We start from the raw sequence: 61,296 nt of genomic DNA on the forward strand, positions 1-61,296 counted from the left end.
TACTGGCCATTTGGGTCACTGCAACAATGCAAAAAATGAGTGTATAAATGGTTTATAAGAGGTAGCATTTTATATAAGGGTGAGTAAAATGGTGACAAAAATGTACCTTATTTCAACAAAATTTGAAGTCTACTTAATATGCTTCCATATGTCATTTCGTGTTTCTTGAAAGCGACAACAAACTGCAAACTGTGACGTCCACTTTGCAACAAAAATAATCATAATAGTATGAATTCCAATTAGAATATACGTTCCCAGTCCAGTCGCAACTTTGCTATCTTTTGTTGGGACAACTTACCTAACATTTCTATCGGTAAACATTTCTTTTTGACACTGCCTTGAATTTATTCTTGAGTATGGTGTTCAAATCGTACTCAGGCATTTAATTGTTCAGCGATATTAATGATTGCCTCATTGAGCTTTGAGTAATGTTTTGTTTATGATTGATATTGAAGACACTGAATGTTGGTACTGTACATGGTATGTTGGCTCTTCAGAACAACCATCAAGCGATGTTATTCAATTAAACAGTCATTTGGCTCATAATTTTGCCATTTTATGAGTTCTTAAATTCAATTTTATCTTCAATTTACCCATTATTGGGCTGTGTGGCAACAAGTTAATTTTGGACCCAGTATTCAAAACTGTACTAAACCTAATGTACATCAGTGTTATTTAAAATATTTAAATTATTAGGTTTCTTACAAGGCCAAGCACCAGTTTGGTCTAACCCTACATTTAAAGATATGAGCCACTTTTGTTTTTCAGTTACATGCCTTGGTAATGCTGCCTACAGCAATCTCAGCCTCATGCAAAATACTATAGTAACAACATCACATTGCATTCCACATAAAGAGCACCCTATGTGAGGGAAGGTGGGGTGGACCAGGAGAAAATGGCTTTCCTCTGAAACAGTACTACAGTACTTTGAGGTATTGAGAAGTCCTTTACCCATCCCCAAGAGGCAACTAACTCACCTGTTTCCTCTTAGTTCAGCCAACCACGCTGGCCAAATGTCGAGCCAGGGCCGAGTGGCAGGAAGCAGAGGCTGAATGAATGGAGAATGGTGTCTGAAGTCCTGTTAGAGTTCTTAAGAGCGCGAGCACAAACGTGGCTTTGCCATGCGTTCCTTTCCCGAGTGAGCTACATGGTCTCTCAGCATCATGTCAACAGAGTTCAGCTAATGTGTTTGTGATAATTCCATCAAAGATTTCTACTCTCAGTTTATCCACTGAATCTATGGTTTTCAGTGTCGTCGTTTATACGGATCTCGCCAGCTCAAACGAGACACTACTATTTTTGTCCTCATGTGAAATACTTGCAGTTTGTTGAGTCAATGAAACAGTCAGCTGTGCACTTGAGATGTCCATAAGATCTGTGGACAGAAAGACAGGCACGTCATTTTTAAAAATTTTAATTAATCAATTCAAATATTTCCAAATATTTTTTTGATATAACATTGTGCTAGAGTATTATAGTCAGTTAAAAATGTATAATTTTCAAACTCTTTGGGATGAGAATTTTGGGAGGCTTATTTTCCTTGATGGGGATTTTAGCTTTGCCCTATCCATTTTAAATAGACTTGAACAGTCATACCCAGGCAAAAAGGACCTGCATGTGTGAAAGCCAAAATCCTTTCCATCACACTCCTCTGCCTCTTCATAGCGATATCCATCCCCACAATATGCAAGTTTGCACTCTGCAACAGAGAGAAAGATGTAAAGCAAAAGATTGATACAAATACTGACTGGACTCAAATTAAAAATACATTTCATGAACTAAAATCATGTTAACGTGCCAAATTATTCAAATCAGTTTTGAGATGTCACAAATGCAAAACACCAACATGGCATGACACTAAACTAATGCAATAATCATTAATAATTACACAACTTAAAATACAATAGAACACCCTAACGTACATAAGTGAAAATAAATGAAAAACAAAATTAAGAACAATAACCTGGTGTTACTACCTTGGTTCACTGAGATGAGGAAATGAGTGTTACATTGCTACATATATCTGGAAACTCTGGTTTACTCTGAATACCAAAGCCTGATTTGTTTACCTTTGTGTAGCTGCATGAAAAAATGACTCTTCAACCCGCTAAAGAAGTGGTGCCGACTACTATATAAATCGTCTCTTAGTGTCACTTCATCAGAATCTTTCAACTGATAGCGACAGTCATCAACTCATGTGTTGCCTTACAGCACAGCAGGTTACACAACACTCATTCCCTTTATCTCAGGGAACTGAGGTTACATTAGTAACCAGAGGATTCCCTACCGAACCGGCACTCATGTGGCATTGCTACTCAATTGGGGAAAGCATCCGATGGCACACTACTATAAGCAAGTACAGAACAAATCTGTTCTGTGAGCCCTGCCCCAGAGCACCCTAATGATGGCCCCTAAGAAGCATGAGCCAATTATGAGACATAAATCATCAGCCTGGGGTTAATGTTACAAGACCTTGTCCACCCACAGAGGGGATTAGGTAAACCAAGCAGACAAAATCCATGCCTGAAGTCCAGGGACCTCCAAGACGTAATATCTGGTGAAGGTAAACGGTGAAGCCCAGGAAGAGGACATTCCTCTGGTAGAATGGGCCCTCACTCCAATAGGACACTGCAAATCCACTAAGGTGTAAGCCAGGGCTATAGCTTCAAATATCCAGCAGGACAATCTGTGCTTCATGACTGCTAGCCCTTTAGAGTTGCCTCTGAAGCAAACAAAGAGTTGCTCTGAATGCCAGAAGTGGCTATAGCACTCTATTTAAGAGCCAGAGTATAGAACACCATAATCTCCTGGGGTCGACAAATGCGGATACAGCTTTTGGGGCATCCTCTCCTGATAATGCAGAAAATATTTTTTTATTTGTATACATTCATAAAATCAACAAATCGACACCATCATGTGAAGCACTGAGCCGACCTGAGACTTCAGTGTTTTAGAAGTAAAACAACCTACAGAAGGCCAAATCATTATCATTCTGGAGGTGTTTGAGCTCCTTTTCATTATTCATCACAAAGATGACATCCTTGCAGGTACCACTCATCTATGCGGTTAAGCGTGGGCTCTTCAGGAACCAACCAATCCAAGTTCCTTCACAGCCTTTGAGAGAATGCAGATCTGCTCACTGTCCATGCTGGACATGTTGTTTGCTTCGAAAGGAGGGTGCTGGGGTCCTCACCAGAACACACACAATCTTCTGCATGTGAAGCTGTCAGCAACTTAAGAGTCATCATTGACAACTTGTTCATGCAGCTGCATGACTGTGAACAAATCAGGCTTCAGTATTCAGAGTAAATATAGGCCTCTCTTTTTTCTAGTTTCTCACAGTATAGAAAAAAAAAAACGAACTTTTTTTGTATGTTAATGTACAGTCTAGCAAAATAAACTAGGAAAATACATAAAAAAATTCTTTACATAAAATATTGATTTGAGTGGTAAATCATTAAATGAGAAGAAAGAGCATGGTATGCGACACAAGGCCTAAAACCAGCACAACTATGTTAAATAAAGAAAGCCTGGGACAAGAGCCAGGTCTACAGTTTAGCAGCCATTGTGCAAAAATATCTGGCCGCAGAATGTAGTGATTGACCAATCAGAATGGAGTATTCCAGAATGCTGTGTAATGAATTACGAGCACATATGTTTGGGTGACTTCTGAATGAAGGTGTTATTCTCGGCTTCATGCGCTATACAGGACTAAATTATTCCCATTTTAGAATACACTCTCATGTTAAAATACATTACAGCATGTTGTTGGGAATAAGCAGTCAGCTGGGGCGCCTCCGTTTCAACCCGATACTTACTGACACAGCCATCTGTGACCACCTTATTTCCGTCATCACACTCCTCTCCGTTCTCAACTTGCACGATGCTGTCTCCGCAGAAACCTTCCTGGTCGGGATCACGCTCCATCGACTGGAACGGTGTTAACTGCAATCAAAGTGTCTTTTACAGACCCTGGGCACTAAAATCACTGTGTCAAACTATTAAGATATAAGATGCATTTCAAAAACGGTTAGACTGACATGAATTCTTTTGGGAAGTCGATATATTATCATGCACTGAAATGATATGTTTAAATAGGTAAACGAAGCTAAAACAATCTAAAATATAAACTAATAGCAAACCTTTTACACAACCTAAAATATACTTTTCCAAGCACATTCATATCATTTTAACACTAAAAAGTTCAAACTTCAGGACAAGTAATATGCCATTTGTCCATTTAGAAACTGGATTTTGCTTAGATCACATTATTAATGGGCACCTGAATTGGCATCCAGCCATCAATGTCTTTGAAGTAAAGAGACCTCTGATCTTTACGGAAGGCCAATGCATTATCGGTCTGGAGACGGTTCAGTTCCTGTTCGTTATTCACCACAAAGATCTGCAGCACAGACATTAAATATTACCAACTGCTTTATTGGCAAAATGAATTGAATAGTTTTAAAATTGAATATCATCCAAAAATAACGATCAATCCAGTGCAGGGCACAGATATCTGGAAATATTCAGGCTTAGTTGGTAAAGCACGCTAGCATTGCTGGCTTACTGCAGGCACTCTGGGATAGCTGCCCCAGTGGTCAAAGGAGGGGGCATTACAGCCGCAGCGTCCCGGGCTGCCAGGTTGTCCCTTCTCTCCTTTCTGTCCTACCATGTACAGTCCTGGAGGAGAGGTAAACAACATTAAGCCCAAGGCATAAATGTTCCTCCATGTGATGCAAAGTAATGGAGTGATTTTAAGAGCCACTAAACCTGGCCCTCATCTATCACGAAGAGAAAGCAATTGAGTTAATATGCACAGAAACCAAAACAAGACAGCAGCTGTCCTGTGAATAAAGTGATGACATAATGTTTGTAATTCTGCGAGAAGCTTGGCCGCTCCGGCCGTCAGTTAAGGACATGATGTCATAGCTTCAGTCTCCTTTGGGGTTTCTGTTTCAGTCATGGATCAGGTTGCTTCTGAAGCTAAATAGACCAGTGCTGGGATTTCCTGTGGTGATTTAAGATCCATGTGCTTCACCCTTTGTACATGGCGAATGCAGCAATATCATCATGTGATCTTAACCACTATAGAGGGGGACAAGAGGCCCCCACTTCTAAAATTTAGATATGGCCAATATCTAAAATATCCTCCCCAATTTTCTTTAGTTTAATATATGTATGCATGTATGTATGTATATATACAAAAATGTAATATTAACATTTATTTAAAAAAAATGTATTTAAATGTACTTGATTAATTTTGTATTCTACATTTTCAATTTTCCCAAAGAACCAGTATTTTTTTTAGAGACCACAAGAGATTTGAAAGCTATTAGCGCTTGCATGTAAATTTAATACCTGATGCGGGCAGACCAGGAGGTCCAGGGTGACCGGGGGCCCCCTGAGGGCCTGCAGGACCCATGGGTCCAGTTGTACCAATGTCACCTTTTGCACCCTGCATCAGAAATCAATAATATGGGTCATTTATTTTCAATGCTTCTGCACTGCTATCATGTTGTTATTATGTGTTTGTTGATGGATCACCTGCTTTCCTCTTTTTCCTGGCCGGCCAGTGGGTCCCCTGTTCCCTGAGCTTCCAGGTTCACCTTTTGGGCCCATTTCACCCTGAGAAATTATTTTAAAATCACATCTGAGATTCTCTTTATATCATTATAATAGTTAAATTCTTAATATATATACTGCAATAATAAATATTTTCAAAACCTTCTGGCCAAGCATTCCAGGAAGGCCCATTGTTCCCTGAACAGTACAAAAATGTAAAAACATTAAAAATAAATAATGGATGAGACCAGTTAAAATTTGAAGTATAAAACTAAATGTGAAATTAAATGAGAACTTACCTTGTCACCTTTTAAGCCAATTTCACCTCTGAAACCTTGCGAGCCCTAACAGGACAAAATCAAAACAGTAAAAGAGTAACTTAATGAACAACTGGGGTAAAAAATTTAATTAACTGAATAAAAGTGAGTTCAGAGAGATAACTAACTTTTTCTCCCTTATGACCAGGTAAGCCCTGTAATAAATAAACAATATTCAGAGTATAGTATTTGTCCATTTGACAAGGCAGTATGACTGTAAGAGTCCTTATTCAGTAAAAAGGCTGTCCAGACCTTAGGCCCAATTAGTCCTCTTGCCCCTGGCATGCCCATCAGCCCAGGATCGCCTTTCTCCCCCTGTTAAAAACACAGGGTTCACAGGAATAATATTGTCATGGTTTCCAGAAAAATATTATGCAGCTCAACTGTTTTCAATGCTATTAATAATCACACGTTTCTGTAGCACCAATTTAGCATATTAAAATGACTTCTGATTCTGAAGAATCATGTGAAATGGATGACTGGAGTAATAGCTGCTGAAAACGCTAAAAGAATAATAAATTACATGTGAGAATATTTAAATATAGAACACTATTTAATAATATTTTATAGCATGAATGTTTTCACTTTATTTTTTATTTTAAAAATGCAGCCTTGGTGACATTTTTAATGTGAGGATGGAATTAATTACTCACCTTAGGTCCACTTGGTCCTTGCCATCCACTTGGTCCTTGTCGTCCTGGGAGACCAGGAGGGCCAGTGCGTCCCTGTAATGCATACAGCAATATTTTACTCACAAAAAAAACATACATGTAATAGCGTCGAAAAATAAAAACAATATTCCTGCATATTGGCAGATTTTAATTATTGACTTGTTCTTGGCTTAATAAAAGAACAATCTTCTATGACCTAAAAGATGTCCCAGCTTTTTGCATGCTCAGTTTTCTGACATTATTTTGGCTGATATATCTTTAAGGTAAGCATTCTAAGAGCGGATGAACAGTGTGTTTAAAATAAGATTTGGGTGTTGTCAGCACATAGATAAAAAGACATGCCATATTTATCAAAAACAGAAACCGCAACAGTGAAAACAACACAGGTCCAAGAACTGATCCCTGTGGAACACCGCAACAGAAAAATGAAAGTTTGAAGAGGAGTTATTCCTCAGTCTAAAGAAATTCAGGCCAAAGCTCCTTTCACACAAAGATTCCAGAAGATACTTGGGTAGCGTGTTCCGGCAATTGTTACCGGATCATTAGATTTGCTTCATTCTCAATGCAAGTGATTTTCCCAAATCTGTGCGTGCATTCACACATAACCAATAAAGGTCCCATTCAGCTGGCGAACTATCGGATTTACTGAGGAGCTCCGTGGTTTCTGCACACATTTTTGTTCATTTTAGTTTTTTTAAGGCAAACAATGCTCTCCGAGTTTAAAACACAGACTAGTCCCTCTAGCACTGCAGGGTTGTATATTGCTAAAAGAGTTGCACAATATCTACGTCATCACATCTGTTATGGCATTGGCTCCGACTTTAGTTCACACAGAGCACGTTCCGGCAATGTTACCAGGTCCCAAATCCGGGATCAATCCTGGAATCCATCCCAGGATGTGTTTGCGTTCACACAGAAGGCACTGTGCCAATTAACCGGCAATTTTCCGGGACCAACGTGCAGTGTGAAAGGGGTTCAAGAAAGTTCAGGCATGTAGCCAAATGGTCTACAGAAATCAAATATGTACAATTTCACTGAGTATAAGCTAGGTTTTATGGCCACTGTCTCCTTTTTCAATGCATCTAATGTGTGTATCACCTAAAGATGATTGGCTGCTCAATTGCAGAGCGGTAAGGACAAGGTGAGGACAACGTGTCTTCTGAGTGCTCTGAGGGACAAAACAGCCATCAGAAGAAATGGAGAGAGAGAACAAACTAAACCAAGCCCCATCAGTCTCCTGGCTTTAATTAAATTACGTGCTAAGGGCAGGAGCCGGGCATTGTGGGAGAGCGAATGATTTATTGGGCTGCCCTAGCACTAAGCTAAATTACTATGCAATGCTGCAAAGCTTCCTACACCACCAGCCTTCATTCTCAGTGCCTGTTTGGAGTAAAACAATGCACTAGCACACCCAAAATCCTGTGCAGCAGTTTAGTGGCTTCTCAGTTTACCCGCAGCCCCTCTGTAGGTATTACTGACTCTGGTCCCACATGCCTTCCAGGAAACCACACAATGTGATTGTAGGACATAAGCCACAGGGATATTGCATTGTGGATTGAACCTAATGACGGTGACCACAAGCGTCCCCTGATGTTTAGCTCTATGCTGTTTATACAGAAGATCAAGTGGAATCATGTGACCTGCGTATCTCTGTCAAGGTTGCACTTGCTTTGAATTTCCTTCAGCTCATATTATGCTGCAGCTATAAAAGTGTGTGCATCTCTCATTCCTCCTTCTTCCTTTTTTTTCAAAGTAAATCCACTTATTGGAAAACAGAGGCCAGTGAGTCTCACCTTTTGTCCGGGTCTTCCAATTTCACCCTAGCAACACAAACGAGGAAAGCAGATCATCAGTGTGTTTCAGTATACACAGTCTTGAGTGTTTTTAACTGTTGAAACTTCCTTTAAATATCTTCCTTTGTGTTGTCTGATTCTGGTTCAATGTCAGTACCTATTTATTACACAGTTATTAAAATTACTATAATATGTACATAATATGCACATGCTGATTAGGACTGTAAAATCAAGGGTAACCATAACAAGAATCTTATTTGATCCCTTGACTCGCTGGACCACTTAGCTTTCAGTCTTAATGTCTTTTCATGCTATTGTGTATTTGCATATATTTACATAATAAGTATGTGCCGTACCTTATCTCCCTTTGGTCCCTTTGGTCCCGGCAGTCCAGCAGGACCCTGATCATAAAACAAACATAACTGTTTAGCGCTTATTCAAAACTTTTTGCTAAAAGACAAATAGCATTTTGATTGTGATTAGACCAAGAGTATTGACTACAATGTATAATTGTTGTAATTCATTTCAGTGCCAAAGTGATGACTGTTTTCAAACAGGTTTCCCCTAACACTCCTGTTTTCTACTGGTTGACATAAAAGTGACAGGCCCACCCCAGGCTCGAACAAAACAATGGTCAAAGCGTCACATTGTATTTTATTGGTACTTCTTGTGGAAATCATCCTATAATGGCTTCCTTATACAGTAGTTGAAAAATGTGCTAGAGGAATAGTTCACCCAAAAATGAAAATTAGCCCATAATTTACTCACCTCAAAGCCATCCTAGGTATAAGCTCACCAGAGAATACACGAATGAAGATGGAGCAATACTAAACCCTGGTTATAAGTTAAAAGTCCACCCCAAAATGAACATTTTGCCATTAATCACTTATCCCAGTGCCATTCCAAACCTATAAAAACTTATTTCACAATTTAGTATATTTTGCATGAAAACAGGGAGGTCAACAAAAATAAAGATTTTGTTCAAAGGTTCAGCACTGTAATGTCACCATTACGCCATTTTGGACAGCATCTGTTGGACGCACATTATGTACGCAGTTCAGTGTTAAACACAATGGAAAGATATGTCTTGTACGTGTATTTACGCTTTGATTCGTACAAACAGCGTATATTTCCATACAGTGGCGAATTTTTTAATAAAGTTGTTATTTTTGTTTTCTTTCCTTACAGAAAGTATTCTCATGGCTTCATGATATTACAGTTGAACCACTGAAGAACTTTTCTGTATCTTGACAGTGCAAATTGTTTGGCAGTCAGTTTTCATTTTTGGGTGAACTATTCCTTTAAGAAAAAGTAAATGCACTTTGCCTTTAAAATGATCATTGCTGTTACAAAACAATGCTTTTACAATGTTTTTGGCTGACAATCTCAATAATATTTTCTACATAATTGGCATCCTATGAAAGAGATCAAACTGTTGAGATAGGGCTGAACTTGAAGTGCAGGGGTGAACTGTCTCTTGGGGTTTTGAGAGTCTGTGGGTCTCTCTCTTGGGGTTGTTTCTAAGAATGGTACGATGGAGCAGGGGCTGGCAATGGAAAAAGGTCTATTTCCATCCGCTCTAAATGTGGCGTGTTAATGGCCTGCTGTGTCGTGGGGGGCCAAACTAGTCACATCCGTGTCACTACAGAAAGACGTCTGAGGAACTCACACGGGTCTCACATGCTGAGAGGGTTATGAAGGCTAATTACAGAGCTGGAACTGACCATTGTGACAACCGATACTCTCCTTCCTTGAAGCACAAACTATGCATGTGGCTTGATTTTACTTATAAAAGTGGGTTTGTTTAACATTAGGGTTGGTCAGGGTCTGTGTGTGTAAATACAGCTAATGGGCCAGTAATATGACACTTTTTTGTCTGGGTCAATTCATACGGGCATCATTTGTCGTGTGGTGCATAAATTACGAATGAATAATTCTCATTAACAGTACATACATTTTAATACATAATTCGTGATTCTTGTTTAAAAAACTTTTTGTAAAATAATAACCGTGATGTAAAATAATAATCATATACACCCACAAGTATTAAAGGTATATTATTAAAGATTAATTTACTTGATAGTTACACCACATGACACGCTTCCGGTATAAAAATAGCATAAAAGTTTTCTTTTAGTCTAGCTTGTCAAATGTTCTTGTACACAGACTTTGCTATTGAACAGTATACAAAATGAAACTGAATAACTATAAATCATTGCGGCATGATATTTCACTCAGTGTAAAAAAAAAGTCTTCATTGCAAAATCTTTGGGACAAAAATGTATGTAAATGTGCCTTAAAGCCACCCGTTTTATCCTCAACATGAAAACTGAAAGCACATACCTGAGGGCCGGGAGGTCCTTCTGGTCCCTGAGGCCCTGGGGAGCATGTGTGAGGTGCCGGATTGTATGGGACACTGGGTGGAACAACCGTCTCAGTCTATAAAAGAAGTCATAGAAAAATATCCCATAAAGTGTCACCATCTTCAGTTTCAGTGGCTTCTTTATCACCATATTGTGGTCATGTAGACAGATATAATGTACTTATGAAACGACACATGAAATCCAGGTGCTGGATGAGGGGTCATGCATCAGGACTCACCAGAGGGTCCTGCCGCCACAGTGAAGGGGGAGGAGGGAAGAGAGGGGGCGGAGGTGGACTCAGTAAACAGCAGGGGTTGAATTTCTTCCTGGTTTCCAGCAACTGGAGATCTAGATGAGGGGAAATAAGGTTCATGAAGAACATGTCAGCAGACACATGGTGCAGCGGTACAGTGTTTCTCTCCACTGTTTTGGAAAAGAGGTACTGAAACACACGACTCTGTGTTTGATACTATGATACTTATCAGTAAAATCAAAAGTGTGATCAAAGGTCGTCCATTACTACAGCTAAAGATTGATCTGCAAATATGTAATGCTGCAGCTTTTCTTAGAAGTAGGCTAACTTCACTTTTTTGAGGCATTTAAAATGAGTCAGTCAATTTCAGTTCTTTTTCTGATCCGCTAACAATCACTGTCAAATCAAACATCAGTATTAATTGTTGTTTCTTTTTTAAATATTTATTTTGTGCATTTGTTTTTCACTTTTTACAGACACCCTATTAAAATACCCTATAAATAAACCATTATTGTTGTGCAGAAGCAATAGTGACAATATATACATAAATATAGTGCACATAGTCCAAATAGTGACTATTTAAAAAAAATACATATATGCATACATATACACATACATTAATAGTTTAACATACCAGAAAGATGCTAACTTTGCAAAAACAAGCACTTGCCTAATTAAACTTTTTACTGCAGTGCTGGCTGACAAAACTGAAACACAGCCATTTTGCCATTAGAGATAATAACCTGAAATTATTCACTGATGATCTTTGGGAAATTTATTGCAAAATTATGACAAACTATCTACTTTGTTCTCACTACAGGCCTTTAGATTCCAAATAGTTGAGTATAGCACTGAAAAACAAATTCTACTAGAAATTTAGCCCACGACATCAAACCCAGTCTATACTGGAAAACAATATACTGTATATCACCAAAATACTTTTTAAGAGCAGTGCAACTTAAATCGCGTTATCAACATTCTGCAACTGCATTTATTCAATTTGCACGAAATTACGCTTAGTCGAATACGTTTCTGCTATTGGTGCAATTCATTTGATTTGCATGTCATGTGCAAACATACCCTTAAAATCAGCATGCCATGCATGCGCAAAAAAGACTGATGTCTTACCTGTTGGACGAGGGAATATATTATCCACGTAAGAGAATGACGCCACATAGCAGAGGAGTTGAAAATATAGTCCAAGTGTGAACAGAATCATGCTGCCGGCTACGGTCTACCTCCAATAGCACAGAGAAGTGATCTGAGACGGTCCCGCACTACTGCTCTCTCTCCCCGCCTCTCTCTATCTCTCACACACACACACACACACATACACACACACACACGCCTTTAGGAGAAGGGAATGCCAGCCAATGTCTGTTACACCTCTCCCATGTATTGGCCCTGAGCTAAATATACATGAGGCAGCCAGTCAGCTGCCCTCTGTAGCCAATATTAGCCTGTTACTACTGCCAGCGCCGCCTTTGTTTCCCCCGGCCTCAAATGGACAGAGAAAACAAAACAGTATGGATAGAAATGACATTGAAATGACAGGGTGTCGTGCCAGAGGCAATGTTGAACTACTCCCATTTATTTATTGATAACACCAAGGAGGAAACCCAATACTTCTGTTTCTTAACCATTCTGGTGTGATGATACCAGAGTGGCAAAGTTCAAAATATGCGATTTGCTTTTCTCGCAAAATAAGATTCAAGTTCCATAGCATTTTTTTTTTGCTTTTGACAACCACGAGCAAGTCTCTTATTATGCTTTAATACTCATATATAAATGATTTTGAAGATACAGACTGTATGACTGATCCAAAGTTATACCATTATATTTTGAGTTGTTATATTTTTGCGTTAATGTATTAGTTGCGTACTTTAGTTGTTTTTGTCTATTATAAATTAACATGAGAAATGCTGCTATGGCAAATAGCTCAAATTAAATATTTTGCATATTTTAAGCAACCGTTATGGTTTTATTTTAGATAACTACAATAACGCTGGACGGCTGTAAAAAGCATTTCACTGCATGTCGTACCACGTATGTATGCGTATGTGACAAATAAAATTTGAATTAAAATTTAATTTGAATTTAAATTTAATAACCCTGTTACCAACATCGACACACCAATATAAAATTACATAAAATGACACATTTCTAAACCTATTTATTTACAGTATTTCAACATTTTTCCAGTCAGACTGTAATCAGGGTTATAACACTGAACTAAACTAAAACAAAAATAAAAATTCATAAATAAAGGTTCCAAAAATTACACGAAAACTATAATAGTATCTACATGTCACGTCTTTTCGTCAATAAAATGCTTTGAAGCCTATGTATATTTTGAAAACCCGTAATTCTTATTTGGTAAAGAAACCGCAGATGGGTTCATTAATCAGAATCGGTATGATAACTTGGTGTGACCATCTACAATGTTGGAACTGGAGGACTTGAATCTGAGACGGGCTGCCACTGGCATGTGATGTACACACATGCATAAAATGACAGAATTAGCCTGCATGCTCTGTAGTGGAATATCACAGATGTTTTCCAGCCCCCCTCGTCTATCTCACCCTCCCTCTCCCTGTCCTTTTTTTTTTTTTTTTTTTTTTTTTTTCAGGACTTATCGACCACCGCTACTCACAATTTATTGGCGCCTTTACTTTCCCTCAGAATTAATGACAGAGCAATTATGAAGAGGGCCGTTTAAAAGCCTGATGGGAGATGCAGTCTGTGAACGCCTGCAATCAGACAGAGTGCAGAACAAAGAAGACAGACAGAGCGAGACGGGAGAGAAAAACAGGCTCTTATGAAGCGCATTTTAATTGTCCATCACTTCCCCTTGAAACATAATCTTTCAAAGGACATCAAATTACATTAATTGTGAAGTTATTAGAAAAATATTTGTTAAAGCGCTATTAAAAATTACAATTCTTTATACAATAACACACAGCAAGTAAGGCCATTTTTGTTTGTGTACAATGATTAAAAAAACTTTAATTACAAAACAAACTTAAACAACTTTTGGCTGCTTTTTGCTTTTGGCCATAAAAAAAAAAAAGAGGCTCTTTTAATAAGTCTTTTGAAAGATGTAAAGTTGTTGGGAACATTTCCACACCTGGAAATGTAAAGACGCTGTGATCTGTCAAAGCCAAGGAAAAGACGCTCTCTTGCTCTGTGCTAAAGCAGCACAGTAATGATAAATTGTTTATATTATATATATATATATATATATATATATATATATATATATGAATAATTACGTTCTATGATTTGTGCCCCATATTCTGCTAACAGTTACTAAAGTAATTTTCATGGTGCTTCTTTAATACTTTTTTGCGGAGTTTGAGAGACATGGCCACATGCGTTCCCACAGTGAAAAATACATTTATCTGAAATATTTATTTCATGCTAAGTATACTACAAATTTGTACTTTTAGGCCTGGCTTCACAAACAAGCTTAGACTAAGCCAGGTGTGCATTTTGAGAAATGCACTGATATATTTTTATATCAGTCAAAGAGAGTTTCTTTGAGTTGAAACAGCTCAAGCTTATAATTTAGTCTGGCATTAGGCTTTAAGCCCTGTCTGTGAAAAAAAGGTGTTAATATACTAAACTGGTATAATTAAAGTCTGCTGAACTGGAACAACTAATTTTGTGCTTAATGCACTTTAATTGTGCAGATGTAGTGCTAAGGTCCAGGTAAAGATATACTAAAGTATTTTACTATTCTAAAGTGAAACTAGCAAGTATACTTTATCTTGGATTTAAAGACCGATATTAATCAAAGATCATACAATCCTCATCATTAGTGACATTAAAACACATTTAAACTTATTATAAAAAAAGGGCATTGTATACAAGTTGAAGTATGCCTATGCGTATGAAATAAATGTATTTAAATATACCAAGTATTCCTGAGGCATCCTATGAACTGTTGTTAAAATGCACATGAAAATCTACTTCAAAAGGTTTGAAACAAAGAAATATTGATTCCAGACATATTATTTTTAAGGGATGTTTCCTTTTAGGTACTTATAGATTCCAGTTCTTTCTATAGAAATTAACTTCAGTCAGTAGAGATTTAAGATCTAAGTGTACAATGGCACAGCCTTTCTTTTTATAGGAAATGGTGCCACCTACAGTAAGCTAACCAAGTGTATTGAAAGAAACAAGAGTTGGTCATCATGACATGATCCGATCTCATCTGATATCTCTCTCGGCTCTACAGATTTGAACGTGTCAGCCAGGGAAACTCCTAGGAGATAAACACAAAGTCTCGTATTATGATAGGAGCATTAAAGACGAAAAAGTCGCGCTTACGCATGAATAAACTCCCCTGAAGTCGATCCTGTTTATCTCAAAACGCTTTTGTAACACTAGAAAGTTTCCATTCATCGTTGGGGAAGCCCTTTGAGTGTCAGTGTGACATGCTCAGAGAGTCTCAGTCTTCCAGGCCGCTGTGACACTCAATCCTTCAATATGCCTGCATGCGGTTGCCAGGATACATCCGGCACAACAAAGAGGGTCACAACTTTCAATAACGGGGGTCTCATAACTTTCAAGAATAGAAAGGTCAGTTATGTTTAATCTGTGAGCATGCAGAGGGGGAAGGGGGTAAGAATATAAAAATAAATACATAAATTCTCCACATATTCTCCTATATACATAATACTTTAATACTTATAGGGAATGGGGAACACTTATTTACCATTAACTACAATTCTTCCCTTAATTTGCTGCTTATTAATAGTTAAGTATAGGTACAGGGTAGGATTAGGGATGTAGAATATAATTATGCAGAATAAGACATTAATATGTTCTTAATTACTACAAATAAATGACTCATTTTCTAGTAATATGCATGCTAATAAGACCAGAAAAGGAAGTGTTTACCAGTATAATCTATATAACACCTGCTTTGTCGAATTTGTCAAAGCAAAGTTTTAGATTTGGTCTAAAGGTTTAATAAACAAATATTAGATTCAGTATTATTGTGTATGACAGGCTTTACAGGGTTCATTAAGCAACTATACAGGAATACGGGAATTTTATTCAGCGGCCCAAATGGAACAAAAATACATTTTTAATGTATTAAATTCTAAAAGCTTGTAAATCACTGATATCAGTATAACAGTATAGCAGACTGCTTTATTTCCATTAATACTTTAACTAATGTTAATAAATGACACCTTATTGTAATGTATTAACAAACACGAACAAACAATAAACAAAGCATTTGTTACACTATTACTATTCGCGAATGTTGCTTAATAAAAATATAGTTATTCATTGTTTATTCGCCTTAGTTCATGGTGCATTAACTCATGTTAACAAACAGCAAAGTTTTGATCATGCTGACAATTTCGAGGCCTCGTTTGCTTATTAAATATGATTCAGTAGCTTTTATACGATTAAAATGAGAATATACAAATTAAGTAGTTTTCTCAATTGTTAATGATATTCCAGCTGATTGATCTATAAGGTAAGGCTGTGTGTGTGAGAAGTACCTGTTGTTTGCGGTCTGAAGCCGGGTCTATGAGTACATTGAGGAGGCTGGGAATCTGCGTGTTGTTCAGACTTTCCTGTAGTGCACTGCGGAGTTCCTCCACCGTTCGGACCAGATACCCACGACCCCCAAACGCACTCATCACCTGCTCGTACCGTGCCTCTGGCAGCAGCGTCACCGGAGGAGCACTAAAACACACACAGATAAGATTTATGTACAAGAATTTATAGCTGCTGGGTTTCATAGATATTAACCTTATTGAGAGCGATTTTGTCTCACTGCGTTTGCAGTTAAACCCAATGTTTCAACATGGAGCAGTTTGTTGTATTAGCATCACACACATATTACTAGGCTACTTGCATCGCTTAAAATAAAATCTGTAACAAGAAATATGTCATGAAAATCTGTATAGATAATCTTGTATCATGTCGAACTGACAAACATTCCATTTAAAATGATAAAAAAATATTAATCCAAGTGTTAAACTGTGGATGATGCATTTGTATGTTTAAATATGCTGCCAGGAAAGCTAATATTACCATCTACTGTCAAAAAGGAGAAGTACATCCTGTCTGACCAGAAGCATAGAAAAAAAAAAAATAGCACCTAGAAGAGGGATTAAAAGTAGAAGATAGACAGGTAATACTTTTATTAGTTAATATTACTGAACAACATTATTTAATGTGATTTAAGAATGAACAATACTTCTACAGCATTTATTAATCTTAGTTAAGGCTAATTTTAAGAATTTACTAATGCATTATTAAAATCGTAAGTTGTGTTTGTTAACATTAGTTAATACACTGTGAGCTATGATGAACTAATAATGAAGGATTGTATTTTTATTACCCAATGTTAACAAAGATGAAGAAATACTGTAATAAATGCATTGTTTATTGCTTGTCCATGTTAGTTAATACATTAACTAATATGTTAACAAAAGGCACCTTATTGTAAAATATTAACAAAAATATAGAGTAAAAATGCATAACGATGAGATATTTGATATAGTTCTGTTACTTATGTACATACTATATACTTGCAATAACAATGAGTGATTGCTTACCCCACCCTATGTAGTTACCTGACATTACCAGAAGTACACTGTAAATACACATAAGTTCACAAACTGTAAAATAAAACATTCAAAATTTCTGCATTAGTTTGAACTAGGGATGCACAATATATTATAACCGTATTAGTTATTTATCGGTTTATAGTTTTTCTATATTTTCATATTTGCACTTTTAAACCTTTTAAAACCGGGATGTCCCAACCAGAGACTGTGGGACAGAGTTGAGCCCTGACGACCTTTGTTTTGGCCTGCCTTGACACATCACATGAGGGGGGGAAAATAGACCCTCGTTTAAGTATTTTTGGCCTTGGCACTCAGAATAAACCCAGACTTTCCTTTAACGCTCTAGACTCACATGGTGGTCATGTCTCCCATCTTTTCCATCTCTTTCCATGTCTTTGGATCCACTCCACTGTAAATGCCATTGTTGTTGATTACTATGATGATGACTGGCAGTTTATACCTATTGATGATAATAATAAAAAAGTTCAGTGTTTATAGCGACAGCAAACATTTTATTATGCCGCACAATGCACAAATGCCCTACAGTTGGAGCTGTAGGTGGACGTTTCATTCACCTGCACATGGTCTCCACCTCCATGCCAGAGAAACCGAAGGCGCTGTCTCCTTCGATACACACCACTCTCTGAGCACTCTTCTGTGTCTGCTCCAACAACGCTGCTGCGATGGCAAATCCCGGACCCACTCCCATAGTGCCAAAAGTACCAGCATCTAACCTGTAAAGAACATTCAGGTTAGTCCTCTGAACAACATCACACAGCTTTGGTATCTAAACTATGGTACTTTACATTCTTCGAAATTCATTTCCAGGAAAAGTCCAAAGAATCTTACAAAAAAACAGTATGTTGTGTGGCTAAAATGAAAAGCGAGTTCCTATTCCTGTCATCCAAACATAAACGATTGCTAGTTATCTTAATAAATGGGTTTTTTCTCACTATCTAAACAGAAATTGTCTTTTACAAGCTAAACATAAAAGTTATATTTTAAAAAAAAATCTGATCTCCAAATTTTCTTGAGTTCTAAACCCAAATTTTTTCGGTCATGGTCTAAACATAACAAAAGTGGCTTTCTTGTGATCTAAACATAACAAAAGTGTTTTTTGTGTGATCTAAACATAAAATTTGTTTTCTAAACATAAGTTGTCTTTTACAAACATTTTTTTTGGTTTGTGCTCACCACAATTTTTTTTTTTAATCATGGCCTAAACATAACATAAGCCGTTTTTTCCATGATCTAAACATAAAAGTGGTTTTCTTGTGATCTAAACATAACAAAAGAGCTTTTTTAGTGGCGTACATACAACCAAGCCGTTTTCTCTGAATATAAACATAATATTGTAACCACAGCATATAGTTTTTGAGTAACCTCGCAATAACAGTTTTCGATTTCAATCATCAGCCACAAACCGTTTCCGCATTTAAAATGTCCCATAAGAGCGGCCTAAAATTTTGCCATTGTCGTGACAATCAGTACACGTCGTTTTCTGTTGTATGTTCGTTTGTGTTAAGAAATAACATAAAAACTATTTAATTCAAGACATTTTCCATTTGGGTTCCATTTAGAACCAATTCAAGGTCTGGATATGGACCGCTAATTGGTGTTCTTTGATAACAGGGATAAAAACTGCAGTTATTATTAAATTATCGTCTCTTGTTCAGCTGTGAAATGAGGGGGAGGACAATGTCTCACCTGTGTCGTGGGAGATGATTGAGCAGCATGGTGCGGCCTATGTCCATAGTATTCGCTCCCTCACTAACTATGATGCAGTCTTTGGGCAGCAGCTCAGAAATGTGGTGGAACGCTGTGTAGTAGTTCATGGGAAGAGTGGACTGGAGAGCAAGAGCCTGCGGGAAACGATAATAATGGTTGACTTTATACCAATAAATGTTAAACACACAGTTCACATGTTGACATTAAAGCAACCAATGCTATTTGATTACATCGAGCAGTTCATGCTAACGTCACACAAGCTCACCTTTGATATCTGAGCATTGGCAGTCATTTTCTCCTTCAGTGTCGACCACCATTGTGAATCTGAAGGAAATCTCCAAGATCTGACGCTTTCCAACAGCTTCATACAGTGCAGAAAGAGAAATATAAGGGATCATTTCATGCAAAACATGACTTTCAATACCTTTTATGCTATTTATCGATATTAAACTGTAAAAATGAGCACATGAAAGGGATAGTTCACCCAATAATTAAAATTGTATCAATCTAACTTTGTTTCAAAACTTTATCAAACTCTTTTAGATGCACAAATGAAGAAATTTTGAAGAAGGCTGGTAACCAACCAGTTGATGGTAGCCATTGAAATAGAAAGAGCACAGGCAAATCCTTAGTTTGCTTATATGAAGAGATTTGTTTAAATATTTGTGTTATGTATTTATTTATCTGATTTGGTGTTTGCTCTAAAATGTCTATTTAGTTTTGTTTTTTGACATTTTCATTTCTGAAAGAAATTGGCATCATTTGGACCTAGCAATAATAGGAGGACACCATTTCATGTATAATGTCTTAAATATCATTTTGTTAAAAAACAAATAATGCATTGTACTGAAAACTCTTGTGAAATCAGTATTGTGCATCGTATCGCATCGTGAGTTGAATGAATCTTTACATCCCTAAAATACTATGAAGGTCAAATGCTGCCATCAAAAAAAAAAATCTTCATTTGATTTCAGAAGAAGAAAGTAATTCATACATCAGCCCTTTAACATACGAAAGTACAGTTTTATCTAATAACATTGAGATTCAGTATTATATATTATAGATTAAGTCAAAGATTAAGAGGTCACTAACATAGAAAAAAATGTATATTTAAAATAAGAGTAAATTATACATTTTGACATAATAATCATGGCAACTAAAAGGGAATAAATGCTTCAAAACATAGTGGATTTAAATAGGACATTACGAGTCACTCACAGACCCCATAGATCATATAGAACGTCATGTTACAGATGCAGAAAAAGCGTTAAGTGTAGTAAAATGAGTTTATACTGTAGTTTACCTGCCTGACCACGGCTCCTATGTCTCCAAGTAGAGCAGATGCAGCTCTCACATTATTACTCAACTCTTCAGCACACAGATCCACCTAAATTTGCACAAGTGTCCACACTGAAGCTGAACCGAAGACCATTTACGTCAAGTCTTTATTGCAAAAACACACTGCCCGGGGCGTAACTAACCTGAATGATCTTCACATGGGGACTGAATCTGGGTGGAAAACCAAAATGCAGGATCCAGTTGAGTCTGGCACCCAGCAACACTATAACATCAGCCTGCAATAAAGCTCTAGAAAAGAAAGAGGAGCATCACAGCGGTCCATCAAAAGGAGGTTTTTAAAAGATCGTTTCGAGACACATCCACACCTGGACCTGGCCGCAGCGACGCAGTTAGGGTGGTCATCCGGCAGTACTCCCTTCCCCATAGGCGTGGGAAGGAAAGGGATCCCAGTGGCCTCCACCAGCTCCCTGACCTCCTTCTCTGCCCTGGAATAAGCCGCGCCTGCAGCACATCAAAGTTCAACATCGCTTTGATCAGTTCCAGCTGTGACCAGTTCCAGATGCCACGACTCTTGGTCACTCAGTTCTATTCGGTTCACCTTTGCCGATGATGATCAGAGGCCTCTGAGCCGTTTTGAGCAGACTGACGGCCCGTGTGATCTCTCTGCTGTCAGCCTGACTCACGGGAGGAGCAGGGCAGCAGGAAACAAACCTAGAGGAAAATGAAGACACATTTTATTGTGCAACAGAAAACAAAGATAGAAAGCTATCCATTGCTAGGATTAGTGTTTAACTGTACTTTAAGCTCACCTGACATTGGCCCGGTCTATTTTGTCGTTCACCATGTCTCCGGCTATGTCTATGTAGGACGCTCCTGGACGGCCATAAATGCTGCTCCTTACAGCCTAAAAAAAGTGCTTAAATATAAGGATGAAAAAATAAAAATGAAATCTAATTCAAAAACGAAAACCATAATAGTATCTTAATGATACTTAAATCATATTGCACAGTACATAGTATATTTTGCCAACATTTAAAAAACATAATTTCTTACATTTCATTTTAAACTATTTTTTCTCGTAATAGTGACACGTCATAATAACAAAGAAACTATTTTTACTTTTTCGACTACGGCTGGTATCATCTGAAGGCTGCTTGGTCGAGCAGAAAACTTGCTATACAGACGACAAGCTTCAACCTGGTGAGAAACAAGATTTTGACATCTGTTGCTTATATGCTCACCCCAAAAATGTGCGTTCTGTCATTAATCGCTTACCCCCTTCTCGCTCCAAACCAGTAAAAGCTTTGTTTGTCTTCAAAACACAATTCAAGATATTTTAGTTAAATACCGAGAGGCTTGTGACCCATTGACTGCCAAGTAAAACACACTGACAAGGTCCAGAAAAGTACTAAAGGCATCATCAAAATACCGCCATCAGTGGTTCAATCATGACGTAATGAACCTACGAGAATACTTTTTGTAATAATGACTTTTATTCAACAGTTTGTCCCTCCGCATCGCCGTAGCACCACTTTGGAGACTATATGCTGGACACAAATAGCGTACACTGATAAATTCAGATTAAAGCACTGAGGGCAGCCTTCTTTTATACTCCTCTGTGCCTTGATGGTGTTGCTTACTTGGCGGTCACAAGCCTCTCAGTTTTCATCCAAAATATCTTAAATTGTGTTCTGAAGATGAACTAAGCTTTTTTTCAGGGGGTGGAACGACATGAGGGTAAGCGATTAATGACAAAATGTGCATTTTAGGCTGAAGTATCTCTTTAAGGAATCAATTTCGCATCAGTGCCACAATAACAGTTTTTATAATCAAAGGCAAACATTACCTGAGGGAACTCCTGAAACGCTCCTGTAGTTTCTTGGTTCCTATCAGACGAGCCGCCAACGACAATGACAGGCCTTTAAATTCAAGCAAGAGAAGAAAAGCATCAAAACTGCCCATTACCTCTCGTTAATCTCAGGTCAGTTCAGCAGTGCAGAGCTACCAGCAGTTCACGTTAGCGTTGGCCATTCCTCCGAGCGCATGGATCAGCCCAGGTCCAGACACAACCAGACACACGGCTGGCCTGGAAAAAGAAACGCAACTTCATAGAAAAAAAGGAGCAGAAAAAAGTAACACCGAGAAACACTGACGTATTCGTACCGTCCTGTCAAATACCCAATAGCAGATGCAGCATAGCAGGCCTGTTAGGAGAAAGACCATGCATTGAAAACACACACATACAGACAGTCTTCAGCGTAATGAAACAGGAATATATAGTTAAAAAAAAACCTTACTGCTTGTTCATTGCGCATGCCAACATACTTGATGCCTGCTGCTTGGGCGGCCATGGCCACCTCGATGATAGGCACACCAACAATGCCAAACATGTACTCCACATTCTGCACATGGAGTTAAAGAGAGTTAAAGACACAGCTAATAGACACACGAACATGTTGAATAATCATTTGTTAAAAGTCGTTTCTGGTAATCTAAGGCACTATAAAAGAAGCTGAGGTTTTCAAATGGGGGTTGGAAACCACCCAGAAAAAAAAGAAGACTGCTAGAGGGTCCATGTGAATTTTTAGAGTAAAGAGTGGAAAAAATATATATATTATCCAAATAAAAATGGTGAAAATAAAAAAAGGTTGATTAAAATACATCAAAACTGATTTTGAAGATATCAAACATATTTTATGATATAGGTTGTGAGAACAAATGAATAAATAATGCATTAAAATAATATATAAAATCAATGCTATGATTAGAACTTATAAAAAAATCTAATTTAAGCTAAAAAAAGACAAAAATAAATAAATACAATTTTATTTAAATGAATAAACAACACATTAAACAGTCTGATACTATAGTCAATATAAAGCGTAACGTAACATAAGAAACTAAATATTTTGAAAATAGTAATTTACACATATTTATGTAATATTCAAAGCATTAATGTTAATCGCATGTAGATGATCACATTAACCCCTGGTGAAGTCTAAATTCAGCGCTAGCGCGCATGCGCAGCACCTTTGCCACACTGTCCAAGTTCAAGAGTACAGCAGGCGGTGTTGCATAGAAAGTAATACTACGACTCTATATACACATTAAGTGAATAATTGCTAGAGGACAGGTGTTTTTTTTTAACTGCTTTTGCAAGACTATTTGAAAATATGCAGGAGAAAGATAGAGAAGCCAGAAAAGAAGCACACGACGGTTCAACACAGACCTGAGATCTGAGCGCCTCAGCGATCAGCTGAGCTCCAGTCACTTCATCCATAATCACCTTCACAACACATTCACTTCACACACACACAACTGATCGTCTGGTGCTCTTCTGTCCTCCTGCCGCTCTTCTTCTGGGGTTTGTGTGTTAATATAAAAAGAAAACTCATGTCTCCACCTACTGGATAACTTGATGTGTTGTAGAGAGTCACTCTTCATTTCATTTCGTCTCACTTCCATAATGAAGGTCCACTGTCTCTCATTCATTCATTCATTCAGCAGCTAGAAACGTATATATTTACATATATGATATATGTATAAGAAATAATTTGGATATAGATCCGTTTCTAGAGATTATACATCAGCATTATATATATATATATATATATATATATATATATATATATATATATATATATATATATATATATATATATATATATATATATAATATTTTTTCAATAGTTTATTTTAATAAAAAGGGGGCCTTTCAAGCTTTCTAGATAATGTCTGCTTCTTTGATGTTTTTTTTTTTTTTGTTATCAAAAATGAAGGATGTAATGCAAATAAAAAAAGAGCACTTTAAATATTCGACCAGACATAATTCACAAAGAACAACTGTTCGTTTCATTTTCATTCCACTGTTTCCATACTTATTTATTTAGTAAACAAATAAACAATTTCAACTATAGAGGAATTCTACTTTTGAAATAAGCAATACACAATTTTATTACTTGCGTGTAAACACAAAATGACACGTTTAGCTTTCATCGACTAGTTGTTTTTTGTACTTTTGTAAAACATTTATAACAGAAAACATATTAGAAGAGAAATATATTTAGAAAAATTGGTCAGTTGTTACAAGCATGAACATTTCTCAAGCTATTAGATCTAATACCCATTTAACATGTTAGACACGGTCAAACTAAAAGTGAACTCTTCAACTAAACATCATAAATGTCATTGTGAAGAAAGAGATCGTACTTGTCATAACCAATATTTTCCACATTGCTGTTTTTGTTCTCCTTCACACTCGTTTTCCTGTTCATGGCTTGAGCTTCACTCTCTCTGCCTTCAAGATAGGACTGTAGGATCCGGAAAAACTGTCAAAATATTGGTCAGAGAAATGGCGACATTAATTACAATTCAGCGTGTTACTTTAATATTTGCATTAGAAGAACAAAATAATACCTAAAGCTTACAATACACATTGTCTGACATGTGTGTCCATAAATATGAATTTTAGATTCTGCCTCTGAATCCTGATTATAAAAAATCTCATCCTTTTGTGTGAAATTGGGACTTTTGTATAAAGCATTTATAAAGCATTTTTATTTATATAAAGTTTTTATAAAGTGTTTATAAGCTAAATGTTGTTATAAGGGGTTTAAGATTATTTTGCATATCTCTTTTTATCACTCCATAAATAAGGGAAAATAAATAAATAAATAAATAAATAAATGTCTCTCTCTCTCTCTCTCTCTCTATATATATATATGCATATTTTTAAGAATAAACTCAAATGAACGAACCCTCTATAAAAACCATTTTACTACAATTATTATATTACACAAATAATATTAACAAATAATAAATATTATAAATATAGATAGGAATAAAACATTTTTTTTTTTATGTAAGCACTACTGAAGTGGATATGACTCAGTGTTTAACAGTCTTTAACAATACACACTTTACTTTAAATCTGAAGACGCAAAGAGATAAAGAGCAATAAAATACACACCTTAATAAACTGTATTTTTTTATAGTATTTTTTACTATAAACTTTATTTTTAAAATAAAACATAGCCCACAATGTCAAAAACAGTGAAGGGGAAAAAATCCAGTAATCCTGTGCATTCTGAATGCATTCTGAATGTAAATGAAATATAATACACCCACTTGCCTACTTAATAAATAAATAAATAAATGGCAGCCGACTCACCAGGGTCCTGCTCTGTGGGTTGCTCAGAGACTTCCACTCTTCATTTGAGAGGTCCGACTCAACCGAGACCATCAGCAGCGTCATCAGAGCCAATACCGTCAACCTGGACGTGAAACACAAACACAGAGACGTTACAGAGTCTTCCTCAGAGCGCCTCAACGTCTTCACCCGATCACCTTCACCAAAGAGCTCACATGTCTGCAGCGTCTGTGAGTGCCGGGTCAGCTTGCAGTCGGGTTGCCTCGGTTTCCCAAAAGCTTTCTGCCCCTGCTTTTTATACACTGCATAAGAGGCATGCCATACATGAACAATTTGCACCTTCTGGCAAATTGGCATTTTCTTTTTTTCTCAAAGAAAATCTGGACAGACACTGAGTGCCATAATTGATATAATTAACCTTATTGCGTCATCATGGCTCCCTTAGAGACATATAACTCAGAATAGCCTCTTATAATGATGGTGGTATTTATGGCTTAACCTTTAAAGGGGCATGATGAATGTAAAAGACTACCGGACATATTAGCGAAATACATGAATCGAAATTGTAGGAAATATTTTAATGAATATGGTCAAGCACAAATGTTGACAACCAATTATTATTTTGCGCTAACAACCAGTTGTGTGAAAGCTCAGAAGGGAGACTTTTTTTTTTTCATTGCATATCCCAATGAGAATGATTTACAGGATAATTTAACACAACTTTTTTTCATTCAAGGCTTTTTAAAATTGAAAGTGGCTGAGAGCTACTAAACCTAAATCTCTTATGCAATACGAACGGTAATAGGCTGCATGTTAAAATGTGCTGGAAATGTTCTGAAGTGCTGAAACACACATTGAAATCATTTCAGAAAGAAAAGTAGCACTCTTAAATAACTATGGCTGGATTTTAAACTAATAAAAGGTACTGACATGTACTGCTCAGCCTTCAAATAACGTTTGAATAAAGTTTTGATACTCACTGATTGACTATATATCACTTTTATAGAGCAGTTGGTCCTGCATGTGCAGTTTAAAAAAATTTTTTTAAACAATTTAACAGATTTTATTATTATTATTATTATTTATTATCGACCTTTTTCTTGACGCAAAAATGAGCGCGCCGGTTTGTCTGCCTCCAGCGATTATTAAAAGGGCTCGTTTTGCTGCTTGATATTGAAATTCGGTGTGTCTTATCATGTGGTTTTAACGTGTTGTCTTCATTAGGAACACACTGGTTTGTAGCGCTAACGGTTTTACCGTTTACTGCACGTTGTCTGTTATTCTCCTCGGCTAATGAACCGGAAGTCTCACCCACTTCCGCGCTGAAAAAAAGGGAGGATTGATGACAGAATAAGTCTTTTGCATTTCCGTGAATTCCGGCCCATGCGGAGGAACAACAGTTATTAGTTTAGCAAAAAGTTTAGGAGAACAGCTCTCAGTGAAAGTACATATAAACTGAACTCTTCTGCACACTCCGTCCAGCCAGAAAACAGAAAGACAGCATGTGCTGAGCCTCCACGAACCCTTAGAAATGACACACTATTTTAGAAAGCATTAAAGAACTCATGTCAAATACCAGAAGAAGAACCATCTGTAAGATGTAACTCGTATAATTAATTCTCCTAAAAATGTATTGGTCACTTGTTTTTAAATGGAAAAAAGGGCAAAGGTTTGCTACTCAGTGTAATGTTTACACACAGGTTTCTGATAATGTATTACATTGACAAAGAACAATTACAGGTTTTTTAAGTTAAGTTAGAAATCTGAATTAATAGATGCACTGATAACAATTCTGTAATATTTCCAGGTTCCAGATTACACCATTTTGTTCAATGCCTGACAAGAAAATGATCGGTCATTAAATAGATCATATTCAATAGAAACGTAGACAGAACGAAAAGGCTTCTGTAAATTACAGGCATGTGATTTGTTTATTCTAGTCATCATTTCCTCGCTTTTTGTCTTTCTGTTAGAGATTCTGTTAATATTGTCTGAACTCTCCTGAACCAATCGCAGGGATGTATTTGAGTGAGAATGGCAGATTTTTCTTTCATGCCAAAAATCATTAGGATATCAAGTAAAGATCACTTTCCAGGTTTTTGACAAGTAAAATGCATTGCTAAGAAATTTTCAAATTGACCCTTATAACTGGTTTTGTGGTACAGGGTCAAATCTAAACGCATCGCATTTTAAACATTTGACATTAAAGACAAGCAAGATTCAAAGTACTGAAGTCATTTATTTATTTAATCAACCATAAAATATACAGGAATCTCTTTTTGTGAGCAGGGGGGCAGCAGCGGCCATCGACCGCACCAATCACTCTCCTCTTTCCCCCCGAGAAAAGGACAGGAAAGGAAACAGATCCCTGCTGACCCCCTCTCAGCCGGGAAGCTGTATTGAACAGATTTCCAGTTTCAGTCATTCCAAAATCAAAGCTTGAAAAGAGACGAACACAGGTTTCCGACAGGCCATCACAGAAAAAAAATCGAGTGGTTTCTTTTGCTAAATCAAAGAGAGCATACCTGCCCCAAAAAGTTAATAAGAGCCAGAAAAAATATAATATATATTTATATTCATATATCAACATACAAAGAGATCAAATGCTGTTCTACCATTGGTTTACACAGTGTTCCTCATTCCGGAGCAAAGCATGCTGGGAGCCGTTTGCCTCTTCATTTTCAGTGCTTTTCACAGACGTAGTGTTGAACTTCTTGTGCATCGTAGATTTGTTCTCTCAAGCTGCCCCTTCCCTCCATACAGTAATTTATGAAGGCACAAAATGATGATGAAATATGGAAAGTAAAAATAAATACCATAGATAAAAAGAATAATTTATCCTAAAACTGAAGATGGAGACGAGTTAGCATTTTAACATCACTCATGCTTGTGGCCAAAAGCATAACAAGGCTGATGTTCATGTCCTCAATTTGCCCTTGCGTTTTTGAAACTACTGAAATTTTAAATGTTACTTTTTTTTTTTTTACCCCCCTTTAGAGGGACAGAGAAATTGACAGGTATTAAAATCGCATTTTAAAAAATAAATCATTTCTTTCCGCGTTGTAAATGATCGATTCAGAAGTGCACACTGACTTGAAACCGCTGAAAGCATCGCAAACGTCCCAGTCTTTCGCGAGGGAGGATTTAAACGTTCAATCCCAGTTGCACTACGACAGTGTCAAACCGCTTGTGCAAAAGTTGGTCCCAGGCTGCCGATTCTTGTCTTTTATTGCCATGTGGAAAGGTCCGCCCGCTTATCCGTCACATTTGTGTAGGGCAAGATGCGCTGGCAGAGGTTGAGCTGATGGATAAGGGGGGGGTCGGGGGCTGGGAGGGCCAGCCTGCTGCGCCTCATACATGTGTGTGTGTGTGTGTGTGTTTTGTGTAGAGACTCTTAAGGCTCTGCGGAGTGGCCGGCCGCTGGGTAATTAAGACAAGATGTGCGCCTCTCCTTCCCTCCTCGTCTTCAGTACGTCTCCGAGTCGGAGTCGTTGAGCTCGTCGTCCTTGTAGAAGCCGTCGTGGCGGCCGATGCTGTTGAAACTGCAGTAGGAGCTGTGTTCGGAGCGGAGCATGGGCAGGCTGTCGAACGTGACGCTTTTGGTGGGGCTGGTGTAGTGATTGATGGCACTGAACGTGAGGGTGGGCACCGCTCCTCCGCCGGGAGACACTGGCATCATGGTGGCCAGGATCAGCGCCAGGCAATCTGCCACGTCTTTGTTAGGAGCACAGGCAAGGGCTGGAGTGTAGCCTTTCAGAGAAAAGACAGAAGACGAAAAATGATTGATGCTGATCGTTATAATATATCAAATATAACCTACACAGTACAAAAGTAAAACAAGAAAAAGTACAGATATTTTATGAATTGGGGGATCATGGATTTGTTTCGCTTGCTTGTAAACCTTGTTATAAAAAATATGAGTTTTAAAATGTACATTATTTCCTACATTTTACTATAACCTATAAAATAATATAATTTTTTTCAATAAAATTCAAATAGGAAAAAATTATATTAATCCACATAGAATAATAACAATACACTATTTAAAAAGTAGTATTCTAACAATTTCTTCAAAAATGCGATCTATTTTAAAACAATAATAAAAGTAAAAATAAATATTTCCTATTGTGTTTTTAATTTTTGAATATTTTAATTTAAAATAATACAAATCTAATGTATTCCTGAGATGGCAAAGCTGAATTGTCAGCATTATTACTTGTATTATTTTTTTTTATTTTGCTGCTCAAAAATAACTAAACAAATAACTCATTCTAAGATTTGTCCAAGTAATATAAATGCGTATCTGCTGAAAAGAGAGAGAGAGAGAAACACACTAACACACTGTCCATCTTCAAACATTTTAAACAAACATTAAAATCTATCATGTCTATCTATCTAGTCATGATAAGTTTAGAAATCATCAGCATTTACCATTTTCATCCACGGCTAGCACACTAGCACCCTTAGCTAGTAGTTCTTGGACAACCACAGTCAAGCCATTTCTGGCAGCCACATGCAGGGGCCTGGAAAATGACAATTAAATATTAGGCTTAGCTTAACGTATTTTTGCACAATTTCTGTGTGTTGAGCATACGTTTGTAAAGCTGCATTGGTGGAGTTGATGAGGTTTCTGTCAGTGATCTTCTCCAAGATCAACAAGGCACTGGTTTCATGACCCTACAGAGATCAAATGAAAAAAGTAAAAGTTATGAGAAAGTCACACATTCCATACTAGACGCTTACAATTGATTAAAAAAAACGAAGACGTGAAAGAACAGTGTTTTGTACCTTACTGCAGGCCAGATGGAGAGCAGTGTTTTTGTTGGCGTCCTGTAGCGTGAGATCTGCTTTCGCGCTGCTCACCAACACCTCTGCCAAACACAGACAGACATCATGACACATCAAAAAAAACAAACACAAACTCGGCTAACTACAAAAGCGAAAAAACATTCAAGGTTTGAGTGTCACAGTCCTACCGACTGCATTGGTCTGGCCGTTCTCAGCAGCCATCATGAGTGGGGTTTTGCCTCCAGCATCCACACAGTTCACCTGTGCATTATGACCCAGCAAGAGCTGCAGACACTCCACGTGATCTGTGAAAGCCGCAGCATGAAGAGGAGTCCTGTCACACAGAGAAACAGTTACAATACCACAAACACTGAGGGTTCAAATAAATAAGGTGACACTTTACTTTAAAGAACAATTCTCAATACATCGGCATACATATTTATAGCATGTCGACTGTTTAATATCACCCCATATATATAAAAATAACTACCTTATCGACTAACAAGCAGCAAATTAGGAGTTTGTTCAGAAAAAACTCTTTAATACTGAATGCGTGTTCCATGTTTTAAAGTGTTACCAAAAATAATCGTTTGATTGACTTTTTATATTGTTACCATGTCTATATTTCGATTAGCATCTATACATTTCCGTAAGAAAAATGTGATATTTCATCTACTCGAATTAAGGAAAAACGACACTATTAGGAAATATACAGAACAGTTTTGGTTCAGGTTTTTCAGTCTGTTATTTTATTTCAACTTTAAAACAATTTTTAAAAGTTTTAACTTCGTCCAACACTTATATTACATTAAAGAAATTAAATGGCATCTTAAAATATACCATTACAAAAGAAATGAAATGACCACAATGATTTTAACTGATGAAAGGTTGAAGAAACAGAATAAGACCAGTACCTGTTTTTGGAATCGGTTGAATTGACAATGGCAGGAGTAAGTGTGTCTATCAACATCTCAGCTGCTCCTTCATTGTCATTTATACTGAAGTTCAGAAAAATAACAGCTTCAGTATTTTGTCCTTTTAAACGCAATCACGTACCAATCCAAACCAAATCCACTTACACGGCACAGTGAAGGGGGCTAAAGGTGTTCCCTTCAGTCTTATGAAATAACTCTTGCTCAAGCAACACCTCAACACATGTGTCATGACCTGCAGGGAGAAAATCCGGTGTAACAACAGTTTATCTAACAAGCGTCTGGAGTCCTGCTCAAAGAAGAAAAAAAGTCAGACACGGCGATCCTATTTTGTGATTGTGCTGGTTGGCATTTCACCTTTGGAGAGTCACAAAGATTTCAACAAAGTGATTTTAAAATGAAACTGCATTCCTATGAACCCTTACCAAAAATAAACAGTCTTTTGTAGATTAATTAAAATAAACGAATGAGGCATTTCTCTGAATAATGCAAGTGACATCTGTATATTTCAGAATAACATGCTTTCGTTTTGGATTTAACATTTTGCTACGAATGACAAACAAATTGACACCAAAGTGCCATTTACAGGGTTCCCACCCGTTCTGACCAATGAAATTTCTTTGACTTGTCCAATTGATCATAAATACTATATTATTATCATACATTCATACATCATACATATCATACAGATTGTACCAAGAACTTACATTAAGTTTATGCATAACAATTAAGCATGCAAGTAAATGAAAGTCCCTAAAAAGGCAAAGAAGCTTAAATTTGAACGTAGCTCAAGGGGTTTTGACTTCCTGAGCTTTCAAGTAGATTTACTTTTCCGTGTCTGGAAACAAGATTTAAAAATCCCTGGCATTTCAATGAGAGTGGGAATCCTGCATTACTTTCGTCAGACTAGGTGCAGGCAGGCCTTTAAACAGGTAGTGTGTATCGATCTGTGATCGGCAAGTGCGTTTATTCACCGTTGTAACAGGCCCAGTGCAGGGGCGTGTAGCCCTGGTGGTCAGTGATGACAGGAATGGTCTCTACTGACTGGGCAGCATGCAGAAGGCCCCCCAGAACCCCAACGTGACCACAGGCGGCCGCAAGGTGCACTGGAGAGCGCCCCCTACAGTCTCGTACCATGAAACTGGCACTGTGCTGCAGCAGAGCCTCCACACACTCCTCATGGCCCGTCACCGCCTGAACAGATCAACGCACTTATGAACATTAGCCACGCTTTGAAGCATTAGCACATGTGGGAGCCAGAGCAAGTAGAAATACCAAAGAAAGTCAGTTATGATTTACCCCTCTGTGCAGAGCAGTGCGGCCCCATTTGTCTTTGGCATCGACATTGGCTCCTTTATTAATAAGGGAGTAAACACAGTCTGTGTGTCCACCCAGCACTGACAGCATCAGAGGCGTCCTGAAAATCACATAGATGAATGACTCCGCTGCCTATTTCCATTATTCTCTACCAGAAGAAACTAGAAACTAGTTTCATGTACTTACTGGCCAGTCCCATCCTGAATGTCCACTGCACTCTGCAGGTCAGCATTTCCGATGAGCAAACGGAGACATTCAGAATGACCATTAGTGGCTGCAAAAGAGACAAAAGAGAAGACAGATGTGCATGTTATGAGACTGTACGTCCATACATGAACAGTAAAACATTCTGGCATTTGTAATAGACTACTATACATCCACCCGGATGATAAATCTGCCAACAGTATCGACCTTTTGCCGGCTTGGCTGATTAACAACAGAAGTGTTAGCTCTGCCTTGTCTTACAAGTCTATAAACAGCTTTGTCAATAGAAGCAAGACGAGAACAAGGGGAATGCTTCACATTTTTGAGATATGTTTTACATGCTCAATTGTAGTTCCTTTAAAAGGTATTTAAAAATATTTTTTTATGACCTTGTTAAATACAGCGATTTTTACACTCAGATAACACATTGTTGCAGCATTTTACAAAAATAAAGACTGAATATATTTGGTCAAAACCTCATGTTATGACAATATTGGCTTACAATTACTTTATTGGCCTAAAATTCTAAATGTTTGCCCTCTCTCTCTCTTTCCTGTTCGCACATTTCAGACCTCAAATACATAAAATACTACCCTTTTAATTTAACCTTGAGTAACCCTTTTATTTACATATTAGAATAATAAAATTTAGCTTATTAATTTCTACCAATTGTCATCATTTTTTGTCTAAATATACATTTTATTTAGGAGAAACGATAATACTACAATATTTAATTCTAGCATGCATGTGATCAAATACATTTTTTAACGTCTTTATCCTTTTAGAAACAGTTGCATTTTATAATGTTATAATAAAAATATTTTATTAATGTATTTTATTAATAAAATACTACTAATAATAATAATAATTTATGATAAAATAAGACTTTTTCCTTATTGGTAATTAACCAATAAAAGTATAAAAAAATTAGCATTTGGTCACAAATGATGCAAATAACTGAAGAACAATCTCATTATTCTCTGTACACCATACCGGCGGCATGGATGGGGGTTCGCTTCAGCGTATAGTCTTTCACAAGGATGGAAGCCCCCTGGTTGATGAGCACATCCACACATTCAACATGGCCTTTAAAGGCAGCCAGGTCCAGCGGCGTGTGTCCTTGCGCTGTTCTCACATCCAAATCCAGCAAAGACTGAACCAGTACCTCAAGAGCCTGGTGATGTCCATGATATGCCTAAAAAAATTTATATAATCTTATAAGAACCCAAGCCAGAAATCATAAGAGAATTACAATGTTTCCCAACATTTGGTGAACAAACAAGATGCAGACTGTACTCACAGCCAAGTGGAGAGGGCTCACAGGAGCACGTACATCAGAGTCATTTAGGATGTCTGTCCCTGAGGTTTCCATTAACTTCAAAACAAGACACAACAGATCTAATTAGGTTTCGTCACCCTGCGACAATCTTAAAGAGGTTTATGTTGAGCGGCACAGCACTTACCACATCTAAAGGAGTTTCACTCGCAATCTGATGAAGAAAACAGAAATACATTAGGCTGAAAATATTAAAAACATAATCACATTATTTTAAGTCATCTCACCAGCTCCAGACACAAGCGGTGTCCATAAGCAGAGGCGTAATGCACTGCATTGTAGCCCTGATTGTCTCGGATCCCTGGGTTGGCGTCATTCCTCAGCAAATATTCCAGGCACCTAGTTAGTGAACGAGAGAGACCGGTAAATACATGTTTAACTAGCTACGTACACCGTTCGCTCATATGCAATACAGTAACTCACTTTCCATCTGCGTCAGAAGCAGCGGCGTAGTGGAGGGGGGTGCAGCCCCTCTTGTCAAGCTCATTGACATTGGCTCCTGAACCCACCAAAGCAAACAGGCACTGGTAGTTGCAGTTTGCAGCTGCGTAGTGCAAAGGTGTCCTAAAGAAGAGATTATACGCTCAAGCCTCATGATCCAAAATATCAATGCATAATGAATGGATACGGAAGTGCAAAGTAAACGCACCTTCCGAAGCTGTCTTTCCTGTTGAAATCTGCCCCCGTGTTGAGAAGAAGATTCAGACATTCGAGGTTCCTGTGGTAGAAAACGCATTTTAATCAGATGAAGCAAAACATATTCAAGCTACGTGAATGAACCATTAAATGAGCTGCACTAGATCGGTCAGTGCAGATAGATATTCTCAATACAAAAAAAAAAAAATAGATATATTTTCGAGGCTTAGTCATGTCAAGTGTTTAGAAACATGCTCATGGATGCTGGTTTGAAAAGAAAATGTAATGATGTTGAATCAGTAAACATTAACCTATTTTAATACCTAGTTTCAAAAATCATGTTTTTTCAACGTGAATTAATTCTTCTCAAACAAACTGCAGCTGGGTTATTTTGTTTAGAAACTAACACAAAAACATGATAACTTTAATCAAAAACGATTTAATCCAGTTATTAATTATAAATAACATTACCCCCCCCCCCCACATTTTACAATATGAACCAACCATGGCATAAGTAGGATAAAAAAAATTTCATTTTCATGTCGATAAACGTCTTTAAAATATAAATATGTTTGTAATTTTTTTTTTTACAAGTTTAAATATTTAAGCAAAATAAATAAGATCACCCAAAATGAATATGGTTACTTTTCAAAAATGTAATCCTTTTTTTTTTTTTTTTTTTTTTTTTTTTTTGAGGGGACCAAGAAAAACTGTCATCACTGACTATAAAATCAAAAATAATCTCACCCGCCGGCAGCAGCAGCATGAAAACAGGTCCTTCCAAAGTCATCAGGGGTGTCTATATCAAAGCCTGGAAGACAATAACTTATGTAATCCATGTACAAAAAGTGCACTGGCTGACTATCTGAGCAGTGATAGAGCTTACCAGATGACAGCAGCTTACGGCAGCAGTCCGAGAAGCCGCTGAGAGCAGCCAAATGCAGTGGAAACATGCCATGAACTCCCCTCCTAAAAGAAAGATCCAACGTTACAACCAGACAGGAGCATTTCGCCGCGTATGCACGTGGGATCGATAACAAAATTTGTGGGTGTTTAATATAAGTGTTAAAATAATGAATTTCCGCCTACATCTTTATTTCAACAGTTAATGCATAAATGAAACAAAGCTGTTATATTCACTAATTAGCAAGCACATGGGAATGAGAATTCTTACTTGGCTGTGTCAGCTCCATTAGTGATCAGTGTGTTGATGAGAAGTTCGTGTCCGTATCGAGCTGCGATGTGCAGTGGAGTATTCCCGTTCTTATCTTCACAGTCTATCTCAGCACCTACACACAGACGAAGCAAACGAGGCGCTGTCAGATACTGCGGGCTCAGTAATCGAACATGTCAAAACTCACAACTCACCATTTTGAATAATCGCCTGAGATCTCGAGAACCTCCCGTGGATAGCGGTCATATGTAGAGGGGTCTTACCATCCTTACTCTGCAAAATGATACATAAATAAGTTACTACGTCCCTCATTGGTGATTTTTGTCACGTGTCAAGCCGTAATAGAGCTCCCACCTTGATATTGACATCGGCTCCATTTCCCACGAGCAGCTCAAGGCAGAGCGCTCCGTGCCGCGAGGCAGCGGTGAAGTGCAGGGGTGCGAAGCCCTTCTCATTAACCTGGTTCACATTGGCGCCGCACTCGATCAGCTCGTTCACCACCACATCCTGACCGTTGTAGCATGCCACGTGCAGCGGCGTGTTCCCATACGCGTTTGGCTCGTTCATCTGTAAGCATGTCCACGATTCAAACGTTCAGTCATTCACACTTCAGTTTAATTACTGTATGACTGAGCAGAGGTGTTCATCCAATTTAAGAATGGCGGTGTAGCCCAATTAGCTATACACGCTTCTTTTGAAGTTCTTTTGAAGCGGATGTCTAGTTGAAAAGGTTAGCATGATGTTGTCTGAACCACACTTAGAACAAACCACCCACAAAAGTACGAATGACTGCGTGAAAGCAAGCCACGTTGTGAGTGAAGCGGTTTATTATGTTCTAGTCGATCCAACTGACTGCCACTTTGTTCATTTGGCTAAATTAAAAATCAATTTGTTCACTGCAAAAATGTTCACCATCATGTGGCAGTAGCTCTAATCAATGAGTAGGCGCGTAATTAGCATTTTTGAAAATGCTGGAACTGAATTCCATGAAAAACATAAAACACTTTAAAAGGATGCAGTAATGGACCAAATTAAAGCAAACAGCTTGAGACGGACTGAAACTATGCCATAGATTCACAGAACAGTCAAGGGGAACAACGTCTAGCTTAAAACAAACATTTTAACTGAAACACAAGGACATTTTTACACATCAATACAACATTTACATCAATAGTGGTCGACCAACATAAGTTTTTTCTAAGTAGCAGAAGTAGATCAACGCCTGCTTCTGTATCGCTGCCTGTTTAGCTCCACCCACCAATTTGTGTAAACAACAACAGAGGCAAACTCAGGCCTACGTAGGTTTTTGCTTCCTTCTGATCCTAACACTAGGAAAGAGTGAATTAACTATTTTTAACAGTTCCAGAACACATGAGTATAAAACTTGGTCCTTTGTTCACTTCATTTTAATGTGGATTCATTTACAAACAAGAAACAATTTGATGTGGGATTTTCAGAAATACTGAAATTAAAAGACAATGCTGTGCCGACAAATGTGAGTACCCGTTTTCATTAACCCTTTAAGCTAATAAGGTGATATTTCACCAGCACTCAAAAAAAATCTATCGAATAATCAATAATTAAAACATCTCTATTATTTGCAATGCAATGCAATGAATAGCTGACATTTGAGGCTTAGTACTGTACAAAAGCAATACATGTTTTTCAGTTTAAACAATGGTATACATATCAATGTAATAATTGGAATGACAATTTTGAAGCGATAATCAACTATGATGATTTTCATAATACCCATTATAATCTATCATGTACATATTCAATTTTGGAGAGTGGACAATGCGAACACTTACATCAACTCCTAGGTCCAGCAGATACTTCACTACACTGATCATCCCACTGGACGCTGCAGCATGGAGGGGTGTGTACGCTTTCTTATCCTTACACGTCACCTCGGCACCATGAGACACCAGCAGCTTGACCACCTCCATGTGACCTGAAGGGTTGAGAGTTTAAAAGGGTTTTGAATTTATAAGACCCCACATACGGTTGCGCAAGAAGCCAGAAAACAAAAATCGCTCTGTCTCACCCATGTATGCCGCCCAATGGATTGCCCTTCTGTCCTTCTTATCAAACGCATTTATATTTGCTCCCCTGGATAGCAGTAACCGCACCATCTGACAGCAGAACAACATGAAATGCATTTTACACAGAGAACAACAATAAAAACCACATTTGCAGTGTGTAAAAAAAACCAACAGAATTTCAATAATGTTAAATATTCATCTCTCCGTTGTACCTCGAAGTGCTTCATAAATTCTGAGCCATAATTTCAACAAACCCACACATATGCAAATGGCCGCTCACTGACCTCCAGGTGGCCGCTGAAGGCAGCGTGGTGCAGAGCTGTGCGTCCAGCCCGATCAGATACATTAACGTTGCTAAGCAGTGGCACCAACGCCTCAGCGCAGCGGACTGCTTTGTTAGCGGCGGCCACATGTAGAGGAGTCTGCCAGTTCTTATCGCGAGCGTTCACGTCGGCAGAGTGCTTCAACAAAACCTGCACCGCCTCCTGCAGGACGCAAGGTCAAAGGAAGACACAGATCCATAGTTCTGAAGTATTACTTTGTTTCTGTAACTTGTGGTTGCATACTTTTACGACTTCAAGCAAGTCGCATTTTGTCAATTTACAGTCAAACATATTAGTGGCTGAAGTTTCAGATACAGTTTTTTTTTTTTTTTTTTTTTTTACAGGTTTTATGAAGGTAAATTTAAGACCTAGTAAAAAAAAGAATTGAATTAACTGAAGAGAACATAACACGGCAATATGTTCTCTTAATGTAAATGTCTAGGGATCATAAAAAGTTGTAAAATTTGATGAATACAATCTCCATTACTTTTTTAGAGCTTAAAACTTGAATAGCTCTGCTCCCAAAAACTAGAAGATGGAAATAACTGTTACTGTACCTTCTACTCGCACTGCAAACATATCTGATGCGTTCTCATTTTAATTTATTTTACCAAGATCTTACATTTTAAGCAAATGTATATTAATTTAACAAATGTTCAAATGTTATATATTGGAAAATAAATGCAACTTTTTAAGGTTTTTTTCAAGAACGTTTACTTAATAGACTACTTCGCAATTTCATTTAAAATGTTTACATAAAATACAGGTAACACTTTAGTATAAGGACCAATTTTGAATATTATCTAATTGCTTAGTGTGCTTAGTATTAACATTAACTACTAATTAGCAGCAAATCAGGAGTTTGAGGCAAAGGTCACAGTTAATGATTTGTTAATAGCCAGATTGGGTCCTAAATATATATATATATATATATATATATATATATATATATATATATATATATATATTTTTTTTTTTTTTTTTTAACAGAATATTTGTTTGTTTCAAAAACACATTCGTTTTTGCTGTGCTGCCAGGATCTCTGTCACGATTTTGGTATTCACTGCAGAAACTGTGGTACTGAGACAATTCTGTTCTTCAGGAAGCAAAGTTTTGACAAAACCTACAAAAACCAAGTGTGTGTGCGTCTCTGTGGTTGTAATACCTCACTGCAGGATGCCACTGCGCGGTGCAGAGGAGTCAGCCATTTGTTGTCTTTGGCATTCACCCTCGCCCCTACATCACAAGCAAAACATGAATAACAGTGTAACAATACATCAAAGCCACATTTGAAGACACCTGGAATCAAAGGGAGGAGACACGAGATGCTTCAGAAAATTTGTTTCATTATGATGAATATTCCAGATGCATTTACCCGATAAAATTAACAGCTCTATAATCTCAGCATCTCCTAGGTAAGCAGCTGCGTGCAGCGGTGTCCTTTTTTCATTGTCCTGAAAGAAACAGAGCTTTTTTACTACTAAGTGACCCAATTTGAAATAGCTCAATTTTTTAAGCCATATTATTTTCTTACTTGTACATTCACATCCTCTTTCTTGAAAATGAGAGAGCGTACTTCGTCCGGATCAACATTGAAAATAGCTTTTAGCAGGGCAGGCTGAAAGACAGAGTAACACAACTGACAATAAGAAGCATGGCCGAATCTGAACTACGACATTACAGGACACAGATGAAGAGTCTGAGAGCAATAAATGGGTAAACATGGTTGAATCTCTACCCTGAAGATTTCCGACAGCGAAACGAAGCACCTTGAGGAGGTAGTGTTGTCATGAGACTGCCTGTGTATTGCTTATGTAAGTGCATCCTCAAGTGCCAGAGCGATTCTAAATAAAACCAGCCTCTGCCTCCTCGCTTTGTCTTTTTGAGCTGCAGTGCAAATTAACGCTTCAGTCTTTAATCATTCTGCAATTTTCTTTCCCTTACAGTAATTTAAAAAAACATGCTTTCTTTCTAGTAAACAAATATTTGTATATGTTTACTATAAAGATTCAAAGTAAGATTTTAGGTGGTTTAGGAAGTAGAATTTTACTTATTTGCGGACTCTAGTATAACAAAGAATTGAGCTTCCCAACAATTATAGATGCACTCACTGCAATTTTCTTGCCCAATTCAGATTTTGTTTTTTGGTTTTTTTAAGTGTGACCTTTTTTTGCTGATCCCATTCATTCATTTATATATAATCTAGACCTTATTGCAGTGCAAAAAAAATATCCACAAAATAAATGGTTAAACATTACAATTGTCCAAATGTGGACTAAGTTACAGATATAAACCCACCAGCAGGCAGGCCTCGAGTCATTTATTCAACCAATTAATTTACACGGCTGATGCAAATAGAAACAAGGCAAGTGATATGAATAGGTTATTAAATCATTGACTTACTTGATCGATGTCTAAGTCACATAATTTCTTGCCTATTATATAAAATCGACGTCACATTGCAATATATGCTTTACCGCAGTACGCATCTGTAACATTGCTCAGTTGTTTTGAGCATTGTGTCGCTTTTACAAACACACTGTTTATACGGATTACAATAAAAACTGAATAATTCTCACAGTAAATTTTTTTGGTGGCCAAGGTTCAGTGCTTCCTTTGGTGTTTTTTGTTACAGACGTTTTCGGCATCTCTACCAACAAATATTATCCTCACCACCACACCACACATTTACAGAAGAATTTTTCTATGACAGAAAAGAGAAGTAACAAGCAGGCACATCTCTGCCAGAACCACAGAGAGACAGATGAAAAACTACAAATGTAATTCATTAAAATCAGGAACTGAGGGTTCGCACACTGAAACAAAATCCACTTGGGAGTATGATCAAAACCATGCTCAGATCCATATTCCCAAAAAATAAATAAATGATAAAAATAACATAAGGATAAATAAGGATAAACAGTGAATTTTAAGTGATCAAATATTAAAACAAATTATTAGATAAATGGTTTGTTTTAATTCCAAGAGGAGAATCCCAAACATTGAGGAGGCGCAAAAAAATAGAAGAAGAAATATGTTAATTATTAATTGAAAAATGGATGCGAAGCATGGTGGTTTCCACCAGCATGGAGAGAGCAGATGGTGCAGACAGCGCAGATCTGCTCCAAACCGGCATGAGTTAATGCTGGACACCACTGTTCCCTCCCAGCAGCGCGGCTTGCGCTACTGCTTTATCAAGGACACAAACAGCTAATTTTATGTTTATCATCAATAAATATTTAAGCAGCTTCAACAAACAAAAAGAATGCCAGTTTCAACAGGTGACAGAGAAGACAAATAAAACCATGAGCGCATCGGTATCAAAGAAAACCTCTGACACCAGTTGTCCTCTGCAGAGACTCATTTCCTTTGCTCATTCGTCTTTACAGATATTCCATACTTTATCATCACTTGCAAAAAAGCAGAGGTAGAGAACAATGCACGTGCCTTCCGCAACTCCCGCAGTACAGGCTTGCTGTGACTCATGGGAAGTATGTGCACTATGCCCGAGTTACAGGAAGTGTTCAGTCACACATTCTTGAGTGTTGTGAAATGGGATGCAGAAAATTCTGATAACAGTCGAGTGTTAATTTGCCTCAGGTTTCACACCGCGCACTACCCTTGAGAATAACAGCGTCGGCAAGGCATTCATATTACATATGCAATAATACACAGGTTTTGAGAGCTCTCGGAAATCACACGCCATACTAAATGCTAAAATGCTTTGGAAAGCGTAATAAGAAAAATTCATAAGACACATTCATCACACTAATGCAAAAAAACAAACAGATGATGTAGATTTCATCTACCTAGATCTTCACTGGCCTATCTAAACCTGTTAGTCTCAGTTGAGGTTGTCAGAGGAAGAACAAGCTCACACTGAGAGTCGTGAGAACGTAACAAGCAAGCACTTGTGCTTGAAGAAAGCTTCATTTGAAAAGACTGCTTTAGTAGCTCTAAGCCAAGACAAGGCTCTATTTGTCACATGTGGCCTGCGCTCTACTGCATGCATACGGGGTTTAATCGTCTATTCAAGCAATGCGATCGTGTTCGGTCTCCTTTAACAAGCTCCTCTAGTTAATGCCATCACCATGGAGATGAGCGCTTCTGTATCTCCTCGTCCTTCCTAACTGGAGACCTAGTGATGTAAACGCATGTGTGCATGTACAAACACTAAAACAACATGATACTGAACTCTCTGTCTGGTTCTGGAGGTCAGCTAAGAGAACAACAATATCAAGGTCATGACTTCCAGACAGCACCTGCAATACACTGTGTCTAATATATACATATATATATATATATATATATATATATATACTGGAGACAGTTGTCACAAAAGTTTATCATTTGCATGTTTAAAGTCTTACAAATTTAAACATTCAAGCAAATTAAGTTTTAATAACTTAGAAGACCGCAAAAACAGTTCAGTAAAGTACTAGAATTGCATTCTATGTCTTATTACGCAAACAGTCATGTTTTTAGCTAGCAGTAACAGGACAGAAACTTCTTTATATACCTGGATCTGCTTTATATACCTGGTGTTAACTTTACATTAGCTAGGCTAGTAGTTTTTGCTTTGGTATTGAAAATTAATTTAAGAACAATGGTGTCATAACCTTATTTATTTATTAGAGGTTACATTGGTTGAACACAACAATGTTTTACCCCTACATTGAACTCTAACTCAGTAGCCTGACTCGGTCAGCAGAAAAATGCTGAATTCTAGTAAACATCCATCAAACACACATAAATATAAATGGATGCAATATTACATGGACAATCAGAAATTACATGCATATAAATGTATAATTAAAAAACTATATTGTAGAAATAAAAGTAGAAATGCTCACAACGTAGTTATCCAGAAGGAGAAAGTAATGTGACAGGTAATATGCCGTCAGTAATTAAAAAACAACAACAACAACTTTCTGGCAGTGTCAAATTTATTAAGATCAAATGTCCAAATTATTTGAATTCTTTGGCCCAATTGTAAGGTCACTATATTCTTGAATCACCTTCATGCTAGAAATATCTCATATAGAAAGTGATCAAAGATCACACAACACTAAGATCAGTTGCAAAAGCCAAATTCTATTCAATATTTTAATTATTTTTAGAGCTGCGATGACTGGACTTTCGCATCACTGATAGGCGACGGTACACCTGTCGTGCACTCAGCAAAGTTGTCAGCTAAAGAAGACTGATGTTAAAAGTTCTTATTTTATGAGACTTTACATCCATAAACAAAACTGTTCATCAAAATCAGCTCTCTGATATCTGATCATTTACATAGCCAGCAGTAAAAAAAATTTATTAACCATCTAACCTCACGAGACCAACTGTTGCCCAAGCATTAAGATAAGAAGTAATCAGAAAACTTGTGCGATTTATTAGTTAGTTACTTAACAGAAAACAAATACGTTAGTGTGCACTTCATCGGTCACAACCCGTTATACTAATATCGTGGCTCGCGGACATTTAGCTTAGCAACTACTAGCTACATTCCTTCTGCACGAGATGTCAAATACCCACAAGCTACCTTTCCGCTTTCTTTTTTGCTTATAACACAAAGTAGCACGTATTCGTTCTTTTAAACGGCTTTAGTTCAAAGACTTTGGACAGTTTAGTCGTCTGTGAGGTTGCTGGGTGGTTCACTAGCGTGTTAGCACTTATTAGCCTACCTCGGCTAGCTGTTTCAGATATCACTCACCTGGTCTCGAATTTTGAGAACCACCATGTTTCGATGATCTCTTTGGATCTCATGCAGAACTAAACGGAGGTTTTCACCACCACCACTTGAATGCTGATGTTTTGTTGTCGGTAAATCTAGCGTTTCGAGTAGGCCTGGGGTCTCCTACTTGCCACTGATGAGCAGGGGAGAAAACTCCATAACATTACCGCCACTGCTGCCTAGCAAAGAACGGAGACGATGATTGGCCACACAATGGTTGGAGCTAGAGTAACACGAACGACGATTGGCTAAAACCCAGATGGGGGAGACGCTTGCTTGTGAACGGTGAAACGTTGTTGGATGTGTGTGCGTTGCAGTTTAACAGTAGGTTTTAGATCAGTAAAGCAAGAAGTGCGTGTTTCTCTATTGCAAATTACTTCCACTTCACTTTTTAATAAATAATAATAATAATAAGTCCAAAATGCATTACAATGAATACAAATTAAAAGTGACGTAAGGGTTAACCGTTTCTATTTGCATGACTAAAGCAGGAAGTTTTGATATGTGAACACTTTTTTGATCCCAAGGACCCCAATTATGATAATTCTACTGCGAGACCCTCTTCCTATTTCACTCCTTCCCATTTCTACACACAGTGTTAAACATGTCAGTGTTCAGGGCTGTACAGTGCGACATATATGTTGCACGTGCTACCGAAAGACTGCTCTTTGGGGGGTTATACTTGGTAGAAAATTTGTGATTGTGGACGATTAAAATGTCTTCACGATCTGCTTTTGAAGAAATATCGTAGTATCCGTGCTACAGCGCACATTCAGCTGCAGTTTTGGCGTCTGTGTCAATATAACGCGACATCACGTTAGCTCAGTTACACTCACGTGACACTGTACTTATTTGCAATCATAAAAGTGCATTAAATCTGCTTTAAAGCCTGCCGGTTAAACATGAATTGATTCACGAGCTATTCTGAGATCATACACACGAAGCGCGCGCACTACGAGCCTGATTAGTGCACAAGGATAAACTTTGAGAGTTGTCAAAGATAAAATAACGACAAGGATTTTTATCTTCTCCCACTTTGGCCTAAATTTCTGTCTTTCTTTTTTTATTTTAGACTCTGTTGCCTTGAAAGACTTTTTTTTTAGGATAATATTTTCCCCCATATTGCTCACCTTGTGCTACAACTGTTCAGCACTAGTGTTATGTGAAAAATAATAATAATAAAAAAAACCTTAACGACCAGCCCTGCCACTGTTAATTAAAAAAGTGCTCACTTTTTAGGAATAAAATCCAATTTAACACAATGTAAGTTTTCCTATCTGATCCTAGAGTTAAAAATGGCCATTAAAATAATGGAAAATTATATTTGTTATTTGACAGTATAATTAATGATAACATTATTATCCAAACGACCAACTGAACGCCACTGTGGATGGCATGGCAATACAAAACTGCCAAACTGTACTCAAGCGACTCAATTCTATTATAGGCCTATAAGTAACTAAAGTTGTAGCCCTTTTTCTCATTGTGTCTTCAGTTTGTGTTACAGGAAATACATAGAAATGTTTTCATATAGGTCTGTGCAGAAAACAATGAAACCGGTTCCTTGTATTGTTTCTTAAAAGGAACAGCTCATCAGCTGATAGTTGCTATAGCAAACGAAGGCTGCAATAAATAGTTGTGTTAGATAAGAAATAATAGGCTAGGTTCAGTTTGGCTTATATAGTTTAAAACATGCTGACAACTTGTCTCAAAAATATAGCAGCTTGACAAGTTTTGTTTTGTTTTTTTTCGGAGACAATATACATTCATTTGGGACAGAACGAGGTTTTAAGAACTGCTTTAACCTTAAGACGATCGTTAAATAACCAAAGCACAAAGAGTCAGTTTCACTGTGGTGCACCAGATGACGCTAAAGGTGTATTTAAGACTTTACAAACAGTAGGCTAGCATGCGGCGCTAAATAAATAAATAAATGACTAGCATGACTTATAACCGCGATTTACATAAACATGTAATAATTCACTATAATGCAATTACTTCTGTACCTCAGACTTTGCAAACTGTACACACATATCCATATAAACACCGAGGCCATTCATTCCCTCATTAACAAATGGCACAAAAACCTTTGATATTCAGCACGATTTTTTTTTTTTTTTACAGAACATCAATTAACCTCAAAACCTGTTACAAAAGCTACAAAAATAAGAAGAGTGTAGCAATTTATTAAATGTGTTGAATTGAGATTATGTGCCATCTGTGGTCAAGAAAAAACATTTATCCGGTTTAAATGGTTGTACCGTGTATATAATGCATTTGAAGTAAAAACTTAACACATTTTGAGTTGTATTGCTAGTTTTTTTGGCAGCAGAGACGACAACACTAATTTCTGTGTCTTTAGACTCAAAAACTGTATGTAAATAATATGGCTGATCTGTAATAAATGCATTTTTAGCCACTGTTGTTAAAGGATGCCCAAATATGTGATGAAGTAACATTTGACCATTTGTCCAAAAATAAGTCATCAGTGAAAACATTCCTCTCTTGTGATGTTACTAAGAAATAAATTAAACATTATCATACTTGCATTAACATGCTTGCCTCTGACTTTGGTCTTTCTGGTGAAAATGTCATTACTGTATAAGCGGTTCTGCATTAAATCTCTATCTGTACACCCAACAGCAATTTAAAGCAAATCCAAGATATCCCTTCTGCCTATGCGTACACATTCTTTATTAATTACTTGATGTTTTTGTTGTTATTCTCAATGATAAATTAATATAAAATTGACTAAAATAGACAGAAAAGTGATGTAGAGGTTAGTAAGTGATGATGCCAGTATGCCCTTTTTTAATGTGTCATTAAAAAGTGCCTTGGTTTTGGTCACTAAAACCCAATTTTAACAGAAATTAATTCACAGCATTTAGGCCTATATAGTAATATTTTGTTACAGTTATTTGCAGCCTATGTTTCGAGTTATTTAGACATTTAGGTCCGAAAAGCAACGTTAGGTGGTTAGTGGGTGAGGGAGGGGCCCTGATCAGAATCAGACTGTCAAAACCAAACTATGGTCTGTCGTTTATTGACTGCAGAGAAACTGAGTTGGATCACTGCTGTCAAACCAAGTTAGCTAGGACTATGTTATTGTGTTAGTTTTAGGGTAGTATACTACAGCTGACTGCAAAAAAAAGAAGCAAAATGTGCGCTTCTTGAGTGGCAGTTAAGCTTTAGAAAGTTTAGGCAAAACTTAGCTAACATTAGTTTGACAGATAGCTTGTCAGTTTAGCTTAGCCATGACAGGGACGTGTTTATACCTGTCTCATGTCAACCACTGGACTTTAACTGTGGTCTAACGCAGGTGAATGTTTTAGATTTAAACAGCGCTACCGGCTAATGGTTAGTTAGTGAGCTTAATATTTGAGCAAAAAGCTAAACTAAATCAAGGCAGGTCAAGGTTAGCCTACTAGCACCGAGTAAAACCACTGACTAACCACGACTTTGTTTCTGTGGGAATTATGAGCAACAGTAACATTTATGCAAGTCGCAAACGGAGGAAACCTGTCCAGAAAAGGTAACAAATCATTGTTTTACTAAGGCCATGCTTAGTCGAACCCATGTATCCAGTTTAGGGTACTGTGAGTCTGTTTATCTAGCAGACAAGTGGCTCATTGCAGTGTGCATTTCTAGTCACAATAGTTATCTGAATATTTATTCAACGCGATTGAACTTCATTCGTGAAAATTATGTTATATCGCTGCACTTTCTCCGATGCTAGTCAGGCTCTTCAGGAAAACCTAGCGCCCAGACGTAGTGTTCGTGCTTCTTCTGACTTCTGTGAATAACTAGTTTGCATTTGTTACGTGACAAACTAACTAAACATTTGGATTTTCCATAACGCACCTTTGGCTGCAGTGTAATAATTTCCTACTTGGGAATACTGGTGTGATATTGATTAATCAAAATAATTCCGCTCGAATGAACTCCCAATTTGTGGAAAAGACAGATCTTCCCATTTTGCGAACAGGTGAAATAATCACACATTACAGCTTGTAGATGTACGTGTTTTAAATTATTTTATATTCATATGTTACGTTTTTTTCAGTTTATGATTGATAATGAACAATTTTGAATAAATAAAACGAGGTTAATTACTAAAAGGGTAACAGGGTTGTAAATGAGTAATTAATGACCAAATCTTTTCAGTAGATGTAACTGATAAGTGTTTAACTTGATTTGCTATTTGTGAGACTTTTATTTTGTGACTCATTTACCCAAATGTGGGCCATAAATGCAGTCTGAAGCAGAGGTGAGATAAACTATGTCCCGTAAATATGAACTCTATCCTTTATCAAACACACCTGAACAAGCTAATGTAGGTCTTCAGGATTACTAAATTACAGACAGGTGAGTTGGATCAGGACTGGAGCTAAACTCTATTCATCCTAAATTCTATGTGATAGTTGTAATTTTCAATATTGTTTAGGGCAGATAGGGTGGACAGTACTGAATATAAGTGAATGATAATAAATCCTTAATGTAGCAGTGTAATGTAATGTAACACACATCTGGGAAATGTAAAACTTTCTGAAATTTATAACTCAGAGGTTGGCTTTTGTCATATTCTGAAAATTACATAAAATCTGTATGTATTCTGCCTTGTTAGTGTGCAGCAGTCTCCTCCTGAATGTGCCAAATCAAATCCTTCCAAACGACACCGGGACCGGCTGAACGGAGAGCTGGACAGGTTGGCCAGCCAGCTTCCTTTCCCAAAGGAGGTTATATCCAAACTGGACAAGCTCACCATACTGAGGCTAAGTGTGAGCTACCTGCGGGTCAAAAGTCACTTCAATGGTAATGCATGATAAACGGAAGTTGCAGTTGTTTTTCGGTGTGGTAATCGATGTCAGTGTCCAATTTCTGACTGTACTTAAAGGAACAGTTCATATTAAAACAGTTCAAATTAAAATTCTGTCATCATTTACTCACCTTCAGGTAGTTTCAAATCTGTATGAATTTCTTGTTTCTGCTGAACACAAAGGAAGGCATTTTGAAAAAAGTTCGTAACCAGGTTGTTTTGGGTCCCCATTGCCTTCCATTGTAGGACAAAACACTGCGGACGTCAGTGGTGACGCAAACCAGCAATAGCCTCGCTTAGTTAATGCAGATGTGAAACATTATAGTGTTTTCTACAAACTTCTATCATACTACAGTTATGTTAACGATAACATCCAAAGACAACACTTTTTCTCCCCTGTGACTGATGAAAATGAATAAATCTCACATCATTTTAAGTAGTTCGAAATCCAGTTTGTTTCCTTATATGAGTGTCTGCCACATCTCAAGGCTTTTTGTGATATATTTCACCCTCAGTGGGAAAGAAGAGGCGCTTTTTCAAATAACAGGATACCTGTGGAGAGCAAAATATAAATTTGTACTCATATGCATAACTTTTTGGTGGAGGTCTGCTGAGAGCTGCATCAATAGCATTTTCTTTCAAAGAACCAAAAATGCATTTGTTCTGACAGGTAAATTTAACTTAATGATCACCCCGAGGCCGGCTCAGTAAAACTGGAATATGTTGTTTAAATCATTATCGTAAGAAGTTTACCTGGCTTTAGGCAACAGCTCTCAACATTAAGATACGGAGGAGTAGCGAATGCGAGCAGTTCCTCCTTTTGTTTGTGAAAGACTGAGTGCTTATCACAGGATATCCCGGTCCCTCAGCAGTTTTATCTGGGGATGACCCATATTTAGACGGCACAAGGAATATGCGAATAAGGATATTGCTTTGTAATATTGTTGTAATAATAGAAGAATGTGGCAAATTGTTCATTGTTCTGTTGGAATGGATATGCATTTTTTTTCTCTTGCAACTGGCCAAAAGATTAAATTTTGGTACTTGAGAAGAGATTATATAGTGCTATAGAGTTACAGTATATAATGCGCACAGTAAGAATAACCCGATGGCACAAGAATCATCATGTAGCTAGTAGAAGTAGAAATCTGAACTGCTGCCCTGATCAGTCCTTTGAACCTATCTTTATAATGTTAATCATTACGTTGTGTAATAACATTCCAAGAATAGACTTTTATAGAATTTTAAATCACAGTTTATTTAGTGCATGCATGCATTTCAGACAAGCCTTGCACAGTTATGTCTCAAAGGTACAGTTGTACATCCTTATTGAGATTTATAAAGGCAATAGTTCAAGTTTTGTTAACCAAGAAACTGTCGAGTGGAAAACATACCCAGAGCCATTTTCCAGGCAAGTTTCACAATCGTTATTTAGGGAATTGGGCAATATGAAACACACATAAAAGGCCAGCAACAGTGGTTGAATGAATTTTCATACCTGATTTCTCACAGCTCACGTCTCTCCTCTATCCTGACTAATGCAGGAGTGGAGGGATTCGAAAGAAACAGGCTAAGCAGGAGTGCTGATTGTTGCTTGTGTGTTTTGAGGGTAATTATTCCTACTCTCTGGGGCCAGTGCTAGGGAGGGCCTGGGTTTATTTGAGTAATTGAAACAGACTCGTGACCTCTTGACTTCGGTGAGAAGTTACAAAAAACAAAAATATTTGATAGTTACTGACTCTAGCAGCAGACTTTGACCTAAGGTGCTATGTGTGTAGCATCAAAGACCCTGCCGAGGTTTGATGTGAACCAGTGTGTGGGGATCTTTAGGGCTAGACATAGACAGATGTTGCATGAGAAGACTGCAAGAACACCATTTGAGATATGACCTTAATGTTTTACTGGCACACACTTCCAAATCCAGGGAGCTGTTGACACATGGACTATTAGTCACCTTTTAATCCATTAATGTCAACTAGGAAGTGGATGCAGTGGGTAGATTCATTGTTCTCAATATAAATGAGTTTTCCTGGCAGAATCAGAGTACTGTGTCTTCTTTCCATCGTTTAACGTTAATGTACGTTTCATACACTTGAAGAACTCTTGAAGTTCACAATTGATATATTTTATCAATTAATCAATTAGTTTAAAAGTGCATTTAATTTTTTTATCTATTCAAAAAAGTATACTTTTTTTATTTGCACCGTAAATACAGCTTGAATAAAGCTAATCTTTGATGTCAGGGTGAAATAACTGTCATGTTATGGGCCCAGTGTCTATGTTTTTACAGATACTTCCCTCATAACCACTCCATGAGCAAACATATCATGTGAAGTGTATTGTTAACCAGTGGGCATTATAATTTGCTTTGAGTTTTTGGTAGTTCAGATGCCAACAGTTTTGCCACATTACATTATTTTAGATTTTCCTCTCTTTGCTGATGCAGGAAATTCTTTTGCTCTTGTTTGATTATGCCTGATCAAGTACCCTCGTATGATATTATTACATACCATGAATTGCTATCCATAACTTCCTCAACATGTCTTTGATAAAGAATGTGTATTATCTGTTTTAGCTATTGTGCGAAGCCACTTTAATGCTTGTTTGTTGCTGCAGTGACCCTGAACTCAAAGAGCTCCAACCAGCTAGCAAATAACACTAAACCACACATACAAGAGCTGCCAGAGGGAGAATTGTTGCTACAGGTGAGCTCCTGTGTGTCCTGTGAAACCTTAATGTTTGAATCAAACCACAAGAGTCTAACTTTTTTTTTATAGGCAGTAAATGGCTTTGTGTTGGTGGTCACCTCCAATGGCACAATTTTCTATGCTTCACCCACCATTGAAGACTACTTGGGGTTCCATCAGGTTTGTACTGGTTTGCTTATATATTGTGTGGGTAGAAGAAACTGCAGCCCAAAGATTTCACACGTTTATGAAATGGTTTTCTGAAAACGATCCATATTCTTTTCGGTGCAGTGTACACATTACTTCTTCCTTTAGAGAATCTACTGTCTCAGAAGCATTTAGGGTTTATTACATGAAACATTATGCACTTGATTTAACACATTTGACTTGATGATTCAGTTGCTGTTGTGAAAAACCGTTGGAGAGAGATCTTAACCAGCTTTAGAATTTATTATATGTGAAATTCCAGCTTCTTCTCACAAACTTAATTCTAGTGTGAAACATTCTGTAGTTGCAGCGAGCTTCGGAAACCCTCCACCTTTCCCAGCTCCACCTGTATAGATCTGCAACGGGGGGATTCATGTATGTTATGGGGGTTATTTCATATGCAGCAGCATTCTTTCTTACGTGCTCACATAAGCATGTTGTGGGTGTATTTTCTGTACTGTATCTTGGTACTTATCAGATCTATTGCACCAAGATTAAACACAATAAAGGAATAGTTTACCCAACTTCATTTTCTTTGTTTTGTCAAACACAAAGGAAGATATTTTGAAAAAGGTTTGTAACCAGGCTGTTTTGGTCACCATTGACTACATACTATGGAAGTCAATGGTGACCCAAAACAGCCTGGTTATACACTTTTCAAAATATCTTTCTTTGTTTGAGAACAATGGATTTCGTACAGATTTGGAACTACGTGAGGTTGAGTAAATGATGACAGAATTTTCTTTTTTGGGTGAACTATTCCTTTAACATGAGTTTTCATGCAATAACTTGGATTAGTATGTTTGGGTGCCAGACAAAGCAGTCTCTGCTCACATTTAGATAAGAGACTGGTTGAAAAAAGGCGGTCTTCATTTCAGCACTGAGATTTGGATTTCTTAATGTAGTTTTGGTACATTTTGTAATCGTAATGAGCTGCTGTCAATCTGTGTGATTTGTTTTGCAGTCGGATCTCATCCATCAGAGTGTTTATGAGCTGGTTCACGCTGAAGACCGGGCTGAGATTCAGAGGCAGCTCCACTGGGCGCTCAACCCCAGCTGCACCCCAGACACCGGACAGCTAGTGCAAGGTAGAAAATAGCTAAACATCTCTCCAGACAGACCATGAGCAGACCCGGGCATTGTGCCTGAAAGATTCTGTCCCCATTCCATCAACACAGAGAGTCAAAGAAGATGGATTGCGTGTGTCTGCAAACAAAGTTTGACTAAGTTCCATTGTGAGAGATCTAGTCTATAATTTTAAGCAAATAAATCCTTTCAATCCTTGTCATTTTAAAATGTCATTTATTTTTTCTCTTTGTGTGAATTTTTACATTATATCATAGGCCATGTTTTTATCCATTACCATACTACTTTTTAGAAAACCAAAACATTTAAAAAGATGGTTTTGGGTTATATGTGCATGTGTGACAGACTCTAATGGCTGGTGTTTAAAGGCTGTGCCAGTTTGCTCTGGTTTCACTTTGGCCATTTCATTCTCAACCAAGCTGGATCAGTTTTCATTAGAGATCTAACACTTGGCAGATTGAAAGGCCTGTTATTGTCAGAACTATATACACAAGACGGCTGTCCCAGACAGCGCACACACTGAGCAATCATCCAGCCATCAGGAAGGACACTATTATATATGATAGAAATGCTTACACAGCACGGGCTGAAATTCTGCCACCAGTGCGGGGGCGCTATCTTCCTGTTTTTTTATTTTGTGTTGTCTTAGACAGTGCTGTATTAAAGCATGCTTTTCTCTATATTCAAGTTTTGTTTTGTTTCTGTCAAGTTTTTCAGGATGCACCATTGCCTCAGACGTACTACAGTCCAGAGCAGTTGCCACCAGAGAACTCCAACTTTCTGGAGCGGAACTTTGTTTGCAGGTTAAGATGTCTTTTGAACAACTCATCTGGCTTTCTTGTAAGTTGAGAATGATCATAAACACATTAAAGTGAGTAAATAGATTAAAATATGTGACCCTAGACCACAAAACCACTGGGATATATTTATATCAAAAATACATTTTTGAAAAATTGACCCTTATGACTGGTTTTGTTGTCCAGGGTCACATACAGACTTTAAATATTCACACCTGACACTTTTTGCTAATATTTTATTGTAAGTAGTGCTGTCAAACAATTAATCGCGATTATTTGCATCCAAAAATTAAAGTTTTTTTGGTTTATTATACATAAGTTTAATATATGAAAATAACTATTATATATTATGTGTGTGTATTTTGTGTATACATAATAAATATGCACAATACACATACATATAATATGTAAACAAAAACATTTATTTAGTATTTTATTAATTGTGATTAATCGTTTGACAGCAATAATTGCAAGAGATTTTACTTTGTTGATTTCCTTAGGCAGCAGATGAAGATTTTAGATGTGTATATAAAGAATACCTGATTTCAGTTCTAGTGCTTGCAAGACAGCAAAAAAACATTTGACCAAATTTTTACACCAAAATTCTATCCATAATTATTACAGTAACGTTAGTGCTGGATGCTCTGACAGTGTGATGGGAGCATTTAAAATGGAAAAGCAGAACATTTTATTTCGGATGCCTGTAAACAAAGAAAAGAAAAGAATACATGCAAGGCTGACATTTTTTACGGTACCAACCAAAGCTTAAGTCTAGTCAGAGCTCTCCTATGAATAAAGTTTAAGAAGTCAAAATTATATAGCATACCATAACAGACTGAAAGCCGAAACACAAGTTTGAATGAAGTCTATTCATTGAGCTGGATTCATTGCAAAAGATGAATACTAAGGGATTTAAAAAAAAAACTGTGCACCTCGAAAACCCTGTAATTAAGCATTTTTGCTGTAAACAATCATGTATTATAAATGAGTTTTCTTAGGAGTACTAATAAAATGTAATGTAATAATCTAGACTGAGGGCTGAAATTACTGAAATTATCTCGTGCTTCTATATACAAAGAAATTCCACACACAATAAAAGATACTTTTGTTCGCTTTGTTAGGAGCTAATATTAACACGCTCTGTGACTGTAAGGCTATAATTATGAAAGTGCTGTAAGGTTAAGGTCCTATCAGTTCATTTTTAGTTCACGACTTCCACATGGCGTGGAGTTAACTGCTGGATCATTTCTACATGTAGATTTCCTATCTCAAAAACGACTTTTATCAGATTTTTTTAAACAACACAAAATTAGATATTTTGATGAATGTTGTTGGTAAGCAAAGTGATAGGAAAGTGGTTTGGAACAACATGAGGGTGAGTAAACTATCCCTTTTAAGCACCACTTAGTACCTTAATCAGTCTTTTAGCACTTTAATCAGTCTTGCTTATCTCGGTCAAAAGATAGCAAGGTCTGGTGTCGTATGATGAGAAGGCTCAGATGGAATCACATTTTTTGTTTTAATTTAGAATTAACTAAATGCTATTCAATAGCATTTAATGTGTTAAATATGTGGCTTGTATTTTTATAGGCCATGAGCTTTCAGGGCCGTTTGAAGTTCCTGTACGGGCAGAATGAGAGGACAGCAGATGGGAAAGCCGTCCCTCCTCAGCTGGCTCTGTTTGCCCTGGCCTGTCCTCTGCAGCCGCCATCCATACTGGAGATCCGTACCAAGAGCTGCTTTTTCAAAACCAAGCATAAGCTGGATTTCACGCCCACCGCATGTGACACAAAGTAAGACATATAATCAGTATGTGTGAAGAAACTCCTGGATTTGTTCTTTGTCGCTTTTGTTTGTTTCAGTTGATTGTAAGGGCAATTTTTTTTTTCCGATTTGGGAATGATAAAAGTTAAAGATGAATGAAAGTAGCACTATATATAATTATATATAAAAATGTATTGGCTTGCGATTTTGGTGCAGCGTTCCTCTGCTTTCTCACTGTCAGTATCTCTCTCATTCATGTGTCAAGTCATGTGTTTTTTTTGTTTCTCCACAGAGGGAAGATTGTTCTTGGCTACACAGAGGAAGAGCTGTGTTACCGCGGCTCGGGCTATCAGTTCATCCATGCAGCTGACATGCTCTACTGCGCCGAGAACCACATGCGGAGTAAGACTCTCTTAAATCTCGCTCCAAACCAATGGGTTTCAACATTGCTTGTGTCAGGGACTAGAGGTCTAACTGCTGTCGAAATAATTGTTTTGGTCCTAAAGGTACCATTCACCAAAAGTTTAAAAATCGGATATTCATCCTCATTATATATATGTATTAATGTCCACACAACTACAATTTTACACTCCTAAATGTACAAAAATATGACATGATCTCTTTATATGATAAACAGATGTAATTTAATGAGTAAACATTGATCAAACTGCGTGCAACTCAAATATGCATGTTTGAGATACGACAACCAGTGACAAATATACATATACATATACATATACGTATATCTGTCTGCCTTTTAAAAGGAGACAGCTATCAAAAGGATGTGCTATTATTATTTTTAAAGGTAGCAAAATTAGTTGGCATTTTAGTTAACATTTCACATGATTAAATCATTTCTGTCCCCTGCAGTGATGAGGACAGGTGAAAGCGGGATGACTGTGTTCAGACTGTTGACAAAACAGAACCTCTGGGTTTGGGTGCAGTCCAACGCCAGACTTGTCTACAAAAATGGCCAACCAGACTGTATCATCGCCTCACAGAGAGTCATCACGTATGCTCTTATTTGTGTCTTTATCTTTTGTATTGAACATGTTTTCTTTGTCTTTTTGTAACTATATATTACTTATAGTTATATTAAATTAGTACTTATATTAAATATGTAATTGCAGATTATTTTTATAATATAGTAAGTTCTAAAAGTCAGCATTAATTATATTTTTTATATTTTTTAAACTTTTTATATGCTAAATACACATTATTGATCTTTATGTGAATGATTCATCCACTCATGTAATATTTGTAATTTTTACATTTGTAATGAGATCTCAGTGTAATAGATCATGAGAATTACATAAATAAATAAATTGGATTTTGTGCCTTGGAATCAAAAAAAGAGAACTTGAGAATGCAGGGATGAGGTTTAAGTGAATGATAGAAGTCTGGCATACATTACCAGATATATTATATTACCATATTCACTTAAAGGGGTCATATGATGTTGCTAAAAAGAACATTTGTGTATTTGGTGTAATCATATCTGCAAACTTGTTGCTTTTCACCGAAATTTGCCGTTTTGAATCAAAATATGCCATTTATGTGAATCGCCCAGATCCGAAGAGCTTATTTATTTTTAGTCTAGGCAGAGAGAGTAGACCGTGATGTGAACATGATTGACACAACGTGAGTTTGTATTTATTTTTCAAAATGCAAAAATTTCCATTCAGTGTGCAAAACGGAGCGGCTGTGAGATGAGGTGTGTTCGATCAGAAGCAGCAGCACGCAGGCCGGTCGCTGTATGACATCAGAGCACCGTGAGAGCTACAGGGAGCAGGTGGCTCTGCATGCTTTGAATCTCTCTCACGGTGCTTTGATCAGTCTGTGCACGGCTGCTTCAAACCCAACACAACTCATCTCACAGCCGCTCCATTTTGACACACTACACTCAAAGCTGCATATCGTCATTGTGGTGATTTCTTAATTGTGAGTTATGCCGACACAAAGTTCGCAATTTGTAACTGAATACAATATTGACTGCGTAAGTTCGCTAACAAAGTTTCAATCAAAGCAGATATTTCAACTGAATGAATGAACGTTTTTAACAAATTAAGTGTTTTAAACATTTATCTTATAAAATTATGTATGCATTCGAAATTCTGGGGGGAAATCCCTCGGTGTCCCCCAAAAATGTCGGGCTCTTTGAATCAGACTAAATCTTTGGACTGGAGCTTCAAGTTGTCATTATCATCTTTTCTCAAATTATTAATTATAAATTAGTCTGTTTCAACATTTATTTTTATTTTTTTACGAAAGGCTAAAAATTCACATCATTTTCACTTACGTCTTCCCTCACTTTGCAATTTTAAAATTAAGGTTCAGCTTTGAAAATCTCTGCTTGACTTACATTGAGCATGCTATAAATGTAACTTCTGGAGATAAGATTATATTTGTATACTTAATTGTGACTGGCCTGTATACTTATGTTTGTTTCAATTCTGAATGGTGGTTTTTTCTTGTTTTTTCATATCTGTAGACAGCTAAAAATGTACTTTCCTTAGGTGTGTTCCTTTTATAATGAGTTGTTCTGTCTTTTTTAGGAACGAGGAAGGTGAGGAGAACCTGAGAAAGCGTGCTATGATGCTTCCTTTCAGCTTCACTACAGGAGAAGCTGTTCTCTATGACATGAACTTGCCAATATCTCAGGGTAACACCATACCCTCTGATAGCAGTGCTCTGGATGATAGAACCACTGGTACTATAAACCCTGACTCCCTGCTGGGCTCCATGCTGAAGCAGGATGAGTCGATTTATGTGTGTCCTGCAGACGAGCGCTCTGTATCAGTACAGGATTTGGAGAACGGGGATCTTGGTGGGATCTTCTCTAGTAATTGGCAGGAAAGTGCTCTTTCACTATCTGAAAGCTCTCTTTTCAAATGTGAGCCAGTTGTAAACTCTAGAGGAGACGACAGCTGTGAGATAATGAACTTCATGGGGAGTTTAGGGATCAGTCCAGAAGATGTAAAGTTCCTGCAAGATGAACTGTTCCACAGGATTGACCTCGGTGAACATAACGATGTGGCAGACCTCACAGATGGCATCTTCTCCTACGTACAACACTCTCTCAGGACGAAGACAGACTGTATAATATCTGGTGACAGTCTCAAGGGGAAGGATCTCATCGGGAAGCCTATGCAGACCTTCACACCTTCACAGCGAGCATCTACATTACTCTTACAGGATTCAAGTGATCCTCTCACATTAGTACCTCAGCAACAACAGATGACTTTCATAGAAGAACATCCTAAAGCAAATACACAACATTTCACACAAATACAAAGTCACAGTGAACTGCAGGCCACACCAGATCTCCAAAACGATTCTCACGGACACCGACACAAAACGTCACAACACTACAACGGGACAAGAATCACACCATGTGAACTTTCACACGTGACAGCACAAAAACACCAGCTTCAGACCGTGATACAGCAGTCGCAGTGCTCATACCTTGCTCCTCTTCATCTGCTGGAGTGTAAAACTCTCAAAAATGATCAGGTTTGTGGGAACCTCCCTGAAGGTCTGGTCAGCAACACTCTGCAGGTTCCTCCTCTCTTCCAGCCAGAGCTCCAGCAGCCCAGCAGCTTTTACCTGGAATCGCCCCTTCCGGATCTGAAGCACCCTTACAGAAACCATATGAGCACTGTGTCCTTCAGCTGCTCTTCACCGTATATCACTGCAGGTGACACAGGTACGAGCGAGCTTGAAGTGCTGCTCAGTGGCCTGGATGGTGATGTGGAGAGAAACGGACACTCAGGACCAAACAGAGGAGTGGGAGTCGGATCAAATCTGGATAAACAAGATTACATAGGCCAGGTAAGAACCTCATTTACCTTCACTCTTAAGCATAAAGGTTCTTCATTGTCACCTGTGGTTCCATGAAGAACCTTTAGCATCAGTTGAAGCTTTCCATTGCACAAAAGTTTCTTTATAATGGAAAAGGTTTGAAATGGGTCTTGACACACATGAGACATGATTCTATTACGGGCTGATAACCGAATGAGTCTTAGAGGAACCCAAAATAACGGCACTACTGCAGAAATCCATTGTTATTAGGTGGATCTTATGGTTCTTTGATGTTTAGATATCTAAAGTGTGATGAAATCAATATTTGTAATAAAACCTTATTGTATGGACTTAAAAATAATTAGAGCTGGTTATCTGTACACATTTCCAGATTCCAATTCACAATCTAACATGGTACATTATGACCAAATTTATTTGATATTCTAACCCAAATTATAATTACTGCTTATTACTACTTTACTTGTGTAAAACTAATTATTGTATGTGTAGATTCATTATACGGACCTGCTGAAAAGAGCAATTTGTACTACACTGGTTGCACTGTACGAGTTAATCAAAAGAACCAGTTCACCACTTTACAGTATGCTATTGTTTACAGCCCATTCACTTTAAGCCTTTTGCTGCGAGGCTGTAAAGTCAGTGCTGGAAAAATCTTGCACTAATTATTGTGATTTTCAGTTTCAGAATGGAGGCCACACAAACTATGCGATGGAGAGTAACACGACACATCTGGCACAGCATCCCGACCAGCATCAGAAAAACAGCAGACCTCATCCAAACCTGTCTTTAGGAGGATACTTGTGACTGATCAACTGACAGTCATAAATAAACTTCATACCTATCTGGGATGATCAGTTGGCTGTGGTCATACTAACCCATAATACATGGACCAGAAAAACACACCAGCAGACTACAGGAAGAGGAAGAGGAAGCAGAAACTGGGGTGAAGGAAAGGCTGAAAATGGACAAATGTCCTGTGGCTTAGCTTGACGTCTAAGATGAATGAAGAAGCAGCCTGTTTGTATCAGTTAGATATTAGAATCATTCATCAGTGGCTTTTCTCTTATATGAACAGTGCTGTCAGAGTACTTTGATAAATCTCTCTTTAAATGTCTCTCTTGAGATGTTGCAAATCTATTGGCCTGTCAAAAGTGTGTCTCAAAGCAATATATACAGTGTGCGCTGTAAATAGCCTTCAGCAAATGCCAAAAAGCTTTTTTTTTTTTTGTTATTTTAAATATGCAGTAACATTTATAAAGTAGTACGGTATAGCTATTTAATTTCACATGATAGTTTGTTAAGGGCCAAATATTATTTTATTCACTCAATGCTCACTAACTTCCCGTTGGCAGTATTTTCAGTTGAGCTGAGGATTTTTCAATATTTTGTGGGTTTTTTATTGCCTTCGATTTTTGTAATGATTTGCACTGGTGGTGGGTAATCAGGGTAATGAGGAAACTGTGTAGGTCTCCCTAAACTGTCATTTGTATAGTAATTAATAATTTTATGATCGTTTTTTTCTTTGAGGGAAGCTATTAAAGAAAACCAGACACATGTAGCACTTGCAGCTGTTTAGCTTCACAGAAGACAGACTTTGACCAAACCGAAATCAAACGATGTTTGGTTTAATAAAAAAAAGCTGTAGTCAAAGAAGCTGTACTGTTATACAAGCAGCTGAGGTATTTTGATGGGTTCCAAACTGGAAAGAAAAAACTAAGCCCTTCTCCAAAAAAGGGGTCAGTAATATTTTTAAGACTTATTTCTATGATGTTAATGTTGAATTTTCAGTGGTCATTACTTAAGTCTTCAGGATCCTTCAAAAATCATCCTAATATGCTGATTTGTTGCTCAAAATACATTTATTTCTTCTTTATCTTGAAAACAGCTGCTAAATATT

General features: G+C 37.4%; 5 protein-coding genes across 7 annotated transcripts in view; 1 reads left to right on the forward strand and 4 right to left on the reverse strand.

The window, feature by feature from the left end:
- colq (collagen-like tail subunit (single strand of homotrimer) of asymmetric acetylcholinesterase) overlaps positions 1-13,747 on the reverse strand; it is a 15,094-nt gene extending 1,347 nt beyond the window's left edge. The window contains exons 1-18 of one of the 2 annotated variants that reach the window (XM_043260860.1): positions 13,613-13,747; positions 12,088-12,262; positions 10,945-11,054; positions 10,687-10,782; positions 8,700-8,744; positions 8,344-8,370; positions 6,533-6,604; positions 6,132-6,194; positions 6,008-6,034; positions 5,862-5,906; positions 5,725-5,760; positions 5,545-5,625; positions 5,359-5,455; positions 4,568-4,680; positions 4,283-4,402; positions 3,819-3,945; positions 1,597-1,699; positions 1-1,375 (exon numbers count right to left, since the gene is read on the reverse strand). The exon at positions 1-1,375 is cut by the window's left edge and continues 1,347 nt beyond it. In XM_043260860.1, coding sequence (XP_043116795.1) covers positions 1,306-1,375; positions 1,597-1,699; positions 3,819-3,945; positions 4,283-4,402; positions 4,568-4,680; positions 5,359-5,455; positions 5,545-5,625; positions 5,725-5,760; positions 5,862-5,906; positions 6,008-6,034; positions 6,132-6,194; positions 6,533-6,604; positions 8,344-8,370; positions 8,700-8,744; positions 10,687-10,782; positions 10,945-11,054; positions 12,088-12,178 — 1,323 coding nt within the window. In that variant the 5' untranslated portion in view covers positions 12,179-12,262; positions 13,613-13,747 and the 3' untranslated portion in view covers positions 1-1,305. Of the gene's footprint in view, positions 1,376-1,596; positions 1,700-3,818; positions 3,946-4,282; positions 4,403-4,567; positions 4,681-5,358; positions 5,456-5,544; positions 5,626-5,724; positions 5,761-5,861; positions 5,907-6,007; positions 6,035-6,131; positions 6,195-6,532; positions 6,605-8,343; positions 8,371-8,699; positions 8,745-10,686; positions 10,783-10,944; positions 11,055-12,087; positions 13,570-13,612 lie in introns of those variants that run through there. The other variant, XM_043260859.1, reaches the window with a different exon arrangement.
- Positions 13,748-13,773: 26 nt separating this feature from the next.
- hacl1 (2-hydroxyacyl-CoA lyase 1) lies at positions 13,774-23,936 on the reverse strand. The gene is made up of 17 exons (XM_043260858.1): positions 23,812-23,936; positions 22,880-22,984; positions 22,746-22,786; positions 22,588-22,668; positions 22,429-22,501; positions 21,702-21,779; positions 21,392-21,486; positions 21,181-21,293; positions 20,948-21,083; positions 20,765-20,870; positions 20,587-20,670; positions 19,549-19,644; positions 19,263-19,417; positions 18,131-18,289; positions 17,908-18,015; positions 16,479-16,665; positions 13,774-15,226 (listed from the first exon to the last, which is right to left on the reverse strand). The coding sequence occupies exons 1-17, from the start codon at positions 23,860-23,862 to the stop codon at positions 15,194-15,196; spliced, it is 1,701 nt and encodes a 566-aa protein (XP_043116793.1). The 5' UTR covers positions 23,863-23,936; the 3' UTR covers positions 13,774-15,193.
- Positions 23,937-24,432: 496 nt separating this feature from the next.
- Positions 24,433-26,068, reverse strand: LOC122361049 (uncharacterized protein C2orf66). Its single transcript, XM_043261989.1, has 3 exons — positions 25,947-26,068; positions 25,753-25,855; positions 24,433-24,910 (listed from the first exon to the last, which is right to left on the reverse strand). Coding segments are annotated over exons 1-3 (264 nt in total). The 5' UTR covers positions 25,949-26,068; the 3' UTR covers positions 24,433-24,751.
- Positions 26,069-27,950: 1,882 nt separating this feature from the next.
- On the reverse strand, positions 27,951-44,402 carry ankrd28b (ankyrin repeat domain 28b). Of its 2 annotated transcripts, XM_043260961.1 has the most exons (28): positions 44,200-44,402; positions 40,021-40,104; positions 39,862-39,940; positions 39,652-39,722; positions 38,448-38,648; positions 38,166-38,253; positions 37,930-38,072; positions 36,473-36,685; positions 36,313-36,391; positions 36,119-36,233; positions 35,831-35,913; positions 35,692-35,755; positions 34,958-35,026; positions 34,732-34,872; positions 34,536-34,647; positions 34,436-34,462; positions 34,273-34,347; positions 33,966-34,167; positions 32,955-33,042; positions 32,751-32,868; positions 32,426-32,645; positions 31,599-31,686; positions 31,434-31,517; positions 30,708-30,853; positions 30,520-30,602; positions 30,326-30,408; positions 30,163-30,254; positions 27,951-29,481 (listed from the first exon to the last, which is right to left on the reverse strand). In XM_043260961.1, exons 1-28 carry the CDS (start codon positions 44,224-44,226, stop codon positions 29,198-29,200), a joined length of 3,159 nt encoding a protein of 1,052 aa, XP_043116896.1. In that variant the 5' UTR covers positions 44,227-44,402; the 3' UTR covers positions 27,951-29,197. The 2 variants fall into 2 exon arrangements, with proteins under 2 accessions (XP_043116896.1, XP_043116895.1); XM_043260960.1 differs by having other exon boundaries at positions 35,692-35,913.
- Positions 44,403-47,240: 2,838 nt separating this feature from the next.
- ahr1a (aryl hydrocarbon receptor 1a) lies at positions 47,241-60,637 on the forward strand. The gene is made up of 11 exons (XM_043261417.1): positions 47,241-47,752; positions 48,845-49,032; positions 51,653-51,741; positions 51,814-51,903; positions 52,895-53,018; positions 53,726-53,856; positions 55,404-55,606; positions 55,870-55,979; positions 56,448-56,589; positions 58,133-59,408; positions 60,078-60,637. The coding sequence occupies exons 1-11, from the start codon at positions 47,697-47,699 to the stop codon at positions 60,201-60,203; spliced, it is 2,535 nt and encodes an 844-aa protein (XP_043117352.1). The 5' UTR covers positions 47,241-47,696; the 3' UTR covers positions 60,204-60,637.
- Positions 60,638-61,296: the final 659 nt, after the last annotated feature.

This window comes from Puntigrus tetrazona, chromosome 16, assembly GCF_018831695.1.
Source record: "Puntigrus tetrazona isolate hp1 chromosome 16, ASM1883169v1, whole genome shotgun sequence".
NCBI lineage: Eukaryota > Metazoa > Chordata > Actinopteri > Cypriniformes > Cyprinidae > Puntigrus > Puntigrus tetrazona.

Coding starts and splice junctions, on each gene's coding strand:
- hacl1 (XM_043260858.1), bottom strand. CDS start 23,862: ATGGATGAAGTGACTGGAGCTCAGCTGATCGCTGAGGCGCTCAGATCT. Junction 18,290..19,262: donor AATCATCTCCCACGACACAG/GTGAGACATTGT, acceptor TGTTCTTTACAG/GTTAGATGCTGGTACTTTTG. Junction 15,227..16,478: donor CTTCAGACCGCAAACAACAG/GTACTTCTCACA, acceptor TTTATCTCCTAG/GAGTTTCCCTGGCTGACACG.
- LOC122361049 (XM_043261989.1), bottom strand. Junction 24,911..25,752: donor ACCCACAGAGCAGGACCCTG/GTGAGTCGGCTG, acceptor ATATTTTGACAG/TTTTTCCGGATCCTACAGTC.
- ankrd28b (XM_043260960.1), bottom strand. CDS start 44,226: ATGGTGGTTCTCAAAATTCGAGACCAG. Junction 34,873..34,957: donor AGGAAAGACAGCTTCGGAAG/GTGCGTTTACTT, acceptor TCTCTTCTTTAG/GACACCTTTGCACTACGCAG. Junction 34,168..34,272: donor TGAGCCCTCTCCACTTGGCT/GTGAGTACAGTC, acceptor AAATTTTTTTAG/GCATATCATGGACATCACCA.
- ahr1a (XM_043261417.1), top strand. CDS start 47,697: ATGAGCAACAGTAACATTTATGCAAGTCGCAAACGGAGGAAACCTGTC. Junction 53,019..53,725: donor CACCGGACAGCTAGTGCAAG/GTAGAAAATAGC, acceptor GTTTCTGTCAAG/TTTTTCAGGATGCACCATTG. Junction 59,409..60,077: donor AACAAGATTACATAGGCCAG/GTAAGAACCTCA, acceptor TGTGATTTTCAG/TTTCAGAATGGAGGCCACAC.